At 46.9% G+C, this 69,863-nt stretch overlaps 5 protein-coding genes and 1 long non-coding RNA gene across 9 annotated transcripts in view; 4 read left to right on the top strand and 2 right to left on the bottom strand.

Annotated features, from left to right (window-relative positions):
- LOC144120681 (uncharacterized) overlaps positions 1-11,243 on the bottom strand; it is a 16,234-nt gene extending 4,991 nt beyond the window's left edge. For 2 of the 3 annotated variants that reach the window (XR_013312468.1, XR_013312466.1), the window contains exon 1: positions 11,092-11,243. This is a non-coding gene — a long non-coding RNA (uncharacterized LOC144120681). Of the gene's footprint in view, positions 1-10,131; positions 10,148-11,091 lie in introns of those variants that run through there. The other variant, XR_013312469.1, reaches the window with a different exon arrangement.
- Positions 11,244-11,332: 89 nt separating this feature from the next.
- On the top strand, positions 11,333-25,326 carry LOC144120680 (chromatin assembly factor 1 subunit A-A-like). The gene is made up of 7 exons (XM_077653316.1): positions 11,333-11,629; positions 12,880-12,989; positions 13,990-14,103; positions 15,048-15,230; positions 15,832-16,189; positions 19,371-19,584; positions 23,742-25,326. The coding sequence occupies exons 1-7, from the start codon at positions 11,596-11,598 to the stop codon at positions 23,815-23,817; spliced, it is 1,089 nt and encodes a 362-aa protein (XP_077509442.1). The 5' UTR covers positions 11,333-11,595; the 3' UTR covers positions 23,818-25,326.
- A 4,681-nt stretch (positions 25,327-30,007) lies between these two features.
- tgo (Aryl hydrocarbon receptor nuclear translocator homolog tgo) lies at positions 30,008-44,390 on the bottom strand. Its single transcript, XM_077653311.1, has 9 exons — positions 43,926-44,390; positions 41,535-41,586; positions 40,983-41,463; positions 40,748-40,895; positions 38,106-38,291; positions 37,633-37,807; positions 36,712-37,225; positions 36,416-36,533; positions 30,008-32,138 (listed from the first exon to the last, which is right to left on the bottom strand). Exons 1-9 carry the CDS (start codon positions 43,945-43,947, stop codon positions 31,969-31,971), a joined length of 1,866 nt encoding a protein of 621 aa, XP_077509437.1. The 5' UTR covers positions 43,948-44,390; the 3' UTR covers positions 30,008-31,968.
- A 1,024-nt stretch (positions 44,391-45,414) lies between these two features.
- On the top strand, positions 45,415-53,762 carry Nsun5 (Nop2/Sun-like domain containing protein 5). Of its 2 annotated transcripts, none has more exons than XM_077653312.1 (5): positions 45,415-45,498; positions 46,209-46,452; positions 46,770-47,038; positions 50,887-51,002; positions 52,664-53,762. In XM_077653312.1, exons 1-5 carry the CDS (start codon positions 45,424-45,426, stop codon positions 53,193-53,195), a joined length of 1,236 nt encoding a protein of 411 aa, XP_077509438.1. In that variant the 5' UTR covers positions 45,415-45,423; the 3' UTR covers positions 53,196-53,762. The 2 variants fall into 2 exon arrangements, with proteins under 2 accessions (XP_077509438.1, XP_077509439.1); XM_077653313.1 differs by having other exon boundaries at positions 45,433-45,781.
- Positions 46,502-46,773, top strand: LOC144120679 (vacuolar ATPase assembly integral membrane protein vma21-like). Its single transcript, XM_077653315.1, has one exon. The coding sequence runs from the start codon at positions 46,517-46,519 to the stop codon at positions 46,748-46,750; it is 234 nt and encodes a 77-aa protein (XP_077509441.1). The 5' UTR covers positions 46,502-46,516; the 3' UTR covers positions 46,751-46,773.
- A 1,776-nt stretch (positions 53,763-55,538) lies between the features above and the next one.
- On the top strand, positions 55,539-66,106 carry homer (protein). Its single transcript, XM_077653314.1, has 5 exons — positions 55,539-55,926; positions 58,608-58,896; positions 59,227-59,742; positions 64,000-64,065; positions 64,895-66,106. The coding sequence occupies exons 1-5, from the start codon at positions 55,901-55,903 to the stop codon at positions 65,069-65,071; spliced, it is 1,074 nt and encodes a 357-aa protein (XP_077509440.1). The 5' UTR covers positions 55,539-55,900; the 3' UTR covers positions 65,072-66,106.
- The last annotated feature ends 3,757 nt before the right edge of the window (positions 66,107-69,863 follow it).

Here is a 69,863-nt window from a genome sequence, read left to right as displayed (position 1 = left end):
CAAGACTAAAATAAATAGAAAATAAAACAATAAAAGCAAGAACATCAAAAACGAAATAAAATAAAAAAATAACACGAAAATGAAAAATAACAAGAATAAAACAGAAATTAAAACAAATCAAAATTAAAAATCACCACAGAGAAATTATAAATACACATCGCGTACTGCCTCGTGGAAAAAATCCGCGTTCTGGAAAGTTTCATGCTTTCACATTCCTGCACGTAAGCAGCCTTAAGTGCCCTCAGAAATTTTTAGCACATCCGGGTTCAAGTCCCTTGATGAGCACTCCTAGAACAGCTTTAATCCAGACAGCAGGACGACCATTTACCGTGTCGTTAGCGTATTTACTGTACAACGGTGCTAAAACTTACGCGCCGTCTGCTTTCGCCTTTCTGCCACTGTCAGGAGGCAACCGTCGTGCGGAAAATAAGGTAACTGCGACCGTAAAGCAAGGCAACGATAGCAACGGCAACACAGCAGGAAACACATGTGCCGAAACTTGGCCGGCACACCGCACAGGTCGCCGCTTGCGAACTGCCGCCCCACAGCAAGGATGGACACGCGTAAGCACCAATGCGCCCCTCCGCTCGACTCAAGCGCCTTGGCTCGGTGTAGCTGACGTAAGCACCAGAAAAGAAAAAAAAACAGTCGCGCTTCCATAGCCGCGCTATTAGAAAGACTGCATGCTACACTGGGGCAACGATAAAATGTCTGCGCAGGAGTCGAGCTTTCGGCAACGGCGCTACTCCCTGGCTGCCCTGGTCATCTCTAAGCCTAGCCGATTTCGCATCGATGCCGCAGTGGACAGCGCTACGGAACTGGCCAGAGATGTAATGAACTCTCGTCAGCGCTTTACTGCTAACACTGTCTCGTAATAAAATTATTTAGATATGCTTGATTTCCGCGATCAGCGGCAGCAGCAGCAAAGCGGCTATGAGAAGAACCTGCCTGTATAGTAGTAGTGATCACTTCGGCCAGCAACTCGATATGGCCAACGACCTTCATTTTTGACATTCATCTATCCCAGTGCTTGTCATGAACGCGAACAAACAATACTAGCGCATTTTTTTTTCTTCTGACGCCGGCATCCAATATGGTAGACCAGGCCCTTACAGGGTGTTCTGTATTTATTTGTCCAGATTGTAAAAATTTTCCTGCGTAAACTACTGCGCTAGTTGGGCTCAGCTACCGACCACAAGTTAGCGTACGGTGATCTGAGTTTTTGATAAACAGTTTAACATCGTAACTTAACTGGATAATCCGGAACCGGCGAAAAAGTTCTGTCGTCTGCGCGCAGAATTTTCGTCGAGGCGAGCGGAATAGCCGATTTAGGGTCCCTCGATCCAGCTTCCTTTCCATGGTGCATGGTTAACAAGACAGGGTTAATTGGAGAGATATGGGAGAGACATTTATCCTGCAGTGAACGTAATAAGGCTGATGATGATGAAGTGAGAGGTCCTAATCCCTTTAACGCGATAGCATTAAAGGGACACTGAAGAGAAATTGAAGTTGGCTTGTATCGATAGATACCAGCTCCTAAACACAAAAGCGCCACTCTTTCTGGAAACAAAGCTCTTGTAAGGTAGGAAAGAGCAAGAACTAAAATACAGGTATCGCCGCCACCGGCCAATCTCAAGTACAAGCGTGATGATGAAATAGGAGGAAAGACACCGCAGATCTCTGAAGCTGGCAAAGGTGCCTGAAGGTTACGTGTTTGATCGATATTGAAGTATATATGTTTTGTTTCGAAACCACTCGTGCACTTTTGCCGCCGCGGTGGCTGAGTGGTTATGACGTTCGGCTGCTGGCCCGAAAGACGCGGGCTCGATCCCGGCCGCGGCGGTCGAATTTCGATGGAGGCGAAATGCTAGAGGCCCGTGTACTGTGCGATGTCAGTGCACGTTAAAGAACCCCAGGTGGTCGAAATTTCCGGAGCCCTTCACTACGGCGTCTCTCATAGCCTGAGTCGCATTGGGATGTTAAACCACCTTAAACCAAACCAAACCAAACCAACTAGTGCACTTTTATCACTCGAGGAAGACGGAAAAAAGACCACCTGAATGTTGGAAGTCAAAGAAAACCTGCAACTGGCGGAGCAACAAGCGGCCAGCTGAGTTCCGGTATGTTTTGGCGTGCTTCGCGGCTGTGCGTTCTGCGTGCCTGCATGGTTGCGTTATGCGCCTCGATTTACAAGGGCGGAGCTGCAGAGAACCCCCAAGTGCCTCCTCAGAAGAAGTTCGTGCAACGGCACGCAACCGCGACAAGGAAAAAGAGCTGTGTACAGCCAATGTTCAACGCTCCTCCGTGTTAGCAAACGCACCGCTCGGCGTGTTCGCATCGTCAACGTTCCAAGACGCTGGGCTGCATAGCCAGCGTTACGAGGACAGAATTTAAAAATGCCCGCACGTACCATTCGCTGCACATCAGCCGTGACGGTGGCTCGGCTGTGACAGCGACGCTGCCGACTCCTCAGCGCTAAGACTTTCTTGTCAGGCCCGCAGCCTCAGCCCTCAAAAGCATCGCACGCGGTGGGTTTGAGGTCGCTAAATGCAGGCCACAGTGCTTTGCGAGAACCTCGTTGTCGCTGTCGGGAACGGAATCCATCGTAGCGTTGGTGCAAACGTAAAACGAAGCGACGACGATTGATAGAGGCCTTCAACGGTCTGGCCGGCAGTAGTATTCGTATCGGCTGCTGCTGGGCGGGAGCGCAGCGCTCGCGGCCACCAATCACGGAGTCCTCGTTTCCTTTTCCAGCGCTTTGCGACACTCTTGTCCTATTTCGTCATCAGAGAGTCCCGAGTTTGAATCGTATCGGCGGGAAAAAGTTTTTCAACTTGGAATCCAAATCTCTTAGCAATAAATGCACATTTCGCTGCCGGACAAATGGCAACAAAACCACAAAATGTCGAACTATCGGATTTTACTAACAAAAAAAAATTGATAGCGTTCTCTTCAGTGTCCCTTTAAACGCCCCGCTACCCAGACAGTCCGGCGCCGGCGTTGTCGGCGTTGTGAATGAAAAATAACGGGCATGACTCTGGCAGGTGGTGCCCAGAGAGCAACCTGGGAGGCAGGTGGGCCACCTAGGTCACGTGACCCTGCGGCGTCATCACAACCTGCCCACTGGATTGTGAGCAAACTGCCCACCCTACCAGGTGGCAGTTAAATCAATGATTCGTCAATCGCGAAGAAGAACCTGGGCTTCACAAGGCCCACCGCTGGGAGCACCTGCCATTGCAGAGCACTGGCGCATCGCTTAAGCGCTGCACCATTGCGCCAGGAGGGGTATGAGGATCCCCAAGGAAAGTAGAGAATGACCTTCCAATTTTTAATTTGCAGTCTCGCAGTACCCCAGATGGCGCAGCCTGTAAAATCTGCTGCTCTGCTGGCCTCGACGAAATTCTGCTCGCAGACGACTGCGGCTATTCGCCGATACCGGAGAGTCCAGGCAAGTTTCAATGTTAAATTGCTTATATAAAAAAAAAGTCTATTATAAGATACCTTGCAGTCGGTAATTGAGCCAATAGGCCTGTAGTTTGCGCAGGAGAATTTTTCACAACCCCGATAGATAAATATGGAACACGCGGTATGTTGGCAGGCCGGTAGGCCGGCCCCGAGAAGAGCGCCCTACGTCATCATGACGCTGCAATTCTCCGCGCTCGCATTGGCTGCTGCCACCCGCCGCAGTGGCGCTGGCGGCACACAGCGTGCCGGTCACGCGACGCAGGCGGCGATCGCCGGTCTGCACACGGCCGGACTGGAGATGAGCAAAGTGACATACTTCCGGGCGAATAATAATAATAATAATAATCCGGGCTAGTTGGTGTGATTCCATTTGACAGCGTGAACGGCGGGAATGGGTTATGTGTTACCCTCGTCCCAACTTTCACGCTGGCCCTCTCAAATGGAGAGAAGCGCGCGCCCGCCGCTCTCAGTCTGGCCGTGGTCTGCCGGCCTGCAGGTGGAATGGCGCACGGCTAGGAAGGCATAAAGGACCTCCATGACAGCGTACTTATCGACCATGATATGAACACTTGATGCGATTCCTAGCACTGTGCTTCAGTCAAGGCTGGGAACGATAATTAATGAAGTATTCTCGATACCGATAATAATAATAATTGGTTTTGGGGGAAAGGAAATGGCACAGTATCTGTCTCATACATCGTTGGACACCTGAACCTCGCCGTAAGGGAAGGGATAAAGGAGGGAGTGAAAGAAGAAAGGAAGAAGAGGTGCCGTAGTGGAGGGCTCCGGAATAATTTCGACCACCTGGGGATCTTTAACGTGCACTGGCATCGCACAGCACACGGGCGCCTTAGCATTTTTCCTCCATAAAAACGCAGCCGCCGCGGTCGGGTTCGAACCCGGGAACTCCGGATCAGTAGTCAAGCGCCTAACCACTGCGCCAACGCGGCGGGCGATACCAATACCCTCAAAAATTGTATTTCAGATACTGATACAAGATACCGAGCCAAAATTAGATACTTCATACTACTTCGTTGATACTTGTATATACCCCTGAAACCGCCAATTTTAATAACGCTGGTATATATGATTTGCTAAGTTGATAAATTTCTCTCCGGTTTCTGGAATTTTCAGTGTATTTGATATAGCGCACTGTATTTGAAAGGGTGTAAACGAATCCCGCCACCCGGATTTCTCAAATTTCTTGATCACCGCCGTCGGCGCAGCTGTTTCGTTTAACTTTAGCATTGGAATGATGCCGTGGTGCCGTTGAAGCCATCACTTAAGCAGCCTAGCAAAATCTTTTTTTTTAAGACAATGCTTTTATGCGAATCGGTCTCTGGGCCCTTGACTGCATACGGTACCGGTTGCCTCTGCCTTTTCCCTATGCACCTTCTTACGCTTGAAAAAAAAAAACGAACAGTTATTTCCCTAGGGCTACGTTTAACACATGTGTGAAGTTGAACATTCTTCGTTAAAGGCTAGAAGGAAAACAACAAAAGAATAAAAGAGCTCAAACCGCCAGTCCGAAAGAGCCTGGCGATGCGGCCGTGTTTTAATTGCGAAGCCGTGTTCTATTTTATGAAGGTAGCTTTTAACGCGACAGCGTTAAGGGTCCCGTTCAGCGGAGAAGCCACCATAGTTGGCGTGTAGAGAAAATCTGGATTGATCGAGAGGATCGTGACGTCACAACCACATAACATCGTAATTAAAACACTTCACAATGATTACTCAGTGCAATTATGACGTCACTAGAGAATACCTCATTGGTCTAAAGGGTCGTGACGTCCTTCTACCACCATTACGTAGTGCCTCTGAAGAATGAAAAGCAACTGCGATGAAAACAAAAACGCGCCCGGGATCCCGTACGGGCCGCGGCCATGATCGAACCGGTCGAATTTCGATGGAGGCGAAATTGTAGAGGCCCGTGAACTGTGCGACGTCAGTGCACTTTAAAAAACTCAAGGTGGCCTAAATTTCCGGAGACCTTCACTAAGGTGTCCCTCATAGCCTGAGTCTCTTTGGGATGTTAAACCCCATAAACCATAACCAAATACATGAAAACGCACTCTCTCAGTGGAGAGATGCATATGTCTCATCTGTTTATTTTGCATGCATCAACGCTTTAAAATGTATCATCAGTTAAGCAGAAATGTTTTATAATGACTTTGTCCGATAGAAATGAGACTCAAGAAGAATTGAAACCTTGAAGGCACTGAAGAAGAGACGATCGATGTGGACACTTACGGACCCGACAGAAATTGTGGGCTATCTAGACGTTTTCCTTACAAATATCTGAAAATTTTCCTCCCATTGATATTAATTCGTACTGAAGGCGATAATTGGGTTAACCGTAGAAAGCTTCCCAAAAACTGCAACAAAAATTTGGTGACAATATGATGTTCTAGCCATACCTGTTGGGAGTGTACGTGCTCAGGTCACGTGCAGAAAAATAAACGAAGGAAAAGAAGGAGTAGGAAAGAAAAGACGGCGGAGCAGTACTTTAAACAAAAAACACTAACTTTAGCCGCACACAACTCAAGAACGAAGCGGAAAATGCCCCTCAATGGCAAACGGCGTTGATCGATTCTCCCCCTGGGCTGATTCCCCCAGATGTGTGTGTAATAACCATGGTTTTATCGCATTAACCACTATGTCATGAAAATCAGCCGACGCCATTGGCCGGAGGGCCTCTTCTGAGGGGAATTTTCCGCTTTTTGAATTGATCACGATGGATGGATGGATGGATGGATGGATGGATACGGCTGAACCCTTTACATCGGGCGGTGGCTCAAGCCACCTAGCCATGTCTTGTGAAATTTTACTCCTGTCTTGCTTTTAGCCACCAATCAGATAACCTTCGCTTGGTTACTTTAAAATCCACTTTCCCTTCACTATCCCTAAACCCCAATGCCTTGGGTAAGTCAGCCCCGCTGCCTTCCACTGTAGGGTGAAGCCCTTTACAGAAAAGTATCAAGTGTTCAGCCGTTTCCTCCTCCTCTCCGCACGCAATGCACAAAGTGTCTATCTCCTGGTACCTGACTCTATACGTCTTAGTCCGCAAAACTCCAGTCCTGGCCTCAAACAACAAAGAACTTCCCCTACAATTATCATAGATATTTTCTTTGACAATTTCCTGTTTAAAGGTCCGGTATGTTTCCAGTGCCGATTTTGTCAGCATCCCTGTTTTCCACAAAGCTCTCTCTGTTCCTTTAACCTTTTTCTTAACCGATAAATGCTGATTTGCCCCCTTACTGCTGTCCAGATATTTGCTTGTCAATTTTCTAGTTCGCTTTCTCCATTTCGTGTCAACATTCTTTATATACAGGTATCTGAAAACTTTCCTAGCCCACCGCTTTTCCTCCATACTTCTCAATCGTTCCTCAAATGCTATCTTACTGCTAGCCCCTCTGCTCTCGAAAGACGCCCATCCCATATCCCCCTGTACCCCCTGATTTGGTGTATTGCCATGTGCTCCCAAAGCTAACCTCCCTACTCCCCGTTGCCTAATTTCCAGCCTTGCTTGAACATCTGGCCTCATACACAGGACCGCATTCCCGAAGGTCAGGCTAGGGACCATCACCCCTTTCCAGATCCCTCTTACCACCTCATACCTATTGTAATTCCACAGTGCCCTATTTTTCATGACAGCTGCATTCCTACTAGCTTTATTCATTACATATTTTTCATGCTCTGTCAGATACTCAACACTGTTATTTATCCACACCCCAAGATACTTGTACTCATTCACTACTTTTAGCACGAACTCCTGTATTCTATGCTCGCTGCCCTCTTCATTAAATATCATGACTGCAGATTTTTCCTTACTATACTTGAAGCCTAATCTATCTCCCTCTGTACTGCATATGTCTAACAACTTCTGCAGGTCTTCCTTGTTGTCAGCCATTATCACTATATCGTCCGCGTATATTAGTCCCGGTAATGTCTGTTTAATCAATTCCACTTGCTTGAAAAAAGATAGGTTGAAGCCTAGTCCACTCCCCTCTAGCTTGGCTTCCAAACCTTGCAGGTACAACATGAACAACAAAGGGGACAGAGGACATCCTTGTCTAAGCCCCCGCTGTATCTCTACAGGCCCTGATACATTTTTTTCCCATTTTATGAGCACTCTGTTACCTCTATATATATCTTTTAAAAGATTAATTACTCCATTTTCCACATCCAATGTGCCCAATATGTCCCACAAATGCTCCTGAGTAACGTTGTCATAGGCTCCCCTAATATCCAGAAATGCTAGCAATAAGGGCCTATGTTCCTTTTCCGCGATTTCTATACGCTGTGTCAATGAAAATAGATTGTCCTCCAACCTCCTTTGTTTCCGGAACCCATTCTGTAGTTCCCCTAACACCCCCTCGTTCTCCACCCAAGCCTGCAGTCTATCCTTTATAATTTGCATCACCACCCTGTAAACCACAGATGTCACTGTTATGGGGCGATAGTTACTTACGTCTGCTTTGTCCCCCTTTCCCTTATATATCATGTTCATTCTACTTAATCGCCATTCATCGGGGACTTTCTCATCCACTATCATTTTGTTCACTACCTGTATTAATGTTTGCTTGGATTTTGGTCCTAACTTCTTTATCAACATAATCGGGATACCATCTGGTCCTGCTGATGTGCCACTAGGAACCTTCTTCTCTGCCCTTTCCCACTCTCCTTGCTCAAGTGAAGCTATTGCTGTAACCAGTCTATCCTCCTTCGATAAATTATGTACCACGTGCTTTGCTGAAAATTTTTCCGTCATCCTTGTTCCTATGTGTTTTATTGCTTCATCCCCTTCTAGTCGAATACCCTCATCTGTAACAATAAACCTTTGTTCTAGCCTAGTTTTATTACTCATTGCATTTAGATGTTTCCAGAATTTTTGGGCTGCTTTTCTATCCTTTTTATTTACTTTTGACATCCATTGGGCACCCTTTCTTCTAATTTTCTCATTAATCAAATAGGATGCGTCCCTTCTACACTTTATGAAGGTATCCCATTTTCTGTCTACTTCAGGTTTTGGTTCCCCCCTCTTCTTGGAATATCTGTGTTCTCTGGATGCTTCCTTGCGCTTTTCTATTGCCCTCTTGACCTCCTCATCCCACCAACTCTTGGGTTTGCATCTTTTCCCTTTTAGCTTTACTCGCACCTTAGCTAGCTCTAGCTCCAGTAATCGAGTTAATTTGGTATAAGTCCATTCTGTTTCACTATCCTCAAAAATTACTTTCTCGATTCTTTTGGCTGCTACTTCCAATTGCTTTTCTGAGTAAAAATTTCCCCCTGATTGTTCATCTTGCTTCAGTCCTACATTGCTTTTTCTTCTGAAGCTCAACTTGATACGCTTGTGGTCACTACCTAGACTTCTGGAGCCATCTTCATCTATGCTCATTACCCCTAATCTGTTATACATCCTCTGTGACATTAGTGCATAATCTATCGTCGAGTGCAGACTCCCCGCCTCCCATGTTATGAGCCCTTCACACTTCTCGGTGCTGTTGCATACAACTAAATCATGCCTGTCACACATGTCCTGCAGCATGCTTCCTGTCGAATCCGTGTACCCATCCAGGTCTTCTATGTGTGCATTCATGTCACCTAATATAATTATCTCGCCCTGTCCTCCTAGCTCATCAATGTCGCTTGCAATACATTCTAACATTTTCCTGTTTTCCTCTTTGGCATTGACCCCTGTACACAGGTATACAAAGCCAAGGAGTGTTAGCTTGCCTGCCACTGTTCCTTTTAGCCATAAATGTTCCCTGCATCCCAGTCTAACCCTTTGAAAATTCATACTTTTATGAATGAATGCCCCAATTCCACCTCCCTTTCTGCTGCCCTCTGTTCTATTGCAATATTCCCATGCGTAGTCTGTGTTACAGGGTGGTTGTTCCATGTCTCTAAGATGTGTTTCCGCTAAACCATATACCATTAATTCCTCCTGTCTTAACTGTTCTTCTATTTCCTCCCATTTCAGTCTAATCCTGCCACCTTGCATGTTAATGAAACCTATATCTGAATTAACTTGGCCCTGGCGCTTGCGTCTCTTTCTTCCCCTATGGTTCCATTGTCCGTTTGATCTTAATTCTTCCTTCTCTACACTGGTTCCTTCAGAGCTCTGGGTCCCCCCAAAAAAGCTGTTGCCTGGCGACCTATCCTACTACCCACCTTCTTGCCAGTGGCACCACCGTAGTGGATGCCATCCTGTGCAAAAGGGTGGGGCCTAACCTCGTACACTTCCCTGTTCACCTCCATCACCTCGTACCTTAGTCGTCGACTCAATAGCCTAATTACCCGATTAGTCTAATTACCCGATTAGATTAATCACGCGTTCAACGCCAGACATTATTGGATGGTGGCGACATCTGCCGTAACAAAACCCAAACTTCTAATAAGAGAGTGGCCAGCCTGCCACTAGCATCGTAGGCGCAGTTGGCTTCAGAACAGGACAGCACAGGCAGCCTTTGGCGTCCACGAAATGTGTGCATGCCGCGGAAGGATTTTTCGAGTAAAATAATCGCAGTACATCACGCAACAATGCAGAGTGAAGACGTTGCCTTAGGAGCAGAGAACAGCATCACCCCCAAGCAGTGCGAAAGTCAAGAACTAAAAATACCAATCGCTGACAGAGCGTGCTGACCATTGACGTAGAACGGCGCACACCATGGGTAAATTTTCCTTCCTCCATGGCAACGTTAATCTATCAACGTTGCTTCATGGCGAGCGGAGAGCAGACGACGCGCGCCGAGTGAAGCAAAGCTCGACCACAGCGCCACTAGTTCGCGCGAGCGCCACACCCAATGTTAATGACAGTAAGGTTTCAACGAGAGATCTTTGATCTTAACAGTTCGCCGACACTGTAGCGGTCTCACAGTGGTGGCAGTAATATATAGCGCTTATAATTGACATACAAGATTACGCAATTCGAAAAATAAAGTGTTTGTAGTAGGAACCAGAGCTTGAAGGGACGATGCCAATCACTTGGCATAGTTTGTCTCTTTTAAAAATGAAACAAGCGTAAATGGAACCCTTCAACATAATCAGTTGCAAAAGTTCCATGCTTCAAAATGCGAGGAGTTCACAAGAAGCTTATTGGTAAAAAAATAAAAACAATTAAGCGTAGCAGACTTTCGCGCCAATATGAATAGATGGACTAGAAATTACATAGTGCCGCAAACCACCGCAACTGCCGCGTAAAGCTGTCGTCTCAGTTTAAAGGCGGCACCGTTTGCTTCCCCTAAAGTCACTGGACTTTATAGCTTCCCCGTTTCAAAAGGGACGCTCTTGCCTGCTTTTTGCCATCCATGCTGAATGTTCTCGAAGTGGCCAATCTTTTTGATGACATTGCACCCTGTGCAAGTGGTAATAGAACATAGTATTAAAAAAAAGATAATTGCGACCGTACATTTTGGAACATGTGTAAATTAAAGCTTCACAGCGGCAAAAACAGAAGGCGTAAACCGAGTTTTGAAAGCACAGAGCCTTGTTTCCGAAGATTACTAAGCATATTCTAATTCTTTAACCATTACTCAACCGACCAGCCCTCATGAAAGGTGTGCAAATCGGTTCGAGCGACTGTTGATGAGAACCAAAGGTTTCGGGCACTGTCGTGCAATAACTTACCCAATCACCCTAATGTGGACAATAGCATGGCCTAAGCTTTAAACCAGAGCATGAAGAATTTCCCCTTGCGCCGTCGCGTGTTTCACAATCTCTACGGCATTGGTCATGCAGCGCATAGCGTAAATTGCTATCGCAGCGCCCCTCGCGTGCAATTCCGCATTTTGCAACAACTAAGCACAAGCGTAACTAGCTGCATCAGAAAAGTGTGACGTGTTCTGCGTGTTCTCGATTTTGGCCAATCACCGTAGTGCCCGCCAAATGTAGTGCTCGGTGCTCTGTGGCTGCAGCGTGCTTAGCTGCGTGAAAATCGCAGTGTGAAAACTTGAAGCTGATTAATTAGTGGGCTTTGCATCACATGGTCGTCCCCGTGTTGTCCTTTCGACGAAGGTGCATAAACGCGGCCAACCGTCAGAAATGTCTGTGCTAACGTAGGTTGTGTGCTTCGATATTGCGCCGTGTTCTGGTGCAGTGTTTTCTGGTGAGGCAGGAAGAGCAGCTGGCGCGATGCCCGGCACACCGACCAAGAAGATGAAGCAGTGTGAGTCCCACCTTTCGAGGTGCTCCCATTAACGGTCAGGTACCAGTCGGCCTGTTGCAGTAAAAAGCGCGCAGAGTAAAAGGCCTGAACCGGCGCTGCCCGTTCTGCTTACACGATTTAGCTTTACATTGCTAGTCTGCTTCTAGGATGGCATAGGTGTTGAGTCATCGGAATATAAAACATAATTCCTATCGTCGTGCAAGTGACTGAAACCTTCTGTTGAACTATCCATGACCAGCCACGTAAGTGGCTAGAAAAGCCATATAAGAACGAGATATCCTTGCCAGTTTCCATGAAAATTTATTAAGCAATCCAAACTTCTCCTTGGCATTTGAACTGTAAATGTGTGCAGAACCTCAATGTGCAAAGTTGCTTTACAAAGAGTAAACTATTCCAAGTGCTTCAGTTGTGATAAGGTATGTGACATGCTCACCTCTACATGTGCTCACTCTTATGATCACTGCATTAGTAACGGTGCACATGGTTTACCAGTGGCTGAAAAATATTTGTTCCTCTTGTACAGTTTGCATCAGAACAGTGTTGTGCAATCACATTTTAGGACCCAGAAGACATTGTCACTGAAACGTACGTAGACATATGGGATGACTGCTCACAGGAGTAAAGAGTTCTATTCACTGACAACTGCATATTTACACCTCAGACAGCACAGCTACGAAACGTAGGAATGATAGCGATGTGTGTTCACTACTTGCAATAGAACCATGATCATATGCACCAAGAATTAGTAGCTATGCCTGTTGCTGATTGGCACTTATCCCTACTCTTCCTGTGTCCCATATTGGCAGCATTTGTACATGATGTGTATGATATGCATGTGTGCAAATATGAACCAACTAGACCAGCAATGCGTAGTAATAACTGCACATACACTCTTGCTGGCTTTGCATCAGCATTAACTGCGAAGCTTCTGAGAAAGCATTATAGCTTTCCTTTGTAGCCGCATGACTGTGCTTGGGTGGATGCCAATGAGTAATTACTCACTTATTACAAATTTACTCCACCTTGCGGGCTTCCCCTAAACATTTGACCATCTTTCTGGCTTTCTTGTCAATGTGGGCATTAAGAGTTGCTTCAAGAAATCTTTTGAGCCTCTTGGTTTCATGTTTGCTTTTTGTTCCAAGTGCATTAGGGATCTGTTTCTACCAATGCTTTCAACTTGAACAATGTGTGGGCCTGCCGGCACTAGTGGACATATTTCGGGATGACGCCAAGTGTTCTTTGATCTGCAGCACGGCTGCCATTCCAAGCACTTTGGGGTAGTGCCCAAAAACGCAAGGCCACTTCTGACCAAGAACCTGTGTGCAAGCAGCCACGCCCAGATCAGCCAAACCCTGCACAGGTGACACCAAAGCTGGTATTGCTTTCCCAGACTTTGGGGCTGACAAAGCATACCTTGAAGCATCTGAACATGCTTGGCTGCATTCTTTCTGACAGCTCATATAGTATAATTGATTCATGCTGTGCATTTTCTAACTTTCTTCAATGAAAAACATGAGGCAGTATAGGTTTTCTACAAAAAACTTCTCATTCGTGGGGAGGGGGTCTGCCTCTTGCCCTATGTCCTCATTATAAGTGAAGCTGATATGGACTGTGCCTTGCCCTGACGAAGACAAGGCCTTTTGATGAAACAGTGGCAACAGGCCGAGTCACTGTGCAAGTTACCTTCTAGTCAAGCCACCATCTTCCCACTGCCCTCTCTCACATACCCTAAAGCTGTTGTTTGTCAAACATTCATAGACTTTGGGCTATTGCATCAATTTTTGTTCTTGACAGCAAGGCATTTAGGGGTGATCTAAGAAATACTAGAGTTGTCTGGTCTGAGGAAGTATCAGTATCCCCACAGCAGAAGTTGTTGCTTGAGATTGGTAGTAGTGCTGAAAGCAACTGAATGCATTTCCCACGCAGAGAAGCTTTGTGGTAAGAAGTTAACTGGTCGTGAGAGCTCGAGGGAAGCTCGAATGAGGTGTTCTCTTAGAGTGCGAGGAGTTCTCTTAGTTCTGTGAGAGCAGCAACTGATTGGCTGTAATAGTTCCATGGGCCAGACAACATGGACAAGAAAGAGAACCCAAATTTCTTCCACATGTAGCTTCTGCCATTTATGGCATAATGAGTATTTGAGCTGTCTAAGCCATAGCTCTGGCAGATGTTTGATTCGGCCATGAATTCAATGATTCAGGTAAAATTAAGCTGTGGATGAAAAAAAAAAAGCGCACCATAATTTCTAGTTTTTCTTTTCAGTTATTGTTCAGCTACAGGTTGCTACAACAGAATCTGAGATTGGGGAAAGAGAGCTTCATTGACATTATGAGAGAGTAACAGCTGCATGTGGTCTCCTGCAGGCAACATTCCGACCTTTTGAACTGAAGGAGGGCATGACCTTGGCACCAGCCGTGCCTGCTTGTGCCAAGGACCGCTTTGACCGACTGGTGCTTGATCAGCTGCTGCAATCCGAGGTCAGCCATGGGGACTATTCATATGGTTACCCTGGAATGCAGTTGCCTTGTAAAGCCTCCGTTTAGTATAACCAGCAGTCAGATGAACTCTAAATTAATTTTACTAAGAAAAAATGTATTCCATCTTCTTAAAAAACCTGCTTGTGCCACACCTTCCATGGACCGCATTACAGAATGCGGAAGTTTTATGTGACTCCTATTTTATGCTTGGCAAGATGCTGGCACACATTTTCACAGTTTCCTGCTTGGTCAATTTGTTTTGTTGTCCTTTGTGTGTACATGTGTTGCATACTCTTGTCACAACCATCTGTAATCAACATGCTAGGTTGTGCCAATTTTTCATACCACTCTACATGTTAGCAAAGGTGCTATGTGGGCTTTACTACGACAGGGTTATGCGAGTCTAGCGTTGATAAATTTAGCACGTACTGCCCTAGTGCATGACCACTGCTGCCGTTTTCTCAGATAACATCTTCACTGATCTGTCTACTGTACTGTTACGTGAATCTTATGCACAGGTGTCACTACGAACTGGTATGGCCACATTGTGGTGTAGCCTTTCCTGCTTAATTTCTCAAAGGCTGTCATACATTCTGTCAGCAAAAACTTACTAAATGAAACTGCTGTTTACTATCAAACTTATATTACAGAGGCTTCATTATTTCTAATTAACAATACTCTCATTTGCATTTTGTTACCCGCAGCAGCAGCATACACATTTCTGACAAAAGTAAACAAAGTCCTAGTTCTTTCTTTACCATGTTTATTTTTTGTATGAGTCTGCAGCAGATAAGTCGCCCAATTATACACAGGACAAAATGTGGAAAGATGCACTTCATATGAAATATTTAGCGATAACAGCAGCACTGAGTGATCGAAACCATTACTTTTTAAAGGCTAGTTGTTAGGCAACATGAATAGGCTGTTACATGGTGCATCTCTAGTGCAATGCGGACACAAGCCCAAGCCTGCAAGGAAGACAATGGCACCGGCATATCCGTGCACCTCGCACGGCACCTCGGGCCAAGCTGCTCCAGTTCTGCGAGAACGTCCGGCCAGCCTACTGGGGGACATGGCGCAAGCGCAGCAATCTTGTCTCTGGGCGCAGGCCATGGGCAAAGGACCAGGTGGGCAGCCCGCTTTCCTTTAATGCATTGAATTTAGCAGATGGTCACACTAAACGGAGCTTACCACTGTATGACCTTGTAAACAGTGGCCTCTCTCAACTAATCCAGTGTACAAACTCTTACACTTGATGTGATACATAGTGCTTTTTTTCTGCTGTATGCAATGCACTGATTTCTGCAGCATTATTTAGACACTTAAGGAGGCTGTGCATGTGTAGATGTTTCTCAGAATAACTGCTACCTGTTGTGCTGCTTTTTTTCACGCTACACTGTTTTGTTTTTGTTTTTCTTTCTCTCTTATACGTGTGCATTTTCTTTTATGGCCTGTTCTAAAATATTTTCACATGCTCATCTTTCTTTTTGTCCTTGTGCTCTCGGTGGCATGCAATTTAGGAAAAATGTCCGAAGTACCATACAACTTGCAGCACTGTGACATGCATATCTTACCATATGAAACACACTCGTTTCACTCTTTTACTACTGCACAAGGCACACTTAAGTACGTGCTAATTACATCTGTTCTCTTATAATGTGTGCTTTTGCACTGCATGGAAATGCTACTTTGTGCATCAGCTGGGAAACTTGTTTTGCCCACATACAGGCCTTGGACTACGAGGTGGACAGCGAAGCCGAGTGGGACGAGGAGCCAGGCGAGAGTTTGTCGGGCAGCGAGCCTGAGAGTGAGCCCGATGACTACGAGGTTGACAACGAAGTTTTTGTGCCGCACGGCTACTTATCCGAAGATGAGGAGGAAGGCGGAGGCCCCTCGGCTGCCGCACTCCAGGTGCGGCAACTGGAGCTGCAGGACGAGCTGCGTGAGAACGCCAAGGCGCCAAGGCTGCAACCCTTAGTGGTGGTCACTGGCCATGACAATGGGTTGCTAGCACGCTTCGCAGCTGTGCGATTGCGACCAGGCCCGCTGCACCCAAGCTGGAAAGAGGACTGCCTGCCAGATGATGGTCAGTGCTGGTTGATCTGTGGGGGGAGATTTGTGCAGTTTTATTTTTAGTGCTCTAGCACTAAGGCTCAGCCGAAAAACTCAGCTGAAAAGCTGTTCTCTGTCAGTTTTTGCGGTTCTTGGTCTGGCAGCACCTGCCATTGCAGGGTAGTGGCGCATCGTTTATCCACTGCACCGGGAGTGGTATGAGGATTCCCAGGGATCTGTGGATGTAAAGTAGAGAATAACCAATACTGCATATTTCATTTAATTTCATATACTGGCATTAACCCATTATCACTATACGAACAACTTCCATTTTTAAACAATGAATCCGAAAACTGCAACTGAAGTGAAAACAAAAGTGCTAGCGCACCTATTCACATTTGGCCGAACTATGCAAATCGAACATTTTTTTTTTATCCTTTGTATTGCTTTTGAACTCATGTTAAAGGAACTCCTTCGAGAAATTGAACCTGGCCTAGGCCTGGAGTTCTCTATTGTTTTAGGTTAGGGGAACCACACACGTCTTAGCTTTCATCCCTTCCTGCCTAACACGTGTGCAAAAAAAAAGCATGCGGACATGTGACCTCTCAAAAGATGCCTGAATTCAAATAATAATGACTGACTCTTAAAACAGTCTGCTGTAAGCAAAGATAGGATGGTCAGTCCCAGAATAAAGTGGGCAAAAGAAAGGTGGCAGTTGATGTATATATGTATGTAAGGGCTCGAGGGACCCAGAAAACACACCATGAACCCATAGGTTCCACAGAGCCCATTTTGAGAACCCCCGACCTAGATTGAATGGTTGCTGCTTTCAAATGACAAAGGGGATGTATTGACAGAAATTGGAGCTCTTATAAGCTAGTAGAGAGACTGCAAAATGAAAGACAAGTCTCACACTGCTGTGGTGTCAGAGATTTGTTGTTATGTGCGAGAAGAGGAAACAGAGGATCGCACCACTGGAGATTAAAGTAATTTTTGTGTAACTACCCTCTGTGCTCTTTTATTACACGAGAAAGATGAAAACAAAAGCCAAATGTCTAAAATGAACTAACGAAACCCGCCGCGGTGGCTCAGTGGTTAGGGCACTCAACTACTGAGCCGGAGTTCCCAGGCTCACTCGCACCCGGTCGTGGCAGCCGCGTTTCGATGGAGGCAAAACGCAAAGGCGCCCGTGTGCTATGTGATGTCAGTGCGCATTAAAGATTCCTAGGTGGTCTCAATTATTCCGGAGACCTCCACTATGGCACCTCTGTTTTCCTCTCTTCTCACTCCCTCCTTTACCCCTTCCCTTACAGTGCGGTTCAGGTGTCCACCGAGATGTGAGACAGATGTTGTGCCATTTCGTTTCTCCAAAAACCAATTTTCAATTTTTACCCACGCCACCACATTATTACCCAAGTCATGAGTTTGGATTTTAGTATTGGGAGAAAGTATTTGAACTTCAGTTACAAACTTGTCAGCAATGACGATGCTTTATGTTGCTGAGCCTACGTCAACAGCCATGAAAGGCCCAGCTATCAGATTTTACTGAGCACAAGAACTTGATAGAGTTGTCCGCATTATGACAATTTTTTTTTTTTTGTTAATCCATCCAGTCCATTTGTGTTCCCTCCAGCTGTGTTATATCTAGGGGTTGGAATTTCAGGTAAAAAAAAAAAAGAAGTAATGCATAAATGATAAAAGTGCGTCTATTTCAATTTTGGAAATTCAGTTTTAACCTAAAGGTCATTCAATTAGCACGCCGTGGCTAGCTGCCAGTCGAGTAGGAGTTACACACTCAGTCAAGGGAGAAAATCAGCAAAGTGCCGAATCCACAGTAGTAATGAGACAGTACACCACTGTGCACTTTGAGGTACTGTTCCGCTACGTTACATGCCTCTCCACACTGGGAAGCTCAGCCTCGTCGCGACATGTCAGCTTCTTGCATTGCACCCTTCGCTGCCAGAACCAGCTTGGGGCAGTTACTTGGCTAATCAGGTTTCTCTGCTGTATGTAAATGCACTTAAACCATGCATAAGTATCATGAAAAAGTTGTGTTCTTGTTACCGCGACAGTTAAGTGGCAGTTCCAACGCTATCTTCGACACGCAGGCCATATGATGCCCTGCCCTCTTGCTCAACTTTGCACACCCCAGCAATAAATGTGTTAATCTACAATTTAATAATCAACTGCCAATTATATTTGGTCTAAAAGTTCCTTCATTAAACTTCAGTTACTTTTTTCTGCCGATGCTATTTCCTTCTGAAAGCACAGCTGTAAGTGCTTCACCATTAATTATCAACCATTTGTGTTTTAATTAATGCTAAATCAAATGTTCAAACTGACAAAAATGCCAAATGATATCTATGGGACATTTGACTGCACAGGGATGGTACATTAGGTATATCACTGAAAAACAGTAATTAGCGAATAATATTTGGCAAAAAGGAAATGAAAATAAGTCCCCCAAATTTTGAGAAAATAAAAACTGAAAAATGCAACTCTTAGTTATAATGAAATGGGTGTGAGTGTTCCCATTATGCTTATAAACACATTTTAATAATTTTATTGTTAATCACATGATCCTGTCTGGTCTAGTGATGTTCCCTCCACCCATGTAATAACTAAACAGTTTTCTGCACGTGTTACACCCGTACCTTTGTTGTTCGTTTTATCTTGGTCGCTTGGAGGAATAATTCTAGGCCAGTTTACACAGTGATTTGTCAGTCAGGGTGGAGATTACCACAGCTGCTGCACAATTACTGCACTAACATTTTATCATGCATCGAAATTTAATGGTGTCAACGCCAGAATGTTATGCAAGTAACTGTGGTCGATTTGAGAGGGCAAAGTGCACTCTCTGAACTTGTACCCAACTAATCCTAATGTTGTAATGGTATGGTATGTGCATTTTAATATCCCTATACTGCACGTGGGCTATGAGAGACAGTGTTGTGGAGGGCTGCAGATTAATTTCGGCCGCTTGGGGTTCCTTAATGTGCTTTGACATTGCATAGCACGCGAATGTTATTGCATTTTGCCTCCATTGAATTGCATGTAGCCACCACGGCCGGGATTCGATCTTGCGACCTAGGGCTCAGCAGCTTAACACTACAGCCACTAGGCCACTGCAGCTGATAATCTAAATTGCAAGTTGATGGAAAGAAGTCAAAGGTGCCATTGAAACACACTCAAAAGGACTCTGGATTTGTCTACAGCACTGCAGCTGTTAGGTCGACTTGTGCACGGGCGACTCTGCTGCAGCCAGGGGGAGCTGGTGCGGCAGTTTCAGACCAAGTGGGAAGGCGCCCCCGTGGCACGGAGGCAGTTGCTCGACGCCCTACAGTCCCTGGGGCCTGAGCGCCCACGTGGTGGAAACCGCTGGTGCCTACCACCTCCTTCCCTGCAGCGACTTGGAATGCCCCTCTCACGGTCAGTCACAGGCACTGCAGGCCACATTCAACAAGGATTCTCGAAACCTGGGGTTCTTAATCTTTTAAGCCTCGGGTTTAAAGAAAAATTTTTTCTTTGTTGGAGAAGGTATTTCTTTTTCTTATTTATTGCAGTTATTTCATCGTGTAAATTAATAGTATCGCCATGAGTAGCATTTCCCCGTGTGCTATGCGTGGCCAGCCTTGCATGTCCAGTACGCAAACCTAGGCGAGACCAGCCAGTTGAAACGCACAGTGGCGTTTAAGCAGGATGTCAATAGTGTGGGTGCTGCTTGGTGAACTGACTGCAGTGAGACATCGGTCAGCGCATGTGTTTTGGCTCCTTGCTTCTAACAGGCATTCTGTGTGCTTATTCTAAGTGAAGCCATGCTGTAGATAACTACCATCAAAAGACGTTCAAAGTCTGTGCCAAATAAGCAAAGCACCACTTTCAAACATGTTCAAGATATAAAACCTTTGTCCGTAAAGTTCCAACACTTCTTGGGGTCTTGGAAACAGTTGGAAAACGCTTCTTTTGGCAGGGCTGTCAGCTCCTTTGTCGTGGAGTCTTGAATGGCCTCCACGCTCCCCATCTAGCGACGTTTAGGGCTCTCTTCACACGAGGAAACAGGAAAAAATTGCATGGGGAGAGGTCAGGCGAGTATGATGGATGGGGAAGTACAGTAATGCTGTGCTTGGCGAGAAATTTTGTCACGCTGAGAGCAGTGTGCAGCTTTGTGTTATCATGGAGAGGGCTCCATTGTCCAGATGCCCATAAGTGAGGGCGACGGCATCGCAGTGCATCACGCATGTGTTGGAGCACGCGGATATAAAACTCCTGATTCACCGTCTGCCCTTGTGAGACGAACTCATGGTGTATGACACCTCTGGCATCGAAAAAAAACTATCAGCACCGTCTTTGTTTTGGTCTTCTGTCCCCATAGCACTTTTCTCGACGCCGGAGAGCTTGTGGACCGCCATTCAGCGCTCTGCCTATTTGTTTGAGGATCGTATTGAAAACGCCATGTTTCGTCTTCAGCAATGATGCTGTCGATGAATGCAGCATCCTTCTCTGCCTCGGAGAGCAAATCAGCGCTCACTGATGCCCGCGTGTCCTTCTGGTCCTGCGTGACGGCGTGTGGCACAAGCCTGGCATTCAGCTTTCGTTTCCCCAAGTTCTCACGCAAAATTTGGTGGCATGTTGTCGTACTAATGTTGAGATCATCTGATAGCATGCGGACTAAAATGTGCGGTCTTGCTGTACGATTTCTCTGATCCGAGCCACATTGTTTTCATTCCGTGTGGTTGAAGGGCACCCCTGTCTTGTGTCTTCTTCCACCGACATTCTCCCCGAAATGAGCCTCTTGTGCCACTCGAAAACTCGCACCCGTGATAATGTCTCGTTGCCGTAAACGTCACGAACGAGCTCATACGTCTGTGTGGCTGTCTTGCCAAGCTTCACACAGAATTTTGTTTACATGCTGTTCGAGGTGGACACCCATCTCTCCACATTCACTCACAGTAGAATGCGCAGACTAGTGACTACATATTTTTCTACATGTAGTGCCATCTAGTGGCTGCCACAGCAATTAGCATAAATGGTTAGCCCAAGAACATGGCACTACACATACGCACCAACATTTGTTTTATGGAATCATTTCTAGAGAATAAAATAAATCAGTCTTGAAACTTTACGGACAAAAGTTGTACGGTGGTTTTTGTGTGATGCTTTCAGTTTTACGCACTGACAAGCTACATGTGACAAAAGTGCCTCTAAAACTGTGACCTTTTCCATTGTGATAACTGCTGCTTTTCAATATACGAACTAATCAGAGATCGCTTGGGAAACTTTTGTTAAGCGAGAACAATGAACAACTGTACAGACAGAATGAGTGCAAAGTGTCGTTCACCGATTCGCATCTCATTCTGCACCGTCCCTTGCTCTGGCAGCTGCAGTGAGTTAAAGAGCAACTCCAGCGGTTTTTTCAGCCACCTTGGTTTACTGAAACTTTCACGGTACATTGTCTGCAGCTTTCTCGTAATTTGTGCCTAATTTCACAGCGGGACAGTTTTGCTGCGGCGCAAATTAATTTAAAAATTTTTCCATTTCGTGGCCTCATTCTGGGAGTTTTCTACGTACAGCCTCACGTTTGTGTTGTCACTGGATGCACAGCCGTCGATATTCGCTCTGCATTTGCTGAAGGACAAAACTTTGAGCTTGTTTATGGTCATGTCAGACAAATAATGACTTAAGCTGTCACTTACAGTCACTAGTTTAGCCAATCAATGTGCACACAATAGGTTTTGTTACTGTATCTGTGACGTCACAGACAGGTCTGTTGTGACGGTATCATTTGGTCGAACAAGTTGAGTTTCCTGGTTTTTACTTAAGATACTTCTGCTTGGTATGTTGAAAACAATTTTTCGTACTAGAGATAGGGAATTCTAAGGAATGAGATGCGATTATCAACACAAAATAAAAGAAATAAAAACGGGAGTTGGTCTCTAAACATGAGATACCTGTTTGTCTCTGGGCTGCGGTACCTCACTGTTTTTGTGATCGCTTCCTCACTGCGCAAGTGAATGCTTTCACCTGACCCGCGCACTTACTTTTCTTATGTAATTCGCCCAGTGTGCTCAAAGGTTTTAAACAGAACGGCGGAAATTCAAACTGAAAATCTGGAGCGTGATGTAATTAATTAATTACTAGGCTATTTAACACAATCAGTTTCGGTTTCGGTCTCGGAGAGCGTGGCCATGGTGTGATGTAAAGTTGATGTACGTGCGTCACATAAGTGCCCCCTGATGGCAAGGCTGTGATCACATGTGCACACAATCCAGTGACGTGCACACAGATCTTGTGAAGCACTCATCAAGGTGGCTGAGTGGTTATGGCGCTCGGCTGCTGGCCCGAAAGACGCGGGCTCGGTCCTGGCTGCGGCGGTCTAATGTCGATGGAGGCAAAATTCTAGAGGCCCGTGTACTGTGTGATGTCAGCGCACGTTAAAGAACCCCAGGTGGTCGAAATTCCCGGAGCCCTCCACTGTGGCGTCTCTCATAGCCCGAGTCGCTTTGGGACGTTATACCCCCATAAACCATAAACCACTCATCAAGAAGGTTGCTACTCACGAGATCGGCGAGCGAGATCCAGCCTTGTGCGTCACGGCGCTCTGCTTCACGTCATAGGTACCTGCATGACGTCACATTGCTTATGTCACATCGACTGCTCGTAGTGGGGATGTTCAATTGTGAGGTCTCTGTACACCAGTGATTAAAACCAAATTAAAATGTCTTCTCATCTAAACAAAGTGTTACTTTTGCCTGGGGGGCATCTCTGTATAACCAGGAAGGGGGTCGCATTTGTTCCCGAGCTTCATAATTTTGTGCCTATTGTCCTTTAAATTATCGATCCGTTCGGCAGCACTTGGATGCCGGCACCTGCTACAAACCTGATACAGTAACTGATTGCATCCTCTGTTTTCCTTCTCATTGTCCCTTTCTTTTTTAGTGCCCTCTTAACGGCTGAGAAATCTCTTAGGTTCTATTTCTCTGTGCATGTTCGGGTAAATCAGGTTTACCCCAAATTTTCACACAATTTGTTCGAGTTGCAAATATCAGGTACTAATATCAGCTTATGGCCAAAAAGTGAAGGGCCCCAGCTATACGTAGCCATGTATACAGCATTCGATTATAACGACAAGAATGTTCAGTGTCCAGGTGACATGTCCATTCACGGACGGATGGACAATAATGTGCAGAAACAGGAAAGTGCAGATGGAGGCGTATGATGCGTTCTTTTATTAATAACCTTTTTGGCGATGCACAAGTTGGTATTCATCAAGGGGTATCAACAGGAGCATGACACAGAGGTCATCAAGCCTGTGGGCTCACCATTCCAGTGCAGTGAACAAGCAACTTCTGCCAACAGTCTGAAAACACAATCCAAGATTACACTTGTCATATCTTGTGTGCAGCTTAATCCTTGGTCAGTTGTGTACAGATTTAAATGAAGCTCGTGCTAGCTTGTGCTCTGGGGCTGGTGCACTGCCTAACAGTGGTGAAAGACTGCTTCCCTTTCTTTAGCAGCCTGGCTCCAGTTTGTTAGCATATTGTGTGCAAGGCAGGTAGCTGCTTTTAGCTAAGTTGAATGTCCCGCAGGCCTTCGGGACCTCTGGACCGTCTTTGGAGCCGCGAAGCTGGGAACCCTGCCACACCGGTCGAGTCGCGGCAGTGAAAACCATGGGCCACGGTGGTGCGTGGTTGTTGAGTGCGCCTTTTCTACTGACGTTCTTATTACTGGACGCTGTTCGGAGCTAACCCATCACCCTTTCTTTAACTTGGTCGTGTGGCGGAGCATGGAATGAAGACACCTGAGGTTGGTTGATGTATAGTGTGAAGCTTGTGCTCTTGGTGTTAGGAAAGCTGATTGTCATGGTTGTGTCAGCTTCTTTCACCTGGAAGAAAATACCAAACTGGGGACCTTACGGAGCCGGCCATGTCTAGTAGGCCCCCTCTCTAAAAAAATTTTTTTGGCTTGTGCCATGGAAGGCTGACATGCAAGCCTCCAATTGCGATATGCTTCAGCAGCAGCAGGAGACATTTCAGTATAGGTAGGTGTTTCTGCAGGCTCCTTCTGACAGCCTTCCTGCTTCGTGCCTTTTACAACTACCTCTGTCATCCACAACATCAGTGCAAGAGCTCAAGAGCAGCTTGAACAGCCACAACAGAAATATTGTGTTGTTGAGGCCCACAAATCACATTCAATTCACGTGAAATGCAAGAAGTGCCGTGGCTGGAACAGGTGATGCAGTTTTTTTTTTTTTTTTTTCAAATCACATTCAATTCACACGAAATGCAAAAGTGCCTGTGTGGAACAGGTGTTGCAGTTTGTTTCAAATGTGCCATTATGTTGGTGGGCACAACATTACTGGAAGCACAGGAACACTGTTGTCTCTCCTTTACTTGTCACTTCCACAGTAGTATTTTTTTGTACTTGCCAAAGTAGTGCCGTGGAATTCTTGAATCTTTAATAAAATTTCTCTCGTTGTAGATTTTGCAAAGTTGTAGATCTGTTTCTTGAACTCAAGTCTGCCTTTGAAGCAGCCGACATGGAACCTGCAAGATGCACTGCAAAAAAGAATGATCAGTCCAACTGCTCTCTGCAAAAGGCCTTTAAGAAGGTATATCTGGAATAACCACCTACCATATTTACTCGCGTAGTGTGCACACTTATTTTTCCTAAAATGAAGGCTTCAGGGGGGAGGGGGCACGCAAATTACATGCAGATTTCGTGCACACGTCCTAAAAAATTCTACAACAGTCCAACGCACATTGTATACGGCGGTGTATTGTCGCGTATAAGTCGAGCCCACAACTTGTACCCCTCGCTGACCAAGAAAAAGTTGATTCCAAATAAAAATTGGCGCATAACTCCCCCCTGTACTATTTTTATATTGTATAAATCTGGGTAATTAGGGGTAAACAAATTACACGAGTAAATACTGTATTTAGTGGCATCTATAACAAAAAATCAATTGATACTTTCAATGTTCAGAAACATAAGGTTACTCTAATGGTGGTGAATGTGGGAAAAAAAAAATTACTTTCCTGTTAACATGCCCAAACTGAAAGAAGATAGGTATAATGGTTTTGTGGTTATTCATAGAAACTTTTGTTATAGTTCACGCATGCTTAATGAAATAATCTTCACCTTTATTCATGTTCGCTTCCTGGTATGCTCTAGCCAGTTTCGGTGTCTGTTCAACACTGATGTTTGAAATAAATTCTAAAAGGCACACTGATGTGTGCCCCCCCCCCCATTGGACAATCGTGCAGATGCCTATGCCAGCCTGGTAAGCATCTCTTTTGCAAACACTAAATGAGGAGAGAGCTCGCAACATCTTCAGCTGTTAAGCATTATTGCTTTCATGCTGTTTGAGTGAGCCTTTACAGCAGCCAGCACATTTCTTACAATGCAAAAGCAAATTTGCAGGAAGGTCGGGAGAAACCAGGGCCAAGTTTTCCATTTATTCTAGAGCAAGGTCCTTGGACGTGGCCAAAACTAAAGCATTTACTACAGTGCCGCAGAGATGGTCCGTATCACGAGATGCAAAGTATGTGTCTTCTGCATAGAACTCCAGCGGCACAACTAACAAGTTAGAGTTAAAGCAGAAAGATGGGCTCGTTTGCCTTGGTAATTTGAATCGTTTTGGTAATTTGAATTGTCCTATGTGTGCCTTTTTCCTATGTACCGCCTAATTTTTGCACTGAAAAAAAAAATGCATTCCAATTAGTGTTCTTTTCACAGTACAACCGCATAGCAATCCAGCATGCTTTCACCATCAAACTCACAGCAGCTTGGTGTCAAATGATGACAAAATGTTATCCATCATAATATCCCATGCATCCTGAGTAAACACGCAGGAGCTGCAGATGGATGAGGCTTGAACCCCTTTTTTCTTATTTGTATCCTCTTTTACATGAGCAGCATTCCGCCACTTACAATGACAACAGCTGCATATTAGGAACCTGCCTTCAGTTTTCATGCATCATTTACAAACATCTGTGTGCTGAGTTCAAACTAAAACTAAGGTGCCTGAAGTAGATGTGGTCTTCAAAACTGCCATTGTCTTCTTCGTTTAGAATCTATTAGCTCATTCAGTACTTCCGCAGCACATTGCTCGGTAAATGGCCCAACATTGCATGCAAAGTTCTTGTTGAAATAGTTGAGTTAATCTAAAGTAACGGTACGTTCACATAAGACCCTTCGACGTCAAGTGAGTCAAATCTGCTGTTGTGCAAACTCGTATGTAAAGCTCAGCCAGTATGGAAGATTTCTGCTGGCAGAAAAACCGGTCACTCGCCACTAACTATAAGGGATGCATGATGCAGGTCGCTCGCCTGCTACCACCTTGCGAAACCTGACTCCCTGGTGGTGGCATCCAAGTGTGAGTGCTGCAGCACTTCGACAGTGGTAAATTTCTCGCTTACAACTGTAAGCGCACAAGTTCAAATGTACCCCCTGTATAGTAAACTTGCTTCGACCAGCAAAATCCTTACTATATCAGTTAATGATAGCACGGCTCTGAAGATGCTGTCTAGCAGTTTGGCATCTTACTACACACATAAGGTTGGTTTAGAAAAGAAACACTTAAACATATATTCCATCCTGCTCTAATCTTCCCATTTTGATTTATATTCACCTATCACATTTTGTTACTGCGTTTTCAATATTGTTCAAGTCTTGGGGAAGTTCTGGTTTTTGCACAAATATAACTCAGCCGCAAATATAAGCCGAGGGCAGAGTTTGAGCTCATATGAAAATTAAAGCTTTGCATGAACACGGCAACATCTTCCGCAGCCTCAGTGTCATTTTAAAGGCCATAGTTAAGAAACGCATGTGACACAAGCGCGGCAACACCCCATCCATGTAGTGCCACCACACCTCCCCTTGCGCCCGTTGCCGAGACCACTCGCCCTTTTAATGCGATAGCACTAGAACCCCCCCCCCCAAACAGGAAAAATATGTCTGTCCATCCGAAGTCTCAGTAGGCGGGCATCAAAGTGGAGAGGGAAATCCCCCTGGGGAGGGAGAGGGAAATCAACCTGGGGGAGAGGGAAGTGGTAGAGGGCGTTACAGAGTGCCCCACTGTGATTGCTGGATTGGACCAGGAGAGTGGAGCACTGGTACGGAGTGTCGCACAGTGACTGACAGACTGGATCACGCCACCCACTCGCAGTCTGAACCCGTCTGGGGCAGTAATGCACGCTTAGGCCACATTAATTGCATTGATTGTCTATAACTAACGAAAAGGGTTCAGCCTAAGTTAAGGACAATGCAGCGAGCCATGGAAAGAAAAATTATAGGTGTAACGTTAAGAGACCAGAAGCGGGCAGGCAAAGTGGGTGAGGGAACAAAGGCGGGTTAATGACATCCTTGTCGAAATCAAGAGGAAGAAATGGGCTTGTGCAGGGCATGTGATGCGAAGGCAAGACAACCGCTGGTCCTTAAGGGTAACGGAGTGGATTCCAACAGAAGGCAAGCGTAGCAGGGGGCAGCAGAAGGTTAGGTGGACGGATGAGATTAAGAAGTTTGCAGGCATAGGGTAGCCCGCAGCTGGTAAAGGACCGGGTTAATTGGAGAGACATGGGAGAGGCCGTTGCCCTGCAGTGGGTGTAGTCAGGCTGATGATGATGATGAACTTTTTTTCTTTCCCCGACTCCCCACTGCTGTTTCATGCCTTCCACAGCCAGCTTTCTTTTGTTTCCTTGCGGCCTAAATGCATTGCATCATGCCCCCACTTCCTTCTGAGGGGCTTTGAAAAATTGGCTTCTCCTCAAGACATACCTCACGAGGTGCGGGTAAGAATTCTTTTATGTTGCTTCTGTTCTGTTGTTTGATGTACGAACATGCGTGAAGAGCACAAGAGTTTTATTGAAAAATACTGTAGCGATTTGAGCTTGAAGTATAAACAATATTACTGTGGTGCTTTAGAAGAGGTATTGCCATCACAAACACTAAAATTCACACCAATGTTTGTTAATATGTGTTGTATTTACTGAACAGAAGAATTGAACAAGGATATTTCATTTGCAAAAAAAAAAAATTTTGAAAATCGGTTTACCACACCTTCTTCAGCAATATATTTAAACAACTTTTATTGGTATCCCGGTTTCCTAGTTCAGTAGATGAAATATGCATGCATTTGAAATTCTTAAACGTTTCATTTGATTTTTGCTTTGATGATGAAATGTTCCTTAAATACACAAACACTGTTTTTTCAGAAATTGCCTACTTTGGTTGCACAGTGACAATCCTAAAATGTGCTCGGTGCCTAGTCTTCTACATCATTTATTTCAAACGGTTTATAAAACCATTCCTGGCACATACCTTCATATTCTGCCTCTTCTTGCATTTGGCAGAGCCACAATAGTATGCTCTTGTCAGATGGTTGTCCATGTGGTTCAGTGCCACATTACAAAGTATATCTGGTATAGCACACTCGTTTGCTCAAAATGTGTACTTCTTTCGCGGATTAGAAGAAAAAGAAGGCATCGCTGTCCTCGCAGTTTATTTAGAAAGTATAGCAGGCAGCAGGTTTCATAAACTCCAAAAACCAAGCTGCAGGACTAGCAGTTCAACACTAACAGAGCCAGTGCACCCAAAACACAACTATTTAATGTAGAACCTTCTTTTCCTGGCATGTTGTGTCTAGTTAATAAAAGTAATAGATTTAAAGGTGCGTTTTGGTTGGGCGATCATCATTTTTAAACAAAAAAGCTATGCAAATGCATACTGCGTCAAGGCGCGCTTGTTTGAAGTGGTTGGAACGATTTAAAATATCCAGTGCTTGTCAATGAGCATGCTGTTTGTAAGGGATGTGCGTTTAGGAATCCAGACATTTTTAAAGTGCAAAATAAAAAGAAATCACTTTTTTGGTCAACTTTGCTTACCATCCACCCTTAGGCCATCTGAAAGACCGCAGTTTTATGTCCTCAGTGTCCATATGTCCAGTGTCCACTGTAGGCCTAGCGATTATGCAACTTTTGGTCAGATATTTTCCAACTGCAAGTGTGCCTTGATGTCATCATTCTGCGGGACGTACGTCACCATGACCGATAGCCCTTTTCTATGACCGCTTCTTTATCTTTATTCAATAATTACCTCGCATTGCCCGAAGGCGTTACAGCAGAGGGGAACGTGGAAGATGTTTGCATTATAAACAAAAAAAAAATTAGTGGTCTATGGCAGGCAAATGAGACCGCAGTATCGCATCACTGTACGTTTTGTTTTGTTATTTCTTCACATTTTGAGAGTTTAATATAGCGAGGTTCTACTGTATACTACTTTCATTCCACACAGTAGATCCCCATGCTGATTATATGCTCTTTTGTTCACGCTTGCATGCTCAAGACAGTCAGCACAGACACCCACTGCGTACTCCATGTGTGTGCATCCTTATCCAAGCAGTGGTTTGTGACAGGCATCAACAGGCACTAGCGTACAGCACAACCCGCATAATCACCACAAGAGGTTAGCACATCACCTTCTCTTGGTCTCTCTTAGCTCTCACATGGAGCACTGTTTAGGCAAGCCCTTAGAACAGCAATAAAAAAAATGTTATCACAACCTGAAACTAAGGCTCTGGGAGGGGAGCTCAAAACCAGATAAGATACTGCATGTGTTAGGTTTTATTTCCAATCTTGGATAGACCCCTTTAAAAAAGCGAAAAAATAAAAACGGGGTCCCCCATCTTCAATTATTTTTGCACTTCTCGCTCTTCAGGCAGCGTGGAGCCTGCAGTTTTTGTTGGAACTATACACATATATTTTCATAAAGCTATGTGCACCTGAAACCGAGAATGACAGTGCTAAGTTACTGACACACAAAAGAATCACATAAACAAATGATCGCAACACAGGTGTAGACATTGGTTTTCCACTATTTATTTATTCTGCTTCCTAAGCAAAACCGGGTGAAAGCACAAAAGAAAAAAAGCGATGCCTGCAGTTTAGGCACTGTGGCCCAAGTGTGGTCGCTGCATACATATGCACTGGCCAATTAAGCCTATCCTTCGTCCTTCTCTAATGTAGCATCAACTTGATTATGGTTTGCATACTTGGTAAGCATGCACGCCACAACGATTTGTCCCAGCAAATGAGATGATGGTGCCTGCACATAAGGTGAAGGGACTGCTTGAAGCTCAGAAGGTGTTCTGCTGCTGAATGGTTTGGAATAGCGGTTTCCAAAAGCCTGCAGAGAATAAACTGCATCATGGACCCATGCCGCAACACAACCAAGACACATGAGAAATGCCAGTTCTCCAAAGAAATGTCTTTGCTCATTATGTGGCTGGACAGTGCAGACCTCCACAGAGAAGGATCTTTTAGTGTGAGAAAACAAATATCATCATGTACCGATACAGCCCAATTGCTTGGCAGAATGAGCTCTTATAATGGCCAACTTGAGTAGTTCTGTTCACAGGTTATCTGCTATCAAACAGAGCTCAAGTGCTTTTCTCCTAAGAAAATCGCCTCTTATCGCTTTGCAGGCAGGCAGAAATGTTTCTATTTTAGTTTGTGTACCATAAATATCTGCAGGAAAAAGAAAATGTCTTCAGATATTTTCGGCCTCAGACATCGCAGATGAAAATGTACAAGTTCCTAGTAATTGCATGGTTTATTTAGTTCTTCCAGGATCTCGGTAGATGATATTTTAAGGTGGAAAAGCTGCATCAAATAAAGAGGTTTATAGAGATACTTGCACAGTTCCTATTTCTCTACAGCAACAAAATTCAATTCACGAAGCATAAATTTCCAAAAAAATTTTAACCACCTCAATGCTGCAGGCTTCAGCTATGTACAGAAATGGCCACAAAATCTTGCATCATTACAATGCAGGCACAGCTTGCAAGCAAAATTTGTTAGTTTTCTTTTCACAGCATGCCCAACATCAAGGTACAACTCACTAAAATAAAAAGCAGTTTTGAATTTGAAAAGAAATTAAGGCTACAGTGCACCTACAGCCAATAGAGTGGTCAGCTGTCCCTGATAAAAGAAAAAAAATATCAACTAAGCTTTTACTGCAGGCAATTTGCTCAACCTATGTTTTTCATGCCATGTGAAATGCTCTTCAAGGGAATAGGGAAGTAAATGTAGATACAAAACTAGCTCAGAGCATGAAAGCATACACCTTCCCAACTCTAATGCAATAAAACCTACATGCCATTAAAATCTCTCCTGTAGCTTCCTAAATCAAAAGGTCTGTTAGGGTTGTCGTAAAAACTATCACCTTTGTTGCCTCCAAACCAATTCAAGCCACAGCAACCAACACCCAGCAGAAAAAGAACTAAAGCAAACAGCAAGCTCAGATTCTCTGTGACCAACAGTTGCCAGATGGCACGTATTTAAAACTTGCCGACAGCAAGGAATGTTCTCGAGTATTACCTTGAAATGAACTGCGTGTCTTGTAAAAATATGAGAATGTACAATGCGCGCACCCTTGTGCATGCTTATGAGTTAATCAGATCTGAGAGTCAAACCAAAACATGCACCCTATCTCATGCTGGGCAGCATTCAGAAATACGAAGCCAGCTTGTCGGTAGCGGTGATGCTCAAAGGATGCGTGTTCCCTACCAAGCCATGGTGCTGTGGCCAATGTGCCACAACAGGGGCAAAAGCAGAGAGACCCTTTTGGGTGCAGTACAGTGCAGTGTATTTCTGTGACCTGGGATCTTTTTTTTTTCTTCTTCCTCTTCTTCACGTGGGTCAAGTACATTGCTGGTCCACCACGATGAGGCATGCTACCAAAACCCTTGCACGACGGCGCAGCGGCTGCGGTTACAAAAGAGGGCCCCCCCCTCCCTCCCCTGATGTGTGGCGGTGGTCACTCGGGAAATGAATTGAACATGGAGAGCTCTTCAAACGATGCCGTGCCCGACTGGTCCAGCATCTGGAGCATGTCTGACAGCTCCTGCTGCTGTGCGGGGGGCGGGGGTGGTGCTCCTCCTGCACCGGGCGGGGGTGCCTCACCCGGTTGCCACTGGCCCCACAGACCTGGCAGGCAAAGCACAAAGTTTTGAGGTCATTTCCTTTCTTTGAAATACCATATGCACAATTATGATCAGCATCCTGGGTATGTTATGTTTGTTTGGCAGCGAAAGACTTTTACCCTATAATCTTGTGTAAGGGCCACATCCGTGTTTTGGACTAGAAATACATAAAAAAATAGTTATGTTGTTTTTTTTTCATTCGTGTATGGTTGCACCTTCAAAATTCACACCCAAATTTTAAAAAAAAAATAAAGTGCGGCCCTTACACAGTTCATACAGTATTGCTGAAAAAATTGGATTTAAAAACTGAGCATTTCTTTCTATATAATCCTTTCAAACCTGTGAGTAAAGGACCAAAAATGGACTCTGTGATTACGATTTGCAACTGAACAGGACTGCAGTCTATCCTCAGAGATCATACAAAAAATCCATCTTTACGTCACTGCATTTTGCTTGCGAGCATGTGTAGTCGGTGCCAGTTATATCTGTGTACAGTCAATCCCGGATATATCATATTATTGCCTATATCGAACAGTTGTAAAATCCCCTTGGGAATCCGATGCAAAAGTATTGCAAATTTGTTTGCGTTTATTGAACTTCTGCGCACCCCATATTTGATATATCGAACTCCGTGCCACGCCGCGCCCCTGCAAGTGTGCTTCTCCCAACACGACCCACCCTGGAAGTGGGCTTCTCCCACGGCTGTGCAGCCCTGCAAATGGGTTTCTAACGGAGTTCACGATCCCCGAAAACTCATCTCGTGCGCGATGCTGGCCTGGGACATTCGTGCCGAGCTGCACAAGTAAGTCACATGATGAGAACTTTGTGGGGTGTGAACGGAAATGGGAATGGCCATGGGGGCATGTAAAGGGCTGGGAAGAGGAAAACCGTGCTGGCCACAGGACCGCAGGCGCACAATTTCTGCATGCTGGTTGGTTGACTCCGCTGGCATAGCCAAAACAAGCAACGTCAGCTAGCTTTCACCAATGTTTTGGCCATTTTGGCTGTCACTGCTGCCGGTGCTGCTTGGGCATGTGACTGGTGTGGTGCTGATTGTGGTGCGGTGGTCGTTCTTATCGCTTTGTTCACGAGGCCAATGTGAGTTCGCTTGTGCGGTGCCGTGCGCTTTAGTTTCGCTTTGGTCGCGTGTTCGGGAGCCATGAATGCAAGTAAACACAAGAATGTGGACATGGCAACAAGGGCGGACATCATTCGACGGGTGGAGGCCGGCGAGAAAAAGTCGTTGGTCGCCGATGCATTCGGAATTCCTCGCAACACGCTGAGTACAATCCTCAAGAATAAAACCGGTGTGAAGCTGAAGGCAGCGCAATCCAGTTACCCTGGAGCCTGTCGTATGCATGCTCCGACCTATGAGAAGGTCGACAAAGCTTAGTACGCCTGGTTTTTTGAAACATGTGCCAGACACATCCCTCTCGATGGCCCGATGCACATGCATGAAAGCGAAATGGTTTGCTGTAGCCTTCGGAGAAGAGAGCTTCACTAGTGGCACTGGTTGGCAGCAGCGTTTTGTAGGTCTCTCTGATTTGGCTGCACTTTCTGCACCAGTTCAGGAGGTGCAGCACTCTCGCACTCGATTTGACAGTGCAGCTAGCGCCACCTGTACTTCGGCACTTGATTTGACTTCGTGCTGCACGAGTTCTTCTGCACTGCTGCACAAGCCGCTTGGCAAGTTCTCTACTCGTGCAAGGTGCTTGGCGCGCTCCGTAGCAGACGGCTCTGCGGCCATGCTTATTTTAGTGAGTGGCGTTGAGACCATGGCTGAGGCGACCGCATACCCGTGCTAGACGCGGCATATGCACCGTGCCCTCACCAAACAGCCAAAATGACAGTGCGTGTATGTGTGCGTACGTGTGTAAGCGACTGGCTGGCATGGCGCACTGCTTATGGGTTCTCATCTTTCTGTGCAGCCTCGCACGTTGCTTTACACCGTTTCTCTTTTGTATGCAAATATGATTATTGCTGCACACAGCATGATGGAGTGTTTCCATTAAGAGGCAGATGGCAAGGTGCTTTTTAATACACGGGTGATCGCAACGTTTGTGATAGGACTCGCTGCGACATCAGTACCTCCACTTACAGCAGTGAGTGGCCTTGAGATCGCCGTCAGCCCACGCCTTAGCCTGCTAGTCAGTCTCTGATAGTCACTGCGCCGTCACCGTCCGCCAACAGTGAACGCGGGTTGTTGAGTTCAAATATATAGTCCAAGTTCTCAGGCAACTCTTTCATTCTGTAAATGCCGGACAACCGAAGTCACTTTTCGGATAAAACGGCAACAGCCTGAATCAGGCATATAAGCTGTCAAAGGTCATCTCGAGCGGAAGTCTGAAACCTCTTGAATTCAAAAGTTTGTTGCCTTTTCAAAGTACCCGTTGACTCGATGATAATCGACCGGCCTGCGCCACTTTGCACAATGCAACGGAAAAGACGACATCAAATTCTTCATCACTTTTGAAATTAACAAATTTCATAGCCGCTCCAAGAGATGCGCCACTTCGAACAAATCCACGGCATTCAATACAACTAGCACAATCCCGAGCATATGTCAAACCACGCAACAAACACCTACACACGGTCTCTGCACTTTTGCACTCGATTTGGCCGCTGCACCGAGAGCACTAGTGTCAAGCTACACTCGCGCCACAAGAACTTGCGCTGCACTAGTTTTGGCACTTTTGTGAACTAGTGCAGAAAGTGTAGCCAAATCAAGGTGACCTTAAGAGTCACTACAGCACTGTCAGAAAGACCCTCTCGGGTGAAAGCGAGGCGACAAGCAGCACTGACACGGAGAAGTGGCTATCCGAAGAGTGGCCAGAGATTTGCGATAGCTTTTCACTATCACAAATACTGAACACAAATGGGGCAACATTGTTTTGGCAAATGCGGCCAAATAAGACCCTGCACCTAGAGGGCAGTGCATGCCATGGTGGAAAGAACAGCAAAGTGTGCGTCTCAATTTTGCTCGCTGCAAATACGGACGGGTGATGTGAACTGCGGCCACTTATCGGCAAAAGCAGGTCACCATGTTTCAAAAGCACGAAAGGCCTCCCGGTTCGATACGCATTTAATAAGAAGGCTTGGATGACACATGATCTTTTCACCGAGTGGCTCCGAACGTCTGATGCCAAACTGGAGAAGCCAGGCCGCAATGTTTGTCTTCTTGACAACTGTTCTGCCCATCATGTCTGCCAGTTGGAGCAGATCATCAAATTTCTGCCACGAAATACAACGGCAAAGCTTCAACCTCTCTATCTGGGCACAGTGAGAGTGTTTAAGGTTCGTTACAGACGGCAACTGGTGCAAAGGCTTCTAATCAACCTTCCGATGAGAACCGAACCCAAGGTGGGCCTCCTCGAAGCCCTACAGATGCGGGCTGGCACCTGGAATGACGTGAAGCAAAGATGAGCTGCTTCCGCAAAACAGAGTTTGTGGTGGCTTCAGACGACAGGTGTCTAGACACAGAAGAGAATGGCGCCGGATGCCTGGACAGCGGGTTTCGTGAGCTCTCAGCGTTTGCAGGTGCCATCCCAGACGGCGTAACAGCACAAGATTTTGTCAGTGCTGACGACGACGTGCAAACTGTTGCGGATCGTGCTCATGCTGAGATTGTGGCTGACAGCATCGATACCGAGGAAGCGGAACAGAGCAGTGGCAAAGATTCAGGCAAAGAGACCCAGCCGCCATGCACTGCGGCTGAACTTGCATCCACATTCAACGCCATTCGTCGCTGTTGTGGTGCAATGGAAGGCACTAGCCTTTCTCATTTGGATACCATCAACAAGCTTGAGCACAGTTTAATGAACTTTATGGTGCAGAAAAAGAGGCAAGCTAAGCTCACGGACCGTTTTCTAGCAAAATAAAGTGCGGTGATCGTGGAGCTGTACTTTCATTTTTTGTGCACTTTGGAGGAGAAAATCGGTATGTTCCCTCTTGTCATGATCCCGGGAAAATTGTTTAAGATGTGGACTTTTTTTGTCGCAAAATAAAGTGCAATGGCCGTGGAGCTGTGCTTTCGCTTTTTGTGGACTTTGGAGGAGCAAATCGGTATGTCCCCACTTGTCATGATCCCGGGGAAACTGTCCGATATGTGCGCAATTTTGAAATAAGCATCTAAGAGGCGTATTTTAGATTTCAAATTATCGATATATTGCACTTTCTCGCAATCTCCTTCAAGTTCGATTTATCCAGGATCGACTGTATTTAATTTTCCCGGTCTTTTCAAGCTTATTATAGCAGCTCCATTCTCAATGAAAGTAGCCTCACCAGGCCGTCCTGCTCCCCCGGGAGCCAGTTGCGTGTACGTGGGGCCCGATGGGCTGCGCGATGGGCTCAGCTGACTGCCGCCTCCACCACCTCCATAGCCACTGGCCCCATACTGCTCCTGCAACAAAAGAGCAGCTGATCAGTGCTGTTCCCAGAACCCATGTCCTACCAAGCCACAGGGCTCAATAGAGCACAGTGGAGATTACCACCAAAGTGGCTGCAATCACGTATCAGTAGCCACTTTGACATGATAAAAAAGAATGCACTCTCTTCCAAGTTAGGGTGACAGCACCCACCTGTGGGGGAGGCACTCTGGGTGGTGGAGGGGCACTCCAGGCTTGGGCAGGCGGTGAGCCCTTGGCCAAGCGTGGCCCTCCTGCGTACGGTTCATAGCCATACGCCAGGGGTGCTGTGGGCCGCCTGTCCGCCGCTGACCGGTAGGCATCCGCACGAGGCAGCGAGTAGTCCAGGCCCTCCTTGGTGTGGCCACCGTAGCCCAGCGGCAGGTCAGCCGGTGCGTCTTCGGTGCCGGCCGCAGAACCAGACAGGGTCTTGGCCGAAGTGTTGGTGCAGACCACGTACTCAACGTCGTTGGTGTACGGGTTGAGAAAAGCAAAGGAGGAGGTGCGCAGCCAGAGCCACTCGCGATTCTTGGCACGGAGCCTGTACATGACCGACATCACCTGGCCCTTCATCTTCAGCACCTGCTCAAAGTTCTCCTTCATGTGTCCCTGGTCTTCCGGATGGAAGAAGTCAAAACATGGCTTGCCCAGCAGCTCCTGGGGCTGGTACCCAAGCACTGCTGTCACCCTACACCAATACAGACAGAGGCAACCATGAGTGCACAGAGAAGGTACCGAAAGGTTTGTCTTAAAACTATGCAGTGCATGCACAGAACGTATAGCAAACCACAAAAACTTTCCATCCAAGCCACCATGAGCTGAACACTTACACTGCTGATCTTGGCTCTAGTGTGGTTCAGTTATGCCATTTATTTCCAAAAGCAATAACACTACTTTTTGTGACTCCCTCTTACTAGACAATCAAGAATCTGTATTCTCAGCTGAAAAAAATTTTTGAAGCAGTCTCGGTTTCTTTCTAACCGCAATTCAGAATGAATGTCCACACTATAATACGCATAGTAAAAGGCTACAGCAGTGAATGGCACAGTTTCAAGAACGCTAACAAAAGCAAGGTGATCACAAAAGCCTCCTAACCTGGGGTCTACAAAGGTGAACTTTCCATCCACAGAGTGCCGGGAGATGAACTCAGCATTTGAGTTCGAGCCCACCAGGTCACTAGGGTTGGGAGCACTGGTCACCTGAAGCCTACCAATGGCCACCAGGCAGCAATGGCTGCCCCCGTCCTGGTCACCAGGCTCCACCTGCACCCCTGTACACCAGAAAATTCCATCCACACTACACTTAACAGCCAGTTCTTCACAACCGAAAGCAACAGTCCAAGCAAACTTTATTTTCAACAAAAAGGGAAGCAAGGTGAGGTGACCACTCAGTTGCGCGGCGCCTCGGTCGCACCACTTTTATTACCAGCAAGAGTATACAGTTGGTAACAGAAACTTAAAATGCATAAGCAACGCCACTGTTTGCTGCCACAGTTCCACAGAATGCAACACAGCACTGTGTCTACACTTTAGTCTTAGTAAAGCCTAAACGGAGTGGGAAGCACTCACCCGAAGGGGGCCAGTTTTTGATGTAGCCGGTGCAGTGAACAACGGCGTAAGCGGCACCGTCAGGCGACGGGCCCAGGGCATTGCGCTGGCGCAGCCTCTGCAGGCCCTGCACGTCAGGCTGCACATTCCCCAGCTTCATGCGGCAGATGAACCCCCGCCGGGAACCCATGCACAGCCGCATCGACGCTGCACACACAAGAGGGCACGCAAAGTGTGCCAGTTAGAACACCACAAGCTCTAAGACCTACCACATGTTGTGCTCCTATGGTCAAAAACAACTCAAAACCAAAGTGGCCATCAAAAGAGGTCCTCCAATTAATGGCGTCGACCTACAGTCATGACAGCATGGTCAAACCACCTTGCAAGAGCGCACTTCAGTTGTATTTGACTACAGGCGTTGTTTTCACTGCGGATGAGAGCACCATGGACCATATTTTCACAAAGCAGCTGAGGTTAGTTCTTCAGCAGTCGCACATAATTACAAAAAGCTAGCTATATAGCAACAGCATGCCATTATAGCAAGGGCTCACAGATGTGAGAAGCTCAGAGGCCAGAACACTGGTTTTGATTCCACAGCAACAAAATATGCATGCAAGACAAATAGATGGCAATTCTTTTTGTTCAATTCTCTTTTACCCTCACAATGTGTACCAAAATAGGTATGACTAGCAGTAATGACAGCACAGGGCAGCAGCGCTCGAGCTCATTATAGAGGGTGAGAAAAATTGGAGTGGCACAGAATCATCAATTTCAGACCGGCTATATTACACGCACGCAACCTAAGGCAAGCATGTACCCCACCAGCGCTTGGTGATAAATACCCATTAATACCCAAATGACAATAACAGCCATAGCAACCTACTGCGCTTGCCACGAGATTACCTATCCCTTATGAAGGCTTTACGATGCCCCAAGTTCTGGTCTCGAATGCTTCAAATACCATGTACAGGTGCGAGTAAAAAAGATTAGCACAAGTGACGGGCCACTGGAGCGACATAACACGCAGCACCGCAGTTTACAAACACACCGGTAACAGAGTGCCAGGCCATTTTCACTCAGCAGTAATGGGGGAGGGGGTTCAGCAGGGACAGCTATCGCGTTGCAAAAGATTTCTCTCTAGCTCTTTTTTTTTTAATACAGGCTTGCTCACGTAGGTGGCCATGTGCACAGTCACGAATGGCTGGCCAAGGCCTGAAGCGTGACAACAGCACTTTGACGCTGGGAAAGCGGCATGATGCATTTGGCAAAGGTTGGTTCCTGCCAGTGCCCTGCTGCAAACATGGGAACAGCCTAATTGGCGTGTTTGCAAAGCACTGCGCCGCGCTGGCTATGTAGTGTGATTCTGCTGCTCTGGTGGCATCATTTGTGCCAATATTTTTTTTTACTCACACCTGTGCCGTCTTTGCCAAAGTACCAGACAATGGGCTTTGTTTCTTAGCCTTGTAGCGGAGCACTTATGGCACCTCTAAATCTGTGTAAGGTAAGGATAACCCTTGTCCTCATCTTTCGAGACCTTTTGGTCTTTAGGGGTGCCGTATAAGATCTCCACTACAGACGGCTGAGAAGCCAAACCCTTTTCCTCCAAGAGGGCTTAGTCAGGCTGGTTGGTGCATGGTGACAGAAACAACTGAACAGACGAAGTGCATATGCCCGTGTTGTTCTCTTCCGTCCCGTCTGTTAGCGCTGGTCAGTCACTTCCCCTTTGCCTGGTTACTTTTAGCAAAATCAATACATCAAGCAAAAATGATAAATGAAATACAATAAATCACATTCAAAAGACATCAAACAGCCATGCAGCAACTTGTATTCAAGGCATACACAACAGAAATGGAACACAGGAAGTTAAATATCCCCTCGCTTATGTCAACATCTGTGTGGCTGGGTATTCCGTTATACTGCACTGCTTGCGTACGGCTTGTAGTGTCAAAATTACAGTTCAGATATGTTTATGAGCCATCAAAATCTCTTCATGCACCTGTTTTCCCACTGCACCATCACTGCCATTCATTTCTAGATCATTAGAGATTAAGACGTGCAGGTAGAAAACTGCTGCTCGTCTCCGCTGCCACAAAGCCCAGTGAACTTGGTTCTTAGCTTTCTCTCAGGCCCTAAAAGAATATGCGCAACAACCAGTATCCCTGTACATTTCATCATGGTAGCCCATTGTCGGCAATTGTGTTGCACTCACTCTTGTAAACCAGACAACTTTTGACCTCTAGTAGTTTACTTTTTGTTAAAAGATGAACAGTTCTTAATGCTTCTTAAAAGAATAACTTCAAATCTACTGTAGATTATTCAATAGTGCTTTAATTTTTGTCACATAATGAACAGTTCTTTAATGTTCCTAGTAGTACAATGCAACAAAATAAGTTTGATAAATTCAATATATGATAACACAAACGAACTAGTGATGCTCCAGTGATGCCCCATGAGCGGCACCCATCCTGAAGCAATAAAATGCCAGATCACTTGGGACAAGTTAAACTCACTAAAAACAATTTAGGAGCCAGTGTGGTCAGGGTCTCGCATTCAGCCAGCACAGCTCTGTTTATAGGCTATGAATTACAAACAGCGTTTGTAAAAACAGTGCACATACAATTACACCTGTGTGCCAACTCAAAGCACTGTGCACAGGGACTCACACTGATGTCCTTCCTTCTTGACAGTACCAGTCTTGAGATCAAGGATGCGCCCCGAGCTGGAGGCCTCCTGGGTGGAAAGCTGTTCGCGCACCTTCTCCACGTCCTCCGGGTGGATCAGGTCGTAGAGGCACGCGTTGAACCACTCAGACTGCACAGCAACAAGGCAGGCACCACGTCATGTGAGGCCAAGCACACCACCAGGAGGAGGCCCCTCCGCTACGCTCACACAACCCACCTGGGACTGGTTGAGCACGGGGCCAACAGAGTCGGAGACATAGATGACTCGCCCCGTGTCGCAGGAGACCACAAAAAGGAAGCCATCAGCTGCCTCCAGAATGAGGTGCTTCAGCTCCTGGTCAGTGAGGAAGGAAGGCTTGTAGGTGCCGTCGCTGCTCGTGTTTCCAGTTCCGCGGAGGGACTTCATGTGGGCCACCGCCATGCGCAGGATGGTCAGCTTGTCGGGCTTGCGCGCCAGCGCACTACACGTGGGCACCATGTCCGAGAGCTCCGTAATGTAGGCTGTCATCTTGTTGCGCCGCCGCCGCTCAATTTCACTGTGGTTCTCCTTCTTGGCGGAGAGGGACTCGAGCAGCTCGCCGCCGTCGCCTGGCCGCGGTGCCGCCAGCGCGTCGGCCCCAGCAGGCCATGCCTCGTACCGCTCCTTCTCCAGGGCGTCCTCGTCCATGCGGCCGAACTTGCCGTCCTCATCGGCGGCGCTGCACAAAGCACAGCGCGGCACAGTTTCACATCCCTCCCTTCACATCAAATGAATGGCTGCTCAACTCACTCCTTGTAGCAGCTGGCCTTCCGTTTCTTGAGCACCTTGCTGCCGTCTGCAACTGCAAGCAGACAAATGAGTGTCAGTGCTCAAAACACAGATAACATGCTGCACTGCATTAGTTATAGGGGCCTTGTGGCTTCTTACATGGTGCAAAAAGTGAACTCCTCAATACATATATATGCACTCACTGATATCGGCAATGTGATGGAATATATACGCATAGCTATCACAGCCACTTCCTTGGTTAGGGTAAAACACAAACCCCAAAGATTTTCTTTCTTTCAGTTCCTCTGCACCTTGCCCATTTTGAACTCCACTTTATGTTCTTAATAAATGAAGTGAAAGTCTTCTGACTACACAGTTCGTACAAGTCCTTGTTCTACTTAGCCCAAGCGGCTTTCAGGTACATTTTGAAGTTGTACAGTTCACAAATTTTTTACTACATTCACAGTTGGCTTTCTTGGGAAAACAAGCCCATTGTAACTGTGAGGCGAATATTCGGCCAACACAGCCACAAATTCATATTTCATGAAATGTGGATTTTGCTTTAACTTTGCCCCTTTCTCTTTGGGAAATGCTTAGGCCAGTCTTCTTGCCTTGATTTACAGCACAGTACAATGGACTCAAGCAAATTCAAACTAATAATAATGACTAATAGCTAAAAAAAATTTTCTGCACCCTTAGAGTTTGCATGATCAGAAGTTTGGTTTAGGTTTATGGGGTTTAAATGTCCCAAAGCAACTCAAGCTATGATTTGGTTTATGGTTTTGGTTTTATGGCGTTCAATGTCCCAAAGCGACTCGGGCTATGAGGGACGCCGTAGTGGAGGGCTCCGGAAATTTCGGCCTCTTGGGGTTCTTTAACATGCACTGAAATCGCACAGTACACGTGCCTCTAGCATTTCGCCTCCATCGAAATGACACCGCGGCGGCCGGGATCAAACCAGTGTCTTTCGGGTCACCAGACGAGCACCATAATCACTGAGCCACCACGGTGGCTACATGATCAGAAGTCAACTGCATCTTCCACAAAAGGGAATTATTGTATTTTCAAGAAGCTCTGGATGAATAAAACACAATTAGTGTAGATATGAAAGCACAAATGCACTTCTGAAATTCAGTCAGTATGTCACCACGCATAAAATGCTTTGTATTTAAACCTGAAAGGCAAACTTTCATTTTTGGTGCGTATGAAGCTTACATATCAGAAATCCTGAATACGCCTTCTGACTGCAGCAGTTGATTTACTGAACTGTTTTTTCAGCACCACATTAAAGAATATTTCCTAAAGTTCAAACTAAAACTTATGGACACAGTAAGGAGTCTGAATCACCTCAACAGCACACTTAGTTTCACTTTCGGAACAGCAGCTGGATACACATTCCAGTTCTCGCTTTGAAAGTCACTAGCAAGCAAATACTTTTACACTGTTGCACACTAATGCCATCCTGATTTAGTGACTAACAATACACAGGTTTGGTCTGTCAGTGACGGGGGACCAAGCTCTACTCAGTCTCACTCCCTAATTTCACATACCTCTTGGATCAATGCATGAAGCTCTGCTTACGACGCAACAAAACACCACTACATCTACAATAAAAAAAAAATTCTTCAGGTAACAAGCTGCCAATATTTAATTATACAACATTACAAAGTTGACATCATTTGCCGCCAGTATACAGAAATGCAAGGATAAATTTGTTAACGTGCTGAGAGTTAAAAATGCAGGGACATCTCACTGCACCCCATATGACCCAGAATTACCTTTAGAACACGAAAACGCATGTGAACATGAAAGCGCATGTGAACACTTCCATCGGTTTCCGGCTTTTGCGTGACTGCGCACACTTATACTGGAAACAGCGGGAAAATATCGTTTCACCGTGTTACCAATTGACCATTCGGAGATGGATGAAACCGAACGCTGACTGACTCCGTGCGCAACATCAGCACCAAACACGCGTCGCTACGAAAACGGCTGCACAATTCACAAGAAACGTTACTCCCGACAGCAACTACTACTACTAGATCAGTTCCGGGGAAGAAGCTGTGTTGTCACCGAGTTCGGCCGAAGGCAACAACAAAACGATCGTGTTTCGTCCGCGCTGCCATCGGAGATCCTGCTCCGCACGGCGGACGCGGAGACCGCAATTACGTACAGGTGTTTCAGTGACATCCATTGTTTCAGCAAAACTGATCGCCCCAACACGGAGGTGTGAAAAACACATGACTCGTAGTGCCACAATACTGTCCCTTGAACGGCGTTCGCAACTGCACCGGACAGGTAACCAAACACGAAGCAGCTCCCGAAGTATGCGCGTCACACCTGGACGCTGCGAAGCCTCGAGAAGCGCCGCTCGGGGAGCAGCGCCCGCAGTGCTCGACTGGAGGTGCTCACCTGGGTTGGCTGCCGCTGCCATGGGACTAACGCGTCCAGGAGCGACCACCGGCCCCGGGGACCGCCGCCACGCGCTCCGCACGGACCCGCAACGACAGCTCAACCATGCGTTCCTGCGGCACAGCGCTCGAGAACGACGACGGCGAGGCTTCGCGAAGCCGCCAGCGATGGTCCGCTCGCTCCAATACCCCAGGCACGCACTGATGCGCGCACGGGGCCCGTTCACGGACAGACACGGAGAGCCTAACCGCCAGCTTTTCCGCACAAGCTGCACACTTTACTTCCAACGAAGCAGCGCTGCAGTGACGAGTGTGAACTCACAAAAATGGCCGCCACTCGCGCACACGACGCCACATGAACACACAGCGGCCCTAGGGGCACAGCACAGTCGACGGTGAGGACAGCTCGCTTGCTTGCTTGCTCGGTAGGCGCAGGGGTTGGCCTAGGCTGGCCCAACCGCCCAACAGGCCGGCAAGCGTTCCTCGCCAGAGGTCCCCAACGAGCTTACGCACAATTTGTCAGGGTAGTGCCAACTTTGAGGTACCACTGCATTAAAACATTTCGTTTCCGTAATACTTCGAACCAGGCACTGTTCGAACTGACAGTTATCAAACCTCATAGTTTAGATTCACACCAAAAGTTTTGCAGTCGTTATCTTCCATGAGCGTGCGGTGCTTTCAGGCTGGAATCGCATGCTAATCAAGTGCGCGCACGCACGCAACGTGACCAAACGTCGCCCCAGTGTGTGCGCAAGCATGGGTTCACGTTGCATTCTGTAGTCAACAGCATTTGCCATGGATCCATGTTTTAATAAAATTTGTTTGATTGGCCAGTAAATATTTCAGCTCTCCACTATGAGCTGCGTGTCATGAAAAATCCCGAATCTCGCTTGTGATCGTGTAATTATCGACACGGTTGTAGTACTTACGTCCATTGGACATTTTATAATCGAAGTTGGTAAGGGCTCATAGACGGAGAAGGGTAAACACGGCACAAACAAAAAGAGATTGAACAGCGGTTGTACTGTTGTTTTCTATTTGTGTCGCGTCTATTTGTACCCCCGATAGATGCTTCATGCTCTCATTCCTGGTAAGAAGCACCAGAGGAGCAGCAATCAGATCAAAGGCAGTCTATACAACTTTCGGGAGCCTTCTGTGTCGCTGTCGGCTACCGAAGATAAACATGTAAAACCCCAGTCTTTCTTCTCTGTTGTCCTGCACTGGCTGTTACAACAGGCGATTCCGAGGGAATCTTGCTAAGCGGGTAAGCGCTGACGATATTTTCTGGACACATTGGCGCCTCAAGCTGGCCGAGCCAGGCAGAACCTCGGCAGTCCATAGTAGGCTTCACTCTATGTGCGTTCAGTCGAATACTGCGTTTCGGGGGTATGGGCACTCAGCGGCACATCTACACATCCCATCATACATATCATTATAATTCCATTCCCATGGTATGGTGTCAACCCATGGTCAACATCATCGTTGGGCTAACATGGCTTATGGCTATGGCTATGGATGTTCCCGCCTTCGCCTCATCTTACCAGCGCGTGATATACGCTCTTGAGGCGTTGAAGGTTCGCTTTTAAATTGTTCTGGCGACCTTACGAAAAGAAATAAGACAGTGGAAGGTAAGCGCTCCTAAAGCGCTTTGAGTGGAGGCCTAGCGTGAGAAGTACGATTCTAGGACTGCAGGTCGCCGTGGTAGTAAGAGGAGGCTAGAGTACCATGCCGCATCAGACGTGGCGGAATTGTCCCCGCACACCTAGGCGTTACAAGGTCGCTGCGCGTATCGTGGATGCCTTGAACCAGAAGCCCCCTCAGCCCGTGCAGTCCTTGCTGGCCAGTGCCAAATACCCGGTGAGTGAGATATAGCGCGGAACCCCCACGACTGCTCGAATCGTTCTCATCCGACTTGCGGTTACCTTGGCCGTTTTAAGAGGCTGTACCGAAAGCCTTTTCTTAAATGGATTCATCGGATATAAACTGGAAGTGGCGTGTTTTGATTAGTGTCGTGAAATGCGATTCACCTTGTGTTCGTTCAGCTCTGACCAGTCACGTAAGCCGGACTTCCTGGTCACCTAGTGACCGTCCTAGCAGTTGCATAGCACCGGCTGTCTGAAGGGAGAGGTGAGACGGTAGTAAGGGCTTATTTTGAGCGTGTGCTCAATTTGTGGAGCTGTTATTTCGTCACGTATACTCGTATTTGCACGCTTTTCCCTTTGCTGGCACCAAAATGAGAAGCGAAATTATGTATGCAATTGGCAACGGTGCGCGGCGGTTTCAGAACAAGGCCCAGCTGGCTGCCCTGGTGATACAAGTGGCACAGAAACTACCCGTCTTGGAGGCAGTGGTGGCCCAGAGCTCGCTTCTGGAGCAGGGCTTGCCTAAGCCCTTAGCATTGGTTCTGGTGCACGAGGCGCTTTTTGGGAAGCGGCCGCTGCCGCCAGGTGCATGCCCGCGCTTCGACCAGGTGCTCGCCTGCCGGCCGCAGCTCGAGAAGGCTCTGGCAGCCGTGCCCCAGACAAAAGGTAAAGCTGACTACTTATATTAAGGGGACGGCCTCGTGTGACGCAGGCCTGCTAAGCAGCCATCATGGCGGGTCCGCTGGCTACCCTGCTGCTGTACACGGCGCTGATGGTGACGCTGCCGCTGGGTGCCTTCTTCGGGGCCCAGTGGGCGCTGGCCGAGCTGTGGCACGCTTCAGCCACTGCCTGCTCGGTGGGTGCCACCGTGGCCAGCGTGCTCTGCGTGCACCTGGTGCTGGGTCTGTTTGTCTACGAGGCGTACCACGAGGCCGTCCCCGCCCAGGACGACAAGAGCGACTGAGCGTGGCGCACTTGTGCAGCCCCACTCCCGTTGCCCCGCTACGCCCGCGTCAACACGCTGCTGCTGCACACTTCCGCGGCGATACGGCTGCTCGAGGAGGCGGGCTTCACGAGGATCCGATACCCGCGGCGCCGGGGACTGGCCTGGTTCCTGGAGCGAGTGCGCCGTCTAGAGCCGCACGAGTTCCTCAAGGACTACCATCTGCGTGACTGGCTGGTGTTTGGCAGTGGCGCCCAGCTGTCTCGACTGGATCTGGTGCGCAACACACAGATTCTGCTGCAGGACAAGGTGCGCTTGCTTGGCTTCACTTGCTGATCTTGCCGGTAATCTGAACGTTGCTCTCTTGTATATCGAAATAGACACGCTCGAAGCACACCGCCAGTGCAGTCAGTGTGCGCCGAAGCCGCTGAACGCGTCGGCAGTCAAGCGCAGTTGGTGTATAGAGGGTCTCGCTTTGGCCGACATGACGTCGCCGTGCAGTGCGCGTGCGCGCATTACGCCGGCATATAAACGCCTTAACAGAGCCTGCGCTTAACCACTGACCAACGTATTCGGTGGCGGCATCTATGGGAGCCACTGAAACCCCCGCCCATTCACTGAATAATAAAAAAAATCCTGCTCCGAGGCTCGGAATCGAACCAGGGCCTTTGGCGTTTGAGGCGGAGACGCTACCACTCCGCCACGACGGCTCAAAGTTAACCATCAATAAAGGCGCTTCTAGTGAATGCACTCTTCCGATGCAGAAGTCTCCGTGCTTTCGCTACGTATATCCTGGCCTAACACGGCTAGGCCATCAGCAGTTTTTCATAACTGCCTTGCACCTTGTCTCCCGACCCTAATAAACGATTTCCGTTAAGTAGTTTGAAGTTGACTGGCAGAGTTGGGAATGTTTCGCCGGGCGAGCGTGCGAAGACACAAGTGCTCTTTATACTGCGAACTGCCTTCTACGATGACCGACCATTGTGCCATTATAGTTTTTCATCGGCCGTGGCGATCATCTGCCTTAACAAGCTCCTTCAAAGGTTAACCAGCACTTGAAGCGGCACTTGGAGTTCCTCTTCTGTTCGGCGCTTGTAAATCGAGGCACGTCAAAAACAAAACCACGGGGCACGCAAAGCTCATAGACGCAAAGCACCATAACAAATCGAAACTCTCCTGGCCGCCTGTGGTGCCGCCAAGCATCGGTTTTCTTTGCTTCCAACATTCAGGTTTTCTTTTGTCTGTCTTCCTTGTGTGATAAAAGTGCACTATCGGTTTTAAAACAAAACTTCCTTCAATATTGAACCGTGCAACCTTCCTTTGTCATCCTCAGAGATTCGCGACCTCCATGTAGGAAGGAAAATTCCTCCAAGGTGGCGTCTCATGTCCTATGACATCAGCACGCTTGTACTTGCGAGATCGGCCTGTGGCGGCGATACCTGTATTTTGGTTCTTGCTATTTTCTACCTTACAAGAGCTTTGTTTTCAGTAAGAGTGGCGTTTTTGTGATCAGGAGCTGGTATTCTATTGATACAAGCTAACTTCAATTTCTCCTCAGTGTCCCTTTAAGTGACCTTGCCCACATAGAATTGCTACATTAAATTACTGAAAAAAGTTGGTATTTCATTCATCGAAAATAATATTTGCCAATAAAAACTCAACCTAGCGTTCTGAAATAAAAACCGAAAAAAAGTCCACCGATTTTTTTCACCAAATAAAAACAGAAAAAGGCAACCCCTCCTTATAATTGAATTTCTTCTTGACGCAGTTTCGGTTTGTTCACTCGAACGACGGCTGTGACGTGTAGTTGATGTTTAGGTCGTGTAGCGCACGAAAAAACTGCAATATAAACACTGATACTTTAGTTTTAACCTGCTACAGTACCTAAACCAGCCTGCTTCAATAGCTGGAATAGCAACAAACACAATCAGCAGTTATGTTACTGTTTTTTTTTTTTTGGTGACTCACGTGACCTAAACATCAACTACACGTCACAGCCATTGTTCGGTTGATTAAACCGGAACCGAAACAACGTGAGAGAAGAAATTCAATTATATATTATTTAGCGGTTGTAGCTGAAGACATGCAATGGTCCATGTAATCTAATTTCTAACACATCATTTGAAAGAAGAAAAATTGGAGGACACTTAAGCTTCGCCTTTAAGAGCAGAACGCGACAGCGTGTTGCAGCACTGCCAGGCAGTCCGCGGAACGCCATCGCCCATTCGGCGCGACGCTTTGCCCGTTAGACAAATCGCTCTGCTACGTACGGTGAAACGGACGCGCGGAGCGGCAAACCACGTAGAAGCGCTGCCGGGCGCCTTGCCGAAACGCGTGGTACTCAAGTTGCTGTCGTAGTTCGTCAGCACATCGTTCTCGACAAACCCAATACCATGAACGCCAGCATAGCTTCCGCGCCGAACGAACGGGCAGCAAGCCGCAAGCTTCGTGGTGAATGCGCTCTGGATGTGCGCTGCTTTGTTCGCCGCTCATCGCGTGATTCCTGCGTGCCCGCACGGCCCCACTGCGCCCGAACGAGACGAGCGGGAGGCGCTGCCGTCGCGCGCTGTCTGTTGGGGCAGTGGCGTACATACACTGCGAGGAGGAGGGAGAGGAGGGATTTTTCGCTCACGGCCAACGCCGCCGCCGACACTGGCTTTTTTGCGACACGAGCTCCATAACGCTGTCGCATTAAAAGATGGAATAAAATTATGTGTCTATAGTCCTTTAAGGCAACTGGAACTCCTCTCAGATACAGTGAACAACTGTGGCTGTGCTACTCTATTATACCGAATGAGCAAGGGCCTTACACTCCCCATAACTGAAAAAGTTTCGCTTCCAGCTTAGCACGGATACCGGAGGGCATCTCTCAGCTACCGCGATACTGCCTGGAAATGACATGTCAGCTCAGAAAACCAACAAAAGGGGGCATTTGAAACTGCAGGTAACCGCTGGCCAAGTGCGCACTGATGGCTTGTAAGGTCAATCGGTGCTTGCGTGTGTGATGGCTGGAAAAAGCATCCCACGTGTGAGCAGAAACACATTGGGTGCGAGACAGTGGCAGCGTCGAAAGCAAAGCTAATATGCATGGTCGTGGATCAACTAGCAGCAGCAATTTGAAAAGTTTGAATGCCTTTGCGGCCATGCTGGTCATGCTCGTCACGTGGTATGTGTTGTTTGCCCCCGCCGGCTTCACCTTTTGTTCTGGTACCACGTGCAGACTGTCAGATAGTTGGAGTGCAGCTGATACATTTTTTGTGCACTTGTGCTACGCTACTTTCATCGCACATGGGCCCAGGAACAGACGCTTGTAGATTTGTGGCAACGAGTCGTTAATGCATTGCTGGCTGGATAGTGCCTCAGGATGACTACGTTCATGTGGATGGCTACGTCGCAGGGCTGTGTTGTGATTAAGCCATTGTACGCAAAAGGTGAGCACTCCCCTGTCTACCATTGGGAATCTTATTAATGCAGCCAACTTGCCACCAGCTGCCATGAACGCTTCAGCGGCGATTAGTTTTGAGGCGCAAGCCTTTCTTGGCTCATGAGTGCGTGGACGGAATTTGTAGACAGAAGTTGTCCGCAAAAGTGTGCGCATGAACTGTTAGTCATAAGTTGTATGGTAATTAAACACATTGGAGGACTTCTATGCTGCAGTTATGAATTGAAGCAATAGTTGGCGCATTTAAAGCGTAAACATGTTTGACTGTGTGTTCACTCGACAGTACGTAGCTTTGCTTTGCAGCAGTATGCCCACATAGACATTGACTGAATGTCACATTGACTGAATGTCACAATGTCAGGATTGTGATGCTGCACTGTCAAAATGCTGTATACTTGAAAGCTGCTAATTTTGCTGGTGTTATTTTCTTCCGTAAATTTCAAGGCCAAATAAAGCCACTGCATTGATTGTGGTCTGTGGCAGACTCCCTTCAACACCACCGTAGCATACGAATGAATCGTTGGAATGCCCTCAGCGGCCAAGCAGTTTGTTGTGCAGGCATGCAGTTTCGGTACGCTTTGGTGTGGATATTACATGCATTGCCTTTCAACATGGTGTCTAACCAGCAGGAGCACCTGTGTGCAGCATGCTTAATTTGCTTTGGGAAGCCGTGCTAATTGAAGTATGTGCATTCTTTGGCTGCAATGCTTTGCAGGCGTCAGGCATGGCAGTGGTTGCTTTGAACCCCCAGCCCGGTGCATTTTTGTTGGACGCTTGTGCAGCCCCAGGCATGAAGACATCATATGCAGCAGCACTTATGCAGAACACAGGGTGAGTACCTAATTGACCTTGTGCTTGTGCCCTGCCCACAGCCTTGGTTCATCTCAGCAGTTGCACCATGATGAGGGTGCAGCCTCACCAGGGTTTCTGTTCGTTTAAAGCCTCTCCATATATTTTTGTGTCTAGGACATCAGGTTGCCTGGCCTAAAAGGGAAGATGGGTTTACTGTGTTAACTAAAGCATGGCTGGTGTGCAGTGCAGTTAGTGACAGGCAGTTCGTTTGTGTGAAACCAATGGCATCTTTCAGTATTTAAGTCCATTTAAGTATTTAAGTATTATTTTTAGTCTGATGGGCCTCCTGGACCAAATTTGACCTGGGCCCGTTCTATATTGGCAGTGGTGCATTATTCAAAGTTTTTTTGGAGTGCGTTGATTACATCACAACTGGAAATGTGCCATTTTGGGTTCTGAAGTAACTGAGGATGTATTCAGACACAATATAGCTGAGGTAGCAACTTGCCATTCTTTACAGCTCCATGCAAGCATATGCATGTGTGTACATGGTGCTGATCATCATTATCGTTTCAGTTCAGTTCAGTTCAGTTTATTTCCTTAAAGACCCAATTCAGGGGTATTACATAAGGGGTGGGGCTACGGATATAACATGAGGTTCTAGTCTAACATCATCTGCGTTATCTCCTGGTGGAATCTTGATGGACAGGTAATGGCGGCGACTTGGTGGGGAAGGCCGTTCCAGTCAGATGCTGCTCGGGCAAAAAACGAGGCCGAGAATGTAGTAGTACGGGAGCGTGGACGGACAACTTGGAGCGGATGACCAGTGCGCTGAGATATGTGCATGCGGCGTACGATGTAGGGTGCTTCGTGCAATGAACCGTTGAAGAATTTGTGAAAAAGGCAGAGGCTAGCAATGCGCCGGCGATGGGAAAGAAGCGACAAGTTAATTTCAGCTTTCAAAGACGATACACTGATGTCGTATGAGTATGCGGAATGAATGAATCTAACAGCGCGATTTTGAACTCTTTCGAGGTTAGCCTTCAGATAGTTTTGATGGGGATCCCAGATGGCTGATGCATATTCAAGTTTAGGCCTTATCAGTGACGTATATGCTCTGAAAGGGGCTGTAATAAAGTTACGGTATGCCTGTGATGTTAAAGGACGCTGTTTCATGAATATCCTCCAGCAAGAATTTTTCCCAGGCACTTTAGAGGCTGAGTTATCTGTAGTCAAAATTTGAATTTCAGTGTCTTCGTGCGTCTCCCTCTCCTCTCGTCGATTTTTGCACATTGAAAGGTCAGCGCTGCTATGCCGTCCCCACCACCGGTGCTTTCTGCCTTGCCAGAACTACGTCGCTTGTTCGCCGCGGCCATGGCAGCTGCCTGACATCTGGAAGGATCTAACCAATAGCCATCTCTGAACTGGTATACGCAGGAGCGGTGTGACAGAGGAGGGTGCGAACGTGAAAAAGTCGCCGGAAAGGGCTCACCCGCTTTTGCGCGTGATTGTGGGTCCTCTGTAGAAGCATATATTTGGCTCAGGTGTCCATGACAAGAAGATTCAGTGAGTTGATGTGCTCTCCTCGGAAGGTGTTTCAGAGCCCCTTTAACATTGCATGCCACCATGAAACAAACATGAACAAAGGCTATCCCACGGCAGTTTAGCATCTCTCGATGTCCGTTATATTTTGGGTGCAGACACATCCTGGCTGTGGACCAGAGTGGGGAGAGACTCCAGGCGCTACGGGACCTGGTGCAGAATGCAGGCTTCAAGTCCATCTGTAAGGTGCAGGAGGCAGACTTTCTGGAAATCGACCCAAAGGCAGAGCCCCAGTGTGCCACTGAGCTCATCCTGGTGGACCCTTCTTGCACCGGCTCAGGCCTCTGCAACCGACCGGGTCTGGAACCCGACGCGAACAGTGACGAGGGCAGAGAGCGTGTGCGGCGCCTGAGCTGCTTGCAGGCCATGCTGCTGAAGCACGCCTTGCGCTTCCCGCACTGCCAGCGCGTCGTCTACTCGACCTGTTCTGCATTCAAGCAGGAGAATGAAGACGTGGTGGCAGAGGTGCTCGAATGGTCCAGGGGACGTTTTGTGCTTGCCCACGCATTGCCTGAGCTGCCCTTTCGGGGTCTGGGCCCACTAGGTGACCGCTGTGTGCGCATGGGACCGGAAAGTTCTCTCACGCGAGGCTTTTTCCTGGCTGTGCTTGAGAGGGCAGCTCGTTACTGAGTTGTGCATGCAACTGTGTCCAGTAGTGCTGAACTGATAGGGTAAAAACCTTAACAGCTGTATTTCGTGTTGAAGAACGGCACATTTTTACCTTTTCTTGCAGAAGGCTGCACAGCCTACCTCTGTTAATATCCTAAAGCACACTTCATTTGTGAAAAGAAAACAGGGAAGTGTTGTGTAAGAACAAGCTTTTGCCGTCTGCCACTTTTCCGAGCAGCCTATGTGACACCTGCCATAATATGGCCATATGATGTGTTGCCACTACTCCTACTGAGCCCTGAAGTTCAGTGCTGAAGGGAACTTCCAGCGTGGAGAAATGGCTGTAAAGTGGTGCTGCTCATCGCAGTTGCACTTTTGTTATGGTGATCTGTGTGTGGCTTTCAGTTCTGAATGTGGTGACATGCCTCTGCTGAGAATGGACAGCATGTGGGTGTCGGCAGGTTACAGTTGTGCAAACCTGCGCGATTGCATTCGACGTTTGTTGTACGTTCGTGAAAACTGAGAGCTTAACAGAAAATGCAAAGAGCCACGATTTGTACGTAATAAACTGAAGGTTCTATCCCAGAAGCCTGTCCTTTTATTTTTTCCCCTATCAGTTTGTGAAAAACTGAAATAGGACTATATGTTGGGCTCATTGTCTATGGTTCATCTTGTTGAAGGTGCTGTAGTGCAGGACAGCAGATGAAAGATGACTGGACGGTGTGCCACTCAACTAATTTTAGTGTACTAGAGGACACAGGTATATAGCCTTGTGCAGAGCACCCCATAAGCTTACTTAGAGATGTGGTAAGGCACACTTGGAAAAATCTATTTCCGACTGTACATGGCTAAGCTTCATTCACACCTGAGCTTCCTTATTTCATGCGCTTATTTCTTGCGCACAAATTGTCCGCAGAATGACCTTGAAATCTTGGGAACCGATGGCTTGTGAAGTTATATGAACGTTATGAAGTTCGTTAAAGCATTGAACTAGACTCGAGCGTTCTGAATATCGTTCTGAGCATATCTTGCGGCGGAATGAGCATCCAATTTTAAGAGCTTTAACTGTTTCGAACAATTTCTAGAATTTTAAAATCTTCGCTGCGTTTCGAATGAGCATTTACGGCGCACACTGCAATACCTCCTAATTTCCATGGCAGGCAACGCGAAAGCGCAAAGGGGCGTGTCTCCGGTTTCCAGAAGAGCCATCGGCCGGCCCGCGTTCACTTGTTCCCCTACATATCACCGGCATCTGTACTTACATGCGTGCATTGGCTACAAGTATTTTTTTCTTTAGCACGTTCACATCCTGCCTACGCACTAAGTTGGGAGCGACCACCCGCGGATGTGTGTTCCAGCTGGTATCCGCCGTCGACCACGGCCTTGGGCAATCGATATACATCTACAGATTCCTACGCGTCGCTTTCGGTTTAGCTTCATGACTACGTTTTCGCCTCGTCGACGTTCGGCCTCGCACCACCACGTCAGCGACGTCAGCACGAAGCCAACGAAGCGGCTTATAGCTACGAAACTGCTTGGCCTTCGAAGCCGCTTTTAATTGTCGTCTGCTCGCGCGGCATGCGGGGAACCCCAGAAGAACCTGCGTATAGTGAACTAGAATACCTATTCTAGTTCACTGTAAACCTGCGTATAAAAGCGACTGCTGCTGTGAAATAGTGCACTCAACCTTTTGCTACCCATGTGTGCCTGGGCCACTCGCAAAGAACGCTAAATAAAAATTATGATTATTATTCCATCGCTCTGTCGTGCCGTGGCGCTTTTCTTGAACTATGCGCATGCATTTTGTTTACAATTAATGGGAGCAGCGCGCATAAGCATGTGTATAAATATTACCATGCGCATGTCCAGCGCTCTACAGACCACCCCAGATTACATGCGCGGTGGCGTCCACGAGGATTGGGGATGCGCGGAACGCCACTTACAGAGCAGACGACGCTCAAGCGGGACGCGCGCGCGCGCGGCTACTGTGCCACCTCCGCTGCTTTACTTTCGCTTATTGCCGTCTACAATCTAGGAAATCTGAAGATTGTAGTCATGCGAAAACCTTACAGGAGATCCGAGACGCAATAATACATATGTTTCTTGCACTGCAAAACGAGGCCGATCGATTGCATTCTTTGAATTTCACGGAAACCTTGTTTCACATAACAGTACTTTCGGTCATGTCCGTGGACTCGCGAGTGAGCTATTACGCGCCCTAGTTCGGAGACGACGGTTTTGTGCGCGCATTCGTAAGAATCGACACTCGCGTGACCGTAGAAGTGCCCCTACTTGATGAGACCTTACGCCATGCCTTACGCGCAGGCGCCGCCTCCTCCTCACGCGCGGCGACCGCAACGCAGCAGCCGCCGCAGCAGGCACAGCGCCACCAGCGTGGCTAGCCGTGGTCGCGTTGTTGCGTGTGTCCACCTTCAACATCCGTGTGCTGGGCTGGGCTGGGTCGGGCGGCGAAGCGGTGGTGGGGCCTGTGTGTGCCTCCGGGAGCCCTGGCCGCGGCGTACGACGCTGCTGCATGTGATCGCCCCGGCCGGTACTGGAAGCTGGCTAGCCTGCAGCCGCAGCAGCGAGAAGCCGCGCCGCGGCGGCGGGCGCATGCGCTTGTCAATGGCGGCGGCTCGGGCTGCAGCGCCGCACGCAGCCCTTCGTAGCGGGCTGGCTGACGCCACGCCGGGCCGGCTAGGCGGCCACCTCTGACGCCTTCTCAGATGACTGCAAGCAGTGCCAGTATGGGGTGAGTGAGCCGCACTTGGGCCCCCGGCCGATGCCCTCCCCGCAGGGAGGCCGCGGCACCCCGTAGCTGGCCGGGCCTTGGCAAAGGAAAAAAAAAAAAGTATAAACGAAAACATAACGGTACTGTGTATTTATCCGGTACGCATGCCTTCTTCTGAATCAGGCGCGTTGGTGAGGGAAGTCAACATCCGCTGCGAAGGCTTCGGAACCGGAGGAGCCGGGCTGGGGCTGCTGCTCGATTGCGTCTGCATCGCATCCGCTTTCCCAAGAGCAAACATTGATGTGTGTAATGTTGCGACATGCCCGCGTACATTTCAGCTCGGTGGGGTGTAACCATCAGCCGATTTTCTTAAACTACACGTTATGTAGATAATCGGACTCGGCGGTGAAGACGGTGGTCATCAGGCCCATCCGTTCACACTTGATCACTATCACAAACTGAATGTTTGCTGTAACACTGGAAAATATATATGCAGTGCCTAAATTCAATACTGGCTGCCACATTAGTCAGGAACCGTATTCATCGTGGAATTTGCTTATTTGTGCAAAACATGCGCATTAATATTGAAGAGTCATATGGTAAAGGTCCATAAAATATATGGATGTTACCATCAAACTTATTGCTGAATCTGCCCATTTCCACGATTAAACTCCTGAATCTCTCACTGCCTGCTTAAAGAGGTTATTTATATCTCTCTCCAAGTTCATGAATAAACTGAACTTGTATCTCAACTATTGTAAAAGACCTTCTGGGTGGCACCTCTTATTTTTCTCTTGTGTTTTGAACTGTTTCCAGCTATATATGCCCAGTGCACCTGTAATCTTAATCTCAGTGCTTATTTCACTTTGAACCATTTAGAATCAATCAAGACTGCCACTAATGGAAATGGTAAAAAGTGCTTACATGTGGTTATGTATGAAGTATTCAACTGCTCGTTCTCTTGACAGCAGGAAGTGGCTCAGTGTTCAGCACAGCAGGACTGCAGTTGGACACAAGTATAGCTATATCATAAGTATAGTAGTTGGACATAATTAATGTGGACATAAGTATAGCAAAAATTTCAGTAGAGGAATAGTAAAATTAGGTGGCACAGTTTCTTGAAGACTTTTACACCTGAAGCTGCTTTAATGCTCACATTAGACAGATCAGCATAAATGTTTGCACAAAACAGTAAGACTGACAGCAAGGTGCAGGTGTAGATCTGTATCGATGATTTGCAGTTGTTACACAATCCTCCAACTCCACAATGCCTCGGTAAGTTGCTGAGAATGGGAGGAGACTATAATTTAGTGCTGAGACGATGCTGCAGTGTGCATGAAAACTGAATGTAGATTGTCACTAGCGTGCATTCTTTTCACTCAATCACCAACTCATAAAGCAGGAGCTGTGAAAGGTAGCTCATGGCAAAGTCTGCACAGCTACTTAGCTGAGTCACGACTGTTCTTTAGTGGAATAGAATCTGAATAGATGTGTGGCCACAGGGCCTCTCATGTTCACAGGGGGCCCCTGGTTGGGAGCAGCGGCTGTGATTGCGACATCCTCATCAGTGCCACTCATGCCCTTGCAAGCACGTTTTGAACCTCAGTTTGTTTTATTTTGTGCTGTGCTTCACTTTCATATGTTAGTGCACTTGCATTATGGTATGGCTTTGGTGTTTCAGCTCTTGATAACTCACTTTTTAGCTTTAAGCTTCTGCGTAGCCATGTATGCATTTTTTTATGTTTCTATAACTTTTTTCAGATGATTTAGCTGATTCCCACATTCCTCATAGGCCTGATTGGTAGCATCGATTTTCTGAATATTCCAAAGTCAACTAAAGGAAAACACACTAACAAAATGGTACAAAGTTACTTTAACATGCCTCATTATTGATATCCTGTCACAAACATCTTAGTTTAGTTTCTATTTGTTGCGCTGATGAATTCGATATTGGTCATTAATACCTTTTAGTTGCCAAGGAATCCTTTTGCAATATCTTTGAATGCAATTTATTAATCGATGAGCAGCGTTGATGTTGTGGTTTGTAGAAGGGCGGTCTCCTATTTTCCTTTTCGTGGCTTCACCTGTAAAAAGCATTATTTGTACCTGCAGTATTGCATCTTTTTTTCTTTTGTTACCAACATCTGCTTTTAAATATCCTTGAAATTAAATTTTCTTTTTACAGCATTTGTTTACTTGACCAGTATGTATTGTACGACTACAAGTTCAAAATTTAAAACATTATTTTTGTGCTATCTTTTTACAGTCACCTTTGTTTTGTTCTTTTGCCATAACACTTTTTTAAATTGAGGAGCTGTAAAGTGCCCCTGCTTAAATCATAGGAGCTTGTGCAGACGGCCATGGAAGTCTGATGAATGGGTTAATATCAGCAAAAAGCAGAAGTTTCATCATTTGTATGGCAATTCTTACTTCTTTTCTGTCCTGCTCGAAGCAGCTTTTGTGGCTTCTGCAAGGCAAGGTCAGTAAATATGATAATGTCAGTGAAGTTTTAATACAAACGCAACTTCGTGTACATGTGTCAGTTTTTATTCATGCTCCGTACACGCTTGTGAAGTGGCAAATGCAACTTTACTACGAATCATGTTGTGTTGTAAATGCCAGCTGCCATATCTTGTATCTGTGGCTTCTTTCTTTAAAGATCAGTACATGTTCTAAGAGATGGGTGGTGCTCTCTGGTGCAGGGAGCAGCCCATCTTTTCCACGAAAGCGCACGTGTTCCACATCGACCCCAAGACGAAGCGGTCCTGGATTCCAGCCAGCAGCCAGGCGGTGAGCGTCAGCTTCTTCTACGACTCGAGCCGCAACCTGTACCGCATCATTAGCGTTGAGGGCACCAAGGCGGTCATCAATTCCACCATCACTCCCAACATGACCTTCACCAAGACCTCCCAGAAATTTGGCCAGTGGTCCGACATCCGGGCCAACACTGTGTACGGCCTCGGCTTTGGCTCGGAGCCCGACCTCAATAAGGTGAGACAGTCAGGAAGTGTGTTAAGGTACAGTCAAAATGTACATAAGCCACAGTTAAGTTGTGCATGAGTCATATCAAGCTGTGCAATGAAGGTGTAAGTGTTACGAGGACTTGTGGCGTGCTAGCTACTTTGCTCTACAATGTTACTTGCATGCAAGTGGCGCACCTTCCTGTTCCTCTCACATTACTGGGTACCCAGTTTCTTTGGCTGGTTTTGCAAGTGTGAATGTAGTGAACACTGTGCAAGAAACTTTGCAACACATGTCCAAAGAGAGAGGTAAAAGCCTGTAAATGACCATAGTTGTGCAATGATCCCTGTGTGTGTGCAGTTCATCGAGAAGTTCCAGGAGGTGAAAGAGGCGACCCGGCTGGCTGCCCAGAAGGCTGGCAACAACGGTGTGGCGGCCGTGCGGCCCCCCGAGGGGGAGGCTGGTGGCGGGGGGGACCCCGCATCGCTCCACGGTGGCGGCAGCCCCAAGCACCAGCAGGCAGCCAAGGCGTCGCTGCCCCAGACGACGGCCGAGGCGCAGCTGCGCTATGAAAACGATAGGCTCAAACTTGCGCTGGCACAGAGCTCGGCGAACGCCAAGAAGTGGGAGGTGGAGCTGCAGACGCTCAAGAACAACAATGGCCGGCTCACGTGCGCCCTGCAGGAGAGCACGGCCAACGTGGAGGAGTGGAAGCGCCAGCTGCAGGCCCTCAAGGAGGAGAATGCCGCCATGCGCGCCCGCATGCTTGATTTGGAGGCTGGGGGCGCACCGGACGCGCAGGAGCTGCGCCGGGAGCTGGCCGCCCTGCGTAGCCGTGTCGAGCTGCTCGACCGCGAGAATAAGCAAAAGGACAAGGTGCGTGCGTGATTTTCGCTTGTACTATGAGGCACTCTGCAGAGTGCTGTTAACATCTGCCGCAGCCCGAGAGCGCAAGAGCAAGAGGAAGCAGACACCACATTCTATTGAGCTTCCGGCAATCTTCATTTGGAAAAGTGTCAAACACGTGCAGCTGTGGGTAGATCCACACGTACTACTCCTGATGTCTGCTGGTAGAGATGCATTACCTGCATGCATGTTGGGGTAGTTTAGTTCCTGTTAACTGACAGAAACGAACTGCCTTAATACATGTGCTGATGTCTTTCTGCCCTTGTGGATATCACGTGCACTGTGTGTGGCGTTTTTAAATTACCGTATAAACTCATGTACAGGGCGCACTTTTCTTTAAATTCGGGTGTGAACTTTGAAGGTGCGGCCCATACAAGAATTTTAAAAATGTGTAACCGTATTTTTTTCTCAATTATTTTGTCCAAAACAGGGCGTGCAGCCCATATGTGGGTGCAGCCTTTACATGAGATTTTATGGTAAACAAAGGTTGCTATATGTTTGGTACACTATGTGGTGTTCCGTTGCTGCTCTCGTTTGGTACATTATATCCCTGCTACTTTATTTATTTATTTATTTCAGAATACTTCAGGCCACTGCTTGGCCCAAGCAGGAATGAATTTACATTGTTACATAACAAAAAGAATAAAATTATACAATATTAGCAGCACACGGATACCAAAGGAATAAAATTATACAATATTAGTAGCACACGGATACAATGCACACATATAAACAATATTAGACGGTAAGTAAACGATGTAACGCATCAGAAAAGTTTTGTGAAGAAAAAACAGATGCCGGTAACGAATTCCAATCTTGCACTGTTCTAGGGAGAAAACTGTATTTAAAACTGTTAGTTTGGGCGAAAAGGGGAGCAAGTGAATGCTCATGAACGCCCCGAGTCCTTCTCACTAGAGGACGCTTAATGCACTCTGGAAGCTTGAGTTTATTTTTTCCTGTTAAACTATTAAACAAGAATATCAATCTATTAATCTTTCTGCAGGTTTCTAGTGTATGAATGTTATCTCTGATCATTAACTGCGAGGGAGAGTCTTCCCTTTTGTATTTTGCGCATATACACCTAACCGCTTTCCTACTGACTTTTTCAAGAATCATTGTCTTTTTTCGTGTATGGGTCCCACACTACTGAACCATATTCAGTAAAGACCGCACACAAGTTTCGTAAGCCACCAATTTTTTTATATGTGCTGGGGCAGTTTTTAGCTTTCTTCGTAAAACCCATGGCTTTCGTAATGTAGCTGTAGAAATATTAGTAATGTGTGCCGACCATTTTAAACTTATTGTCAAGTGTTACACTTAAATATTTATATTTCTCAACTTCCAAAATCATATTGCCGCGAAGAAGGTAAGGAAGCAAATTGGGAGACTTTTTTCTAGTTATACTCAAGAGGACAGTTTTTTCACTATTAGGTTCCATAGCCCATTTCAGACACCATTCTTCAATGGCAAAAACTGCTTTTTGTACAGAGCTGTGGTCATGTTCGGATGAAATTTGTTTAAACACAACACAGTCATCTGCGAATAACTTAATAGAGGAATCTTCAGGAACAACCGTAACTAAATCATTGACATATATTAAAAACGACAATGGTCCAAGCACACTTCCCTGGGGAAGACTGGAGTGCACACTAACAACACTAGAAGCGGTCTTATTAATTTCCACATATTGCCGTCTGTCTTTAAGGTAGGCCTGAATCCATCGAATGATAAAAAAAGGCACATTCATACATTCCATCTTATAGAGAAGTTTGCCGTGTGGCACCTTACCGAAGGCCTTGTGAAATCAAAGAACCACGTCCGTTTGCCCTGACATATCAAGCACCCGGGCAAATTCGTGCACAGACAAAACAGTCTGAGTAACTGTGGATAACCCCTGCTTAAACCCGTGCTGATTATCAGACAAAAGATTATGATCACTCAGGAACTTTCGCAGGTAGCCAGCTCCAATATGCTCCAACATCTTACAGCAACTGCATGTTATGGAAACAGGCCGATAATTTGAAACTGACAATCGATCACATTTTATATACGGGAACCACTGGTGCTATTTTCCAATCTGAAGGAATTTTTCCAGTTGCTAATGACAGTGTAAAGATGTCTGTGAGGCAACCTGCTATTTGTTCTGCATATCGCATCAAAAATACATTCGGAAGACCATTGGGTCCAGCAGATTTTTTAGTGTCCAGTTTCAAGAGCATCGCCAGGACACCCTCACGAGTTACTTCAATGCTATCCTCTGGTGCAGCTGCTGCTTTTATTTCATATTCATCTAATTCTGAAAACACCTCGTAGAAATACTGATTAAAATTCTCAGCTATTCCAGCAGCGTCCATGATAATCGTGTCGCTAACTTTTATTTTAGTAAGTGCATCTTTGGATTTACTCAAGTGCCGCCAAAATTACTGCGGATCAGTCTTAAGAAACTCTGCTAAAGTGTGCGAAAAATATTTAGTCCTGGCGCAGCTCACTTTTGATAATAGGTCATGTTTTATTTCTTTAAACAGTGGCGTTGACGTCCCCTGCTTCTTACGATATCTCTTAAGCCTACGCTTAATGTGTATAATTCCACGAGTAATCCATGGATGTTTCCGCCTTTTAAATATTTTTCTGTCTGGAACGTAATTTTTAATGCAATGCCTAAGCACATTTTGCGAACCATTGCCAAGAGCTTTCCACATTATCACATGTAATCCCAAGATTTTCTTCAATATAGTCAATAATCGCCACATCGTCAGCTCTGCTAAATTCCTTAACTGTAGCGACATCAGCATGTGTTTTTGATTTTTCAACCTTCCAGGAAAAAGAAATTAACTTATGGTCAGATATGCCGGGTTCAATTGTAACAGTTCCTTCTCTAAATCCTTCACTAATGAACAGCAGGTCAAGAATTGATGTTTCGCGAGTACATTCAGTAACTATTTGATCAAGAGCAAGCATAGCATCAAGGATGTTAGGCTCACACATCAAGGATGTGTGTGCGGGCGTGCGTGTGCATGCGGGTGTCAGCATTGTGGAGCAAGTTGAACAGCACATTTGCGTCAACATCACTGTGGCCATCCCTGAGAACCGGTGATTCAAGAACTCTGTGTTTTTTAATTCTTCGTATTCTCCTCAAAAGCTTTCCAGATTACCTGACCAGTTTCTAAAAATGAATGTCGAAGCCAGAATCCGAGTAGAATCCGAGTTTGATGCCAATGTGCTGATGAGGTTATTCCTCTATTCACCATTCTTGGTGCTGTGCAAGCCATGCACAGCACCTCATTCACCTGACGAAAATGAGAGCGATAGCTCTAATTTCCGCATGTGCCGCCGTGGTGACTCAGTGGTTATGGTACTCGGCTGCTGACCCAAAAGACGCGGGTTCGAACCTGGTCGCGGCGGTCGAATTTCGATGGAGGCGAAATTCTAGAGGCTCGTGCACTGTGCGATGTCAGTGCACATTAAAGAGCCCATTGTGGTCGAAATTTCCGGAGCCTTTCACTACGGCGTCCCTCATAGCCTAAGTTGCTTTGCGACGTTAGACTCCCATAAAGCATCTAATTTTCGCAGGTTTTAATCAAGCAAGTAATCACTTATTAATGCCATCCTAAGCAGAGCCTTCTTAGAAGCTTTGTTAGAAGCTCTGCGGTTGAAGAAAAATTCGACTTGCTCTGGGGCATAGCTGTATGGCTGCACTCACATGCATGCTATTGAGTAATCTCTCTTTTGATTAGGGTCCACTGTATCAGGTAGTGGGATGAAGTGCAGTCTGAGCAGTGGGCTACAGGTATGTTAAATACAGATATTTCCTCCACAAACCTTGTGAGCTTGCTGCAACAGGCCGCGAAGGAAGCATCATGCACACAAATAAGAAAGAGATTAGCAAAATGAATCAGCGTTGTGTGTTAGTGTTTGACAGTGGTTTCAGCTTGCACCTTGCGGTTGCATAGATTATGAGGCTTAACCCCTTTTGTAGCGGTCCCTTGCACAGGTGGTCACAGTGTGTGACGGTGGTTATTCTCCTTAGCTGGCATCAGTTTGGCTGCATGGTTCAGTTTCAGCGCAAGTACTCCAACTGCAGTGCATGAAAAACTGCATGTTTTATTTGAAGCAGTTTGACATTTCAGTATCAGAATGAGGTTTCCTGATCATTAAGCTGGCTTGCACCACCAGTAGGAGCAAAGAGAGAGAATTGCATTGTGTCCGCTGTGTTTTGTCTGTTTGCAGGAGTTGGAAGCACTGAAGCGCAAGCTGGAGGACCAGACGCCAGGCAAAGCAGACGACCGCCTCAAGGTCAGTGTTTCTGCCATACATTTCTGCCAAAGAAGAGGAGTTCCAGGAATTGCTAAAGGTTTTCAGCAGTGATGGCTGGTGGCACATCTGCACTTATAACTACATCAAATTGGTGTTTCTAAGGCCTTTGAACCAGTAGTCAGTTGTCTGAGCAGTATGCCAAGTGCTGTTGTAGGAGTGTCTCCAATGACGATCAAGTCAGTGCCACATACCAAATCAACAGAGCACCATGAAATTTTGTTTGTGATTTAAAATGGCCTTCAGGCAATGGTGTCTGGCACTGTTTAGTACCATGCGTTCAGAACCACATGCTGAAAAATAGCAGCAGCTACAAAATAACTTCGGAAGGTGGAGAAGTGACTCCAGTGACTGACTCCTGATACGGGCTTACATGGCTGGGCGGGTTGCCTGCCTTGTTCAGGTGACCGTAAAGAGCACATTCTCATCATTGCCCCCTCCCACGATGGGAGCAGCCACGTCACTGCTCATCTGGCAAAGATTTTCAATGATCAACAGGTTGGCACAGGAGTCTTCGATTATGACGCATGGCAGCAGCGATGGTGTAATACCGGTATTACTCCCTACATCCAGGCCGTCTAGAGCTTCAAGGCCTCCAAGAGCACAAAAATTGGCTTTTCTTTGGGCACCTTATGAGTACTTCGTTCCATTCTGTACCATTTGATGGTACAGTCCTATCTTCCACCTGTTCAGCAGTGACTGACAGTGTACATGCAGCCTCTTGAATGCGTGAGTGCAGAAGCAGAGTATGCGTGCCGAGTATGTATGCAGATCATCGTGAATCTTGCGTATTTGAACGTTCCCAATGCAGGCACTGCTGTCTGAGAACGAGGCACTGAAGGGTGCAGCACAGCGGCTGCAGGAGCAGCTGTGTGCGGCCCAGGCACGCCAGGGCGCCTGGGACCAGCTGGCCCAGAGGCTTGCTCACCGCCTGCATGACTTGCGCGACCTGCAGCACGAGCTGGCCACCCTGCTGTCCACCTCCTGACCCCCCTTCGTGCTGTCACTCCAGCAGCAGCAGCAGCCCCATCTGACGATGGCAGGGGCCACAGCTAGGATTCCTGCAAAGGACGTAGCGGCCCCCTCTCCAAATGTGCTAGCCAGCCTAGGCTCAAGGCCTCCCCCTCAGCTCCCCTCCTCCTCTTCCTGAGTGAGAGAGGGCCTTGCACATGGGAGGGCCGGCCTTCTTCAAACTGACGGCTCGAAAACTTGGTCCACAACACTGTGCAGGCAGCTGGTACCAAGAAGAAATGTATACATTTTTGGACAGTGCATGTGTGGTCGTGACGCGGTCTCAAGTCTAGGGTGTCACGTGCTGTTTGTCCACATAAACCAGTCATTGCTCATTAAACTGTCAATGTCAAGACGCGAGAGAGCATGGTGACGCGGCTTATAGGCAGCTTGATTGATCGAGCTTCTGCAGTGATATTGTCGGGTTTGCTTTGCAGGGTTCATTGGCAAGTGAGCAGTCTAGCAATATAGGAAAGCTTTGAGGTTTTGTGAAATAATTGTGGTGGCATGTGGTTCCAGCAGGACACCAAAATGGTAGCTAGGTATTCTCACGAAATAATGTGAAATTCTTCCTTAGCATGTTCAGGCCAGTCATCTCTTTTGTTCTTCCATTTTATTTCTTCTGTGCTGGTGTCAAAATGACACCAATGTGCCACAATTGAAAATTGTTTAGCCCTCAACGCACTGCCCTCAGTCTAGAGTGAGAAAAGAATTGCCATATAGTCAACCCTTGGAGCCAACCTAATTCTCATATGAACACAATCTCAGCCAATTTTTGGTGTTGAGGACTCACAAGATCAACTGTCACATGTATTACCTGAAGAATCTCTTTTTAGTTTGCATCACACTGGCTTGTTGATGCATTCACAAACATGTAAATTTAGGAGCACACATATTTTGCACTCATTTCTGCTTCAACTTCATTCCTGCGTTGACGGGTAACATACATTTCAGATACCACTGTCAAGTGTGTACAGTAACACACAAAAATAAAAGACTGATATCAAACTTATATTGTGTGTCATGCACCTGTAAATACGTACGCCAGGTTTTACTTTAACGTGGTTTGTCAAACCTAATATTTCTTTTAAACACGCTGTTCGCATGTGCTTATCGTAGAATCAGAATTTTAAACTAGGGTTTTATGTACAGCCGTGAGCAAAAGTGGAGACCACGGCTCCGGGCACGGGAGTGGCTGCGGGGCCGCACCGCGGCGCTGCTATCTTGCGCCGCACGCTCGCTGCGAGTGTGCCCCGAGTGACGTCAAACTTCACCCTCGCTCTCGCGCGGGTGCATATCGCACTTGATAAATTTCTAGTGCGGCATTCGGCTACTCTGCAGCTGACGGTCGCGACGAAGGAGAGCAAGCATCGCAAAGCTTGGTGTGAGAACTCCATGTTCTACAGATGCTCTGCCTCCGTTTCCTACGAGCTGCTGATGTAATTGCCGTTAATAGCAACTTTAGCAAGTATTGGATGAATGTTACGTATAAATCCTTTATTTCTTACTGCAATAAAGAGCCTCTGAACAATTTTAATGCTTATTTGAAGGCGGTGTTCGAAGCGAGGATCCACAGTGCCTTGCATTTTACGCCTCGATGTATTCGTCTCTGCCTAGTGGTTCGGGAGTCGAGGGGAAGCCGCGCGTGCCTTCCAACAGCATGCCGATACAGGCACGGCATCGACGCGTAGCCGTCAAGGTGCGCCGAAAACGGAACTCAGGAGCCTTGCGATGCTTGCTCCCCTTGGTCGCGACGGTCAGCTGCAGAGTAGCCGAACGCCGCACTAGAAATTTATCAAGCGGGATAAGCGCCCGCGCGAGGGTGAAGTTTCACGTCACTCGGGGCACTCTCGCAGCGAGCGTGTGGTGCGAGATAGCAGCGTCGCGGTGCGTCCCCGCAGCCGCTCCCGCGCCCGGAGCCGTGGTCTCTCCACTTTTGCTCACGGCTGTACAAACTAAGAACCTCGCTATAGTAAACTTGGTTATAGTAAAGTGAAGCCGTAGTCCCATTTTGTCTTCCATAGACGACTGTACATTTTTTTTTTCGGTTATAGTAAAGATTTTTTGAAGAAACTACTGTAGTAAAGAGCGTCTGGCCGTGGCGATGCACTTCCCGCGGAATGATGACATCGCGGCACGCGCGAACTCGAGGATCGCGAAACAGCTAGATACCGAATGCATTCGTTGAGGTGGCTTCACCACCATGCTTGAGAGCCGCGAGGAAAAGCCAACTTTTTGAAGACGACGAGGCAAAGCGCGCGCACGGAAAAAGTAAATCTGGGTATGAACGTAGAAAGAAGGCGGCGCGGGTTGCTCACAAAAGAAAGCCAGTAAAAGTGCAGTGAGGAATAGTAAAGGGAATAAAAGCGGTGTGCCTTCGTAGCACGGCAGCGCGAAGCGCAGGGAAGCAGCAACAAGAAGCGGAGGCGCAGTTGAGCGGCGTAAGCGGTTTAGCCGCACTTGGCTTTGCCGCGTGCGTTTCTTAACTACTGCCTTTTAAATGACGCTGAAGCCACAGAAGACGATGCCGTGATGATGGAAAGCTTTGGTTTTCACATGGACTCAAATTCGCCTTATTTATTTTTGTTGTTACGTTGTATTCGTGTAAATGCGGTACTTCCATAAGACGTAAACGATGTTTAAAACATAGCATGTGATAACTGATACTAAATAATTATCACACAAAGGGACAATAACAGCAGGATGTAAGGTATTTCTGAGTGTTTGTTTTATAAACCATAGTGCTTAGTAAGCAGCCAGAGAGCATAGTCAGAGCCACGCCATCACCAACCACTGATATAGTCAAGACCCTGATATAGTAAAGAATTTTGCTGGTCTCAGCTACTTTACTATGGAGGGTTCTACTGTAGTTCAACACATGCATTATTCAGGGTAGTGTTTGAATTCTGTTTTATCCTGTCCACGTGCTCAGAGCTCGTAGCGACCCTCCATTAATGCTAAGTAATCTTATGTCTAATCAGTCACATCAGTTCTGATAGCTTCGACTGGGTATCATGCAGTTTGAAAAACAAAGCTACATGCCTACGCTTGTGACACCATTTTGTGATGGGGGCTCGATGTACTTTGTAGAACACCAGGTCTTGAAGGCTTGTCAAAAGTCATGTGGCACAAGCTCTGGATACCGGTTAGGATGTAGCTCGTGGCATACAACCACCCTTGACGTCTGTCAAGGACGTAACACATATATGCATGGCAGGTGCACCACCTGTCGCCTGCCCTCCCCTTTTACAAGATACAGTAAGTTCTGTGGAATATTTTTTTAAAAGCAGATAAGGTTGCACCTCTTGCTACATACATATAATTTATAGCATAGATGCACACAGAACTTCCCTGTAGGGAGGGAGGAACTTAAGCTCCTCCTGCCCTCCCCTATTTAACATAATAGCTTTGAGGCTTCCATTCTGCAGAAAATTCGGTGTCTGCGGCGGCGGCAGCTGCATTGTGAACGAAAAATCCCTGGAAAGCAAACTAGATGGGCATGAAGTTTTTTTTCCTCCATGTAGGTGAGTCACCTAGGTCCCGTGACCTTTTGGCGTCATCACTACCTGCCCACTGGATTGTGAGCAAACTGACCACCGTGGCAGGTGGTGGTTTAATTAATGATTGGTCGTGAGAGGTTACTCGGGAAGAGCAACCTGGGTCGCATAAGCCCCATCAGTGGCACCACCTGCCGTCGCAGGGCAGTGGCACATTTTTCTTGACCACTGCGCCAGAAGTGGCATGAGGACTTTCAGGGATCGATGAATGTAAAGTTGAGAATGACCAATTCTGCACATATGGGCATTAATCCATTAACGCTGTCACGTCATACGCTCAGGCGGAGCTTAAATGACCCCTCCGATTTTTTTACCCTGGCTTTTACGGCACCTTTTAAGAAAACTTGTGTCCTTTTCATCAGGTTACTGGTAGCAGTGCATCAAAAATTCCACCTGGGATCCATTCGTATCCCACGTAACAAACTCTGTTCATGACTACACCATTACTTGTAGAGTTCCTCGAGGAACTTGTCTCGCAACTGATGTGAGGCTCAAACTTGAAGATGCCAGAAAAAGAAAAGTAGGCAGGGTACTCATAGTTCTTGCACTGCAAGTAATAAAAGCCCACAAAACCATGACGGTGTTATAAACTGATTATCACCGAAAATTCAAACACTGTCATGTTTTTGTGTTGTTACATGGTTTTTGTTGTCATGGAGTGTGTTTTCATTTCCTAATAAACCAGTGTCCTGTAGACTTCTCTCCATGCATCTTCATCAAGTTTGCGCTTGCTTCGCAACATAGTCATGAACAATTTCCTGCTCGACCCCCCCCTTTCTGCTTTGCCCAGCACATAACCTTATTTGTATGGAGTCCCTCCAATTAAGGTCCAATATGTTCGCCTTGAAGGTCAGGCTGACAGGGGTGGAACCAGGGTGGAACGCAAAAGGCGCGCGGTGCTGTGCGAAGTTAATGCACATCCCAAGTGGTCGAAATTATTCCGGAGCCCTCCACAACTAGCATCCTTTATCACATTACATGGGAATGCAGCAAAAACAAAGCATTCCATAGAGTAGAAAACCCGAGTGCGGAACAGTGGGAGAAGGTGCTCTCCAGCGGCGACCCGTGTATACAACGGGTGCTCATACAGCGTGCCCGACGAGCAGCCACCCTCAGTGGAGCCCTGGAATTGGGGCACCAACCCTGCCAGACAGAAGATATCACCATCAGGAAGATGTAAGAACTCTGTCGGACTGTTGAATGACATTGTAA

This window comes from Amblyomma americanum, chromosome 2 (genome assembly GCF_052857255.1).
Source record: "Amblyomma americanum isolate KBUSLIRL-KWMA chromosome 2, ASM5285725v1, whole genome shotgun sequence".
In the NCBI taxonomy this organism is placed as follows: domain Eukaryota; kingdom Metazoa; phylum Arthropoda; class Arachnida; order Ixodida; family Ixodidae; genus Amblyomma; species Amblyomma americanum.
Note: the sequence above shows the minus strand (reverse complement) of the source record. Positions and strands in the feature narration are given on the sequence as shown.

Bases quoted from the DNA above. Each gene is read 5' to 3' on its own strand.
- LOC144120680 (XM_077653316.1), top strand. From the start codon at position 11,596: ATGCCCGGCACACCGACCAAGAAGATGAAGCAGT. The intron at 12,990-13,989 runs GTGACACCAAAG...GGTCTCCTGCAG, and splicing joins ATCAGCCAAACCCTGCACAG to GCAACATTCCGACCTTTTGA. The intron at 15,231-15,831 runs GTGGGCAGCCCG...GCCCACATACAG, and splicing joins GGCCATGGGCAAAGGACCAG to GCCTTGGACTACGAGGTGGA.
- tgo (XM_077653311.1), bottom strand. From the start codon at position 43,947: ATGGCAGCGGCAGCCAACCCAG. The intron at 41,464-41,534 runs GTGAGTTGAGCA...TGCTTTGTGCAG, and splicing joins AAGGCCAGCTGCTACAAGGA to CGCCGCCGATGAGGACGGCA. The intron at 36,534-36,711 runs GTGGGTGCTGTC...CTTTTGTTGCAG, and splicing joins CCAGAGTGCCTCCCCCACAG to GAGCAGTATGGGGCCAGTGG.
- Nsun5 (XM_077653313.1), top strand. From the start codon at position 45,650: ATGCCGCATCAGACGTGGCGGAATTGTCCCCGCACACCTAGGCGTTAC. The intron at 45,782-46,208 runs GTGAGTGAGATA...CGGCGGTTTCAG, and splicing joins TGGCCAGTGCCAAATACCCG to AACAAGGCCCAGCTGGCTGC. The intron at 51,003-52,663 runs GTGAGTACCTAA...TTTTGGGTGCAG, and splicing joins GCACTTATGCAGAACACAGG to ACACATCCTGGCTGTGGACC.
- LOC144120679 (XM_077653315.1), top strand. From the start codon at position 46,517: ATGGCGGGTCCGCTGGCTACCCTGCTGCTGTACACGGCGCTGATGGTG.
- homer (XM_077653314.1), top strand. From the start codon at position 55,901: ATGACTGCAAGCAGTGCCAGTATGGG. The intron at 58,897-59,226 runs GTGAGACAGTCA...GTGTGTGTGCAG, and splicing joins CGGAGCCCGACCTCAATAAG to TTCATCGAGAAGTTCCAGGA. The intron at 59,743-63,999 runs GTGCGTGCGTGA...GTCTGTTTGCAG, and splicing joins AGAATAAGCAAAAGGACAAG to GAGTTGGAAGCACTGAAGCG.